The 72,089-nt window shown below is 44.7% G+C and overlaps 2 protein-coding genes and 1 long non-coding RNA gene across 3 annotated transcripts in view; all 3 read right to left on the bottom strand.

Moving 5' to 3' along the window:
- Positions 1 to 18,872: 18,872 nt before the first annotated feature.
- LOC146200057 (uncharacterized) lies at positions 18,873 to 23,814 on the bottom strand. Its single transcript, XR_014705150.1, has 3 exons — positions 23,668 to 23,814; positions 21,513 to 23,440; positions 18,873 to 19,039 (listed from the first exon to the last, which is right to left on the bottom strand). It is a non-coding gene; the product is annotated as an uncharacterized LOC146200057 (long non-coding RNA).
- A 24,116-nt stretch (positions 23,815 to 47,930) lies between these two features.
- On the bottom strand, positions 47,931 to 51,839 carry LOC146200056 (uncharacterized). Its single transcript, XM_084592857.1, has 4 exons — positions 51,767 to 51,839; positions 50,634 to 50,652; positions 50,506 to 50,546; positions 47,931 to 48,300 (listed from the first exon to the last, which is right to left on the bottom strand). Coding segments are annotated over exons 2-4 (351 nt in total). The 5' UTR covers positions 50,636 to 50,652; positions 51,767 to 51,839; the 3' UTR covers positions 47,931 to 47,992.
- Positions 51,840 to 70,390: 18,551 nt separating this feature from the next.
- Positions 70,391 to 72,089, bottom strand: part of LOC146200055 (uncharacterized) — a 3,667-nt gene continuing 1,968 nt past the window's right edge. Inside the window, exon 3 of the mRNA XM_084592856.1 lies at positions 70,391 to 70,747. Within this exon, the coding sequence (XP_084448982.1) occupies positions 70,506 to 70,747 (242 nt within the window). The 3' untranslated portion in view covers positions 70,391 to 70,505. The remainder of the gene's footprint in view (positions 70,748 to 72,089) is intronic.

Below are 72,089 nucleotides of genomic sequence, written 5' to 3'. Positions count from 1 at the left end.
GACTGATTTATGCGGTCTGATCGACTCCCTATGAACTCAAGTGCTGCAAACGGTTTGTGAAACTGCTCTGCACCTCCCCACTACTACTTTTTTGGAATTTCGAGCACGAACATTGCTAGAAACCATGCCATTTCTATCCGAAGCGGCGGCCGTCCGCTAAGCCTAGTTTAGACCTAGCGATTTCGCTGATCCAGGCGCGGCTGTGCCTGGCCTCCCTCGTGCAACCGGACACACTCCTGGTACGTGGACGTGCCCACAGCAGCATGGCCCATCAAGCTGACGGGGAAGCGGTCACTCCTGAAGTACTCGACACCGATCCGAAATAGATTAGGGCTATTGAAGCCCGAACGCTGAATCAACCGAAGTAAGTCGCGTTTGGGCAGCCCAGCACGCGTTCGCCACCTCCGCCCCCGGCCGGCCAGGTTACACCGGCACAACTACACCAAGGCAAGTCTTCATCCAGCACTATAAGGCGTCAAGCTCCATTACCTAAGCTACCTGCCGATGATTTGAAGATTATCTACAGCCCAAATGGAGGCCTCGATTTCAGAAAGCATAACGGATGATAAATCTTATCACTAGTGAGTGCTACTCTGAAACTCCCAATGGAAGCAGTCCGTCAACAAGACGTCATCCGAATCAATCCCCGAAACAGCTCTTTCTCCATAAGTACTCCCTCCGAAGACAGAGCAAAATGCTACGTCCAACTTGCATCCTTCCAAGTTGCGGATAAATAATAGCAGATTAAGGCATACATCGGAAACCTGACACCGCCATCAGAGGCATAATATAAAATGCCAAATTTGCAAGGAACTGCAGATGTTCAACCGAAGTCAATCCTTCACCATCATGGACGTCCGACAGCTGGGAAGGCCTAAATCAATCCTGGTTACGTTCATCAATACGAAGATGGTCCCCCGAAAACTCTGTATCTACGGCGCTGTATATAATTGCTACCCCTTCTTGGCCAAGGCGGAATACTGCCATAATTGCCGCCAGGCTGGCCATAGAAGTGATGTGTGCACCAAACCAAAGAACAATTTATGCCAGAGATTTGGAGAAGCTCACACACCCTTGGAACTACCTACGTGCGCGGCGAAATGCATTATCTGCTACGGTCGCCATTTCACAGGACCTAAGGATTGGATCTATTGATTGTGCGAAAGCGTTTGACTGCGTAGATCACAGCAGATTGTGGCAAGCTCTCCAAGGGATGGGAGTTCCAATTCACGTCATCTGTCTCCTCAGGAACCTGTATGCAGGACAAGAGGCCACAGTCAGAACTGGGCATGGTCTTACTGATTGGTTTCCGATTGAGAAAGGAGTGAGGCAAGGCTGCATACTGTCGCCCTGAACCTATAAGCAGAGTGCATCATGAGGAAGGCTGGTTTGGACGAGTCTTCAGCTGGAGTAGAGATTGCTGGAAAATGTATCACAACCTTAGATATGCAGATGATTCCACTTTAGTGGCAGAAAGTGAAGTGGAACTCATGAGACTTCTGATGCGCGTACAAGAAGAGAGTGAGAAGTTTGGGCTTAAACTGAACATTAAAAAGACAAAGATCATGGCGTCCTGCCCTATCAAGTCCTGGAGCATCAATGGACAAGAAGTGGAAGCTGTGAGAGATTTTCTCTTCTTGGGCTCCAAGATTACCTCGGAAGGAGACTGCAACCATGAAATTAGGAGACGCCTGCTTCTGGGAAAGAGAGCAATGGTTTGCCTTGACTGCCTAGTAAAGAGCAGATACATTATTCTGCCAACCAAGATCCGTATAACTCGTGCTATGGTCTTTCCAGTTGTGGTGTATGGATGCGAGAGTTGGACTGTGAAAAAGGCTGACCGCCGAAGAATTGACGCGTTTGAATTGTGGTGCTGGCGGAGACTCTTGAGAGTTCCTTGGACTGCCAGAAGATCAAATCAGTCGATATTGTCGACCGTAAACCCTGACTGCTCATTGGAGGGTCAAATTCTAAAGTTAAAGCTCAGCTACTTTGGTCATCTGATGAGAAGAGAGGAGTCGCTGGAGAAAGATTTGATGTTGGGAAAGGTTGAGGGTCGCGGAGTAGGGGTAGGCAGCGAACGCGATGGTTAGATGGCATCCTCGAGGCACTGCAGACGAAGTTATGTGATGTTAGGAAGACAGTGAGAGACCGCGGAAAGCGTGGCGTGACATGGTCCATAGGGTCACAAAGAGTCGGACAGGACTGAACGACTGAACTGAACTGAAGGATTGCAAAGAACGCTACAATCGCCCGGGCAACAAGAGGACAACAGCCGCCCCTGCCGAAGGAGCAGCGGACCAGGCGACTTCCCGGAAGTCCCGCACCAGGCACCGGTCCAACTCTGCTAATCGCAGCCGCTCCCACAACCACTCTGAATCGACAGCGAGGACAGAATCCAAACAAACCAGCCAAGAACCGGAACCGGTCGCTATCCTTCCTGCCTCTGACAGACGAGCTCGTTCCCGATAAACAGGTGAGCTGGGGCCAGCGATTTTCTTCCCTCGTCCATGAGGACGCCCTTCTTAAGGCCCGACTAGAGAAACAGGACAAGAAATTCAATAATCGAGCGCGCAAATAGCCAACCTTAGCAATCAGCTACAGCTTTTACTGGAAAAATTGTCCCCCACAGAGCGAATTGAAGTCCCAGCCCTCACCCCTCATCCAGCAGAGAACCTTGCACCCCCCTTCCCCATCTTCTGCCCCCGCAGCAAGCTCCACACCTTCCGCAATGCCCCAACCAAGCGTAAGGCTACGGAACAGACCCCACAGTAAACGAAAAATCAAAATAAATCAGACCTTCTCGCTTCTCTGGCTCTCCTCGAACAAACGTTAGCCGAAAAGTTCGAAGCAATGGCCCAAAGCACAAACTCCTGAGCCACTGACCTCAGCACTCGGTTGACAGCGATCGAGCAGCAGCAGTCTTCCCAAGTGATAATCGTAGCCGAACTCCAGTCCAAGCTCAATCACATCATAGTCGCTCACCCCAAACCATCGACTACCCCAACTTGCAACCTACCTAACGATGGCAGGTAACCGCAAGGAAATTAGAGTGTGGCAGTGGAAGTGCAGCAGGTTTCGGTCCAAGCGCAGCAACCTGCAACTCCATATTCAATCTCTGTTCGAGGCAGAAATACCTACAGTCATCGCACTACAAGAAACGTATGCTTCTGTTAAACTCCTCAACTACACCCCCCTCTCACGAACAAACACAACCGTGCCTAAAGTATTGCTACATTGGTATACCGCAACTACACCGCTAAAGATCACCCGATGGAATTAGAAGACATCGACTGTCATCTCATTGAACTCCTGCTTCGAACCAGAATCAGCCCTAGTCTCTTTATCCTAAACATTTACAGTCACCCTAAGGTAAAGCAGCTCCCTCCAGGGCAGCACTACGAAAAAAATTGCAGATCAGCACACACCCCCCGCTGATTGTGGCAGGTGACTTCAACGCTCGACACGTAAGTTGGGGTTACACATCATATTGCAGCAAAGGATCCCAACTCTGGGCGCTCCTACAAAACGAGGGCTTTACACTGGTGAACGAGCCGCAGCAACATACGCGTATTGGCAACAGTGTGCAGCGAAACACTAGAGCTGATCTTACACTTACGAAACATCTCACACAATGCCAGTGGTCGAACACGCGGACACTATTATGCAGCGACCACTACATACTACATTATCCAAACTTCCTTCTCTCTAAGCTATATCTCCTTATGTGAAAACGCGCCTCTAAATAACAAACTGGGACAAATTCCGAAACCTCCGAAATAATACCCCCACTCAAATAGATCACGTCGTGAATTGGGTCAATGACCTTACCCACGACCTTACCTTAGCCACGTCGGAGTTCCCGAACACCAGAGTCGGACGTCACCGATTGCCGCCTTCTACATATGTGGGATGCACACAACAGCTTGCAAAAGCAATGGCTCAAAAACAAGCATAACCGATCCCTGAAAAGAAGTATCTCAGCCTTGATTAAGGACATAGAGTCACATGCAGCGCAACTAACCCGGCAACCGTGGGAACAGGTGTGCGACCACATGGAAGGCAACCTCGGACTTCGAGGCAAGTGGAAGCTACTGAGGTGCCTTCTAGAACCTAATCACACAAAAATCTCACAACACCGTAACGTAACTCGTCTCATTCACAGCTTATAGATGGATGATGTCATTTTAATACAAACACTAAAAGCCAAGTGCCTCACAACTACGCCACGAGCTATACTCCCTTCATACACGGGCAAGCCCAACTCCGATCTCGATGCAGACATAGCGACATGGGAGGTTCGAGCAGCGATGCATAAATTCCGCACTATGTCCGCCCCGGGAGTAGATGGGATAACAAACAAAGCTCTGCGCAACCTCGATGACCATTCTGTCCAAGCAGTGAAAGACTTGTTCAACAAGCACTGGAAGGCAGGCACTCTCCCTCCCGGAATGGACACACGCAAGAGTCACTTTCATTCCCAAACTAGGCAAGCACTAGACATAACCAAACTCCGACCAATCTCTCTCACATCATGCATGGGCAAGCTTACGGAGCATGTAATCCTTAACAGATTACACAACCACACGTATACTCGCAATCTCTTCCCACACACGATGCTGGGATTCAGAAGCCACTTATTCAAACAATACATCATGCTTCAAAGTTCCAAAGAAATTCTACATCCGCAGCATCGTAACCGGACGAGAGCCTCTCTGGATCTCTGGACCTAGAGCTCTGGACCTCACCAAAGCATTTGATAATATACAACATGACTCAATCCTTGACGGCCTCTACAGCCTAGGGGTAGGAGAACGCACCCATTCATATATCGCAGCCTTTCTTCACGACCGCACCGCGGAATTCAAACTCGGTCCTATGGAATCCCCACCTTCTCTCTATTCAATCGCGGAACACCCCAGCGATCAGTCCACTCCCCCCTTGTATTTAACATCACCCACATCCCGATGGCCCCCAAACTAACACAAATCCCAAACCTCTCCCACACCCTCTATGCGGATGACATTACCCTGTGGACAACGACGGGAAATGTAGGAAGCAGAGGACACTCTTCAAGCAAGAGCGGAAGTAGTGGCAAAGCACGCAGCATCCATCAGCCTAGCGTGCTCCCCCACTAAATCCGAACTCCTGTTGCTCAACCCAAACCGCCGCCAAAAACATCCCTCCATACACATCACCATAGATGGCGTTCAAGTACCCGAGATCAGCAAATTTCGAGTTCTGGGAATGTTCCTGCAAAACAATGGACTCAACACAAAACCTATCCTGAAACTGACTATCACCACCCATCAAACTGTCAGACTCATCAAACGAATAGCGAACAGGCACAGAGGCATGCGAGAGCACGATCTCCGGCGGCTTGTAGAGGCATTTATCATCAGTCGAATGGTCTATGCACTCCAGTATCTCTTTCTTACAAAGGCAGAAACTGAGAAAGTGGACGCACTCATTCGTCAGGCATACAAAACAGCACTTCACCTCCCAAAACATACTCCTACCACACGCCTCCTAAACATGGGAGTGCACAACACAATCAAAGAACTAGTGGAAGCTCAACGTGCTTTCATCGGACTTTTCTCCGCAGAGACGGGCAGGTTCATTCTCGCAGCTATAAAACTCCAATCAAACCAATTAGTCCACTCATTGAAAACAGCCACCTAGTCACCCAACACATCCGTGACAACCTTACCGTACAACCCCTACCTAAAAATATGCACCCTGCTCACCACAAAGTACGACGAGAAGCTCGAGCCAAGGCATTACACAGATCACACTAGACTGACACCGAAGCGGCCTACGTAGACGCAGCAGAATACAGTCACCCCACTGCATACGTCTTGTCATTTCTTATAACTTCAATCACATAGTTTCTGCCTCTGTCAAAGCAAAAACGTCGACCGAAGCCGAAGAGGCAGCCATAGCACTAGCCATCTGCTTTTCCACTGCCACGCTCATTTTCAGCGATTCTAAAACGGCCATTCAAAATTTCGCAAGAAGGAAAATACACCAAATCGCCCATTAAATCTTACCCTCTGATTTCACAGCTTCCCGACCAATTCGCATCGTCTGCGTACCATGCCCGCTGGGTACCAGGCCATGCAGGCAACCCCGGTACCGAGGCAGCCCACTCAACTGCTCGAGTGCACGTCAACCGAGCGGAGCATACCGAAGACTGGGGAAGCATGCCGGACTGACTTCTAACCTATCATGACATAATACTTCACTACCGAGAACAACGACTCTTATATTCCCCCCCCCCCCCTCACACCTCTCTCTGAAAACCATAACAAATTATCTGCGACATCTAAAAGCCAAAACCTTTCCTTTCCCAGCGTGGTTGGCCTTGGCACACCCGGGCCGGTACGACCCCACATGCTCTCTATGTGGTGCACCTAGAGCCACTTTCAGTCACATAAGGATTCTATATGAAGATTTCAAGCCACCGCTCCAATGGGGCCTCACGGACCAAGAGGGTTGGGAGATCGCGGTCTCCAGCTCAGACCCAGCAGCGCAAAAGATGCTGGTTGACTGGGCTGAAGCGGTCGCTGCCAGGCACGGCCTGACAGACACCAGCCGGGATCAGGAACCACCTCAACCCTTGTAATGTACCCTGGTTCCCACAATAAATGTTTTACCACCACGCTGACGTAACTCGCTCCGAGTTACGTCAGCGCGGGCAGCTGGGGAGCATAGCTGTCCCCGTCGCGACCAGGCGCAGCAGCTGCGAGCAGCCGGGTGACGTCATTAGTCGGGGATCGTCACTCCATCGACAACGGCGATTTCCGATGGAAATAAATTGTGCAACCAATCAAGCAACCGCCCCTTTTCAAGCATGAACGGTGAAAGCTATTGCGCATGTGTAAAGGGATGACGTTTCCCTTATAAATCTGTGACGGTGAACGCAGCCAGCACTGACGCAGCCTAGCCGGGAGTTCTCCCTGCAGAGCAATGTTCCAGAAAATCAGGCCACTGCTAAGTGGCGTAAGAGATTGGAAAATCTCACTTCGTCGGACCACGAGGTTGTCGCCTGGCAGTTAGCTATTGAACGTAGGAACAACGAATAGGATAATCGTGCGGCGGAGACACCGGAGCAAGGAGAGGAATGCCTAGCCAAGAGACGTCTTCTGGGGGGGGAAGTGGTGAATGGTGGCTGTTTCTGGCCCTATGGGGCTGGGACGGTATGTCAATGCCGCTTGCTGTCGGGGCTAGCCAGCCTCCGAATTCTATCTCTTGTAAGCCGTCATTGCACCTGCCACCCTTAGGTGGTGGACGACGGCTGTTGCGGCGCGCGTTTTTCTCTCTCTTTTCTTTTTCTTTCTTCTCTACTTTGTCCGCACGAGGTAGCGGAGGTGGCTCAGCTACAGAGCCAGTAGCAGGCTCGTGCATGTTCTTTTCCTTCTTCCAACAGCCGCAACAGCCGTCGTCTCAAAAGCCGAGAGGCGTGCCCTGGCCTCGTAGCGGGTCGATGATACGAGATAGGACAGCGTGATGAAACACAAACTGAAGAACGGCTTGTTTAAGATGCACAGCGCAATAATAATAAGAATAATAATAATAATAATAATAATAATAATAATAATAATAATAATAATAATAATAATAATAATAATAATAATAATAATAATAATAATAATAATAATAATAATAATAATAATAATAATAATAATAATAATAATAATAATAATAATAAATTTGTTCATATTGTCACGCACCGTAGCACATCGACGGAAGAAGATAAACCGTCGAATGATCGGGAGAGGAAAAAGAAGAGTGAGGGTCAGAAGGACGTTTGTAGGCGTGGTCCTGCTTCTATCGATCCCTCTGTAAATAAATTCCCTGTGCGTATTAAGCACATAACAGTTGTGGTGCGAGGTACTTGGGGTATCGGCCATGGATTGTTCTATCTAACGGAGGAGCCGCAGAATCGCTGGCTTGCCACCAATGTCTTTGGATATGAATAAAGAGGGCAATACCGAGAAACTGGGGCCATCAACGGCGAACTGGCCACACTAACGAGAGCCCCGGGCATTTCTTGGAAAACCTAATGAAGACATTGACGAGTGGCTGAAACACTATGAAAGGGTGAGCAAATATTGTCGCTGGAACGCGGCTACGAAACTAGCTAATGTTGTGTTCTTCCTTGCTGCCACTGCCTTCTACTGGTTCGACAATTATGAGAGCTCTATAACTACATGGGCTACCTTTACAAGTGAGATAAAGAAAAATTTTGGAAACGGACCTGCAAAGAAGAAGCGTGCGAAGCAGATATTGTTTCACCGGGCTCAAGTACCCAGAGAAACTCGCACTGCATACATCGAGGCTATTTTTAAGCTATGTAAGCTAGTGAATCCTAGTATGCTTGAAGAAGATAAAGTCGGCCACCTCGTAAAAGGAATAGCGAAGATGTTTATAATTTTCTGATTAGCAAAGAGAGCCTGAACGCCACCGCCGACGTTATAAAACAATGCAGAACATTTGAAGCTCTGAGGTTGCGTCCAATTGTCCCTAAATTCAAAAAACTGGCAAATGTAACCTCTGTAGACAGTGTTGAAGCCTGTTCTCCACTTCCAATGGCTGATATGATACGGGACATTGTGCATGAGGAATTGTCCAGGTCCAGGGACACTATCTGCCGGAAAAAATATCTGCGGTGCAGTAGTGCACCGCAAGCAGATGTCGCCGCCCTTCATGGTATGAAGGGTATGAATGGTATGAAGCTAGGGTATGAAGCTAGGGCGCGCCGCGTGCGCGTGTTCCTTACTGGTTAAAAATAGGTATCAACCTAAAATGTCACTCAACTACATCATATGTTCAGGCCGTACCGTCATAACGTGCTTCGGAGTGCTTATTTTCTTCTAAAAAATATGCAAATAGTGAGCTCGCATGTATATTCAAAGAAAATTTACACAGGGTGTTTCATCTAAGATTTTACCTATATTTTAAAAACAGGAAAATTAAGTTTTATTGTCGATTCATTTTTTAGCTGTTGTATTAAGAGTAGAGAAAAATCAGGAACCTTAAAGGGTACTAATTAGCTTAATAATTACCTAAGATTAAGTAATTAACTCTTTCTTTATACCAGCTAGAAGCTACTTTCAAATTGCAACAGTGAGCTGCCGGTGTGAGAATGCCAAATGGTATTTTAAACGACAAGAAACGTGCGTTTCTTAAGGACTGCAGCACTGGCAATTCTGGCCACTTTCGACGCACAAAAACGAAACCTAGCAGGCGAAGCGCGGAATTTTACGCACCCACGAGTGACGCAGTCGTGACGTCGCCGGGCGAATCAAGTCGTCTGAAGGTGGCTGCTGCCGCTCGTGAAATACTCGTCTGGCGCTGCGTCAGTGGTGCGATATCTGTGCATGTACTGCTTTTCTTTTTATTTCACCCTCTGGGAGCCAAAGCTTGTATTCAAGAGGGAGGGCTGATTTGCCCATACCATCAGCGCTACGCCCGCACCATGGCAAGCTTCGCCCGCAATGCGTTGGTGATGTCTCAAGATCCTACCAGACCCTGACGCAGCTCCAGACGCGTATTTCGGGGGCGGCAGTGGCCGCCTCCAGGCGGCTGCTTTCTCTCGGTGACGTCACGGCTGCGTCACTCATGGGCGTGCATACGTGCGCGCCTCGACTGCTAGGTTTCGTTTTCGTGCGTCGAAAGCGGCCAGAATTGCTAGCGCTGCAGTCCTTAAGAAAGGCGCCTTTCTTGTCGTTTCAAATACTATTTGGAATTCTCACACCGGTAGCTCACTGTTGCAATTTAAAAGCAGCTCCTAGCTGGTATAAATAAAAAGTTAATTAGGTAATCTTAGTTAATTATTAAGGTAATTAGCACCCTTTAAGGCTCCTGATTTTTCTCTACTCTTAATACAACAGCTAAAAGAAGAATCGACAATAAAACTTAATTTTCCTATTTTTAAAAAATAGGTAAAATCTTAGATGAAACACCCTGTATATGAAATACATCACATGTGGCAAGCAAACATGTTCCACGTACATGAAACATACATTCCTATAGAAGCTGTGAGTATTTTTGCTTGCTTTGCCATCGTGGAAAGGCTGAATTCATTAACATTGCAGTGAGTGCATAGTGCAAGGCAAAGAAGGCAGTGTTTAGGGTCGATATTTAAGAAAGTTTTCGGTGATCCCTCGCTGCCGTTGCGCGAACTTCCTGCAGAACCATCGATTCTATGACCCCTCAGGCTGTACTCATGAACCGATCAGACATAATTAGAAAGCATCGCTGTGTCTCTGAAATTCATGACGGTTTGGTGAGCGGCCTTTAACACAGAGAAAAAGAAAAGAAAATACGGACTGGGTGCCTTTATTTCTCTTCTTTCCTTTGTCTCTGTCTTAAAGAGTGCCCACGAAACCATTATGAACAACCTACAACTCACCCAACTGCCCCTTCTGTTGCTCTTTGAAATGCCTCGTCACGCGCAGATCAAGCACTTGACGGAGCGGGCCGCATTGCTGCGCTTTGCAAAGACGGCGCGGATCGATGGGTTCTCTATGAGAAAAAAGCATTTGCAACGGGAGGGTAGGTACCACCCTTATGCGGCTGTAAATCCGCGTCTTTATTATTAATCCTCTATAAGGTGACGCAGCTGATAAGGTCCCTTATGACGTCGTTTCAGTGCTTTTTGCAATTACAAGATGTGTCAACTTACTTCACTACCCAGGAAACTCTGTACTAAACTGTGATGAGCTAGCAGCCGCCTAAACTGCACGTCGAATTCGCCATGTCTTCTTCGCGCTTCCTCAAGTGGTTCAAAATTCGGCGCCAAACTTTTGTCATTTACAGCCCTGGCAGCACATCCTTTACGTAATGAAACGTCATTTTGACGTCATCATTATATGTTTATGCATGTCGTATTTCCCGCCACACAACGTTAGCCAATGAGATTCCAGGAGTCGGCTCTTGACAGTGGGCGATTCATTTCAGCCCATTCCTAATCAAGCGTTAGTGCTTCCCTTTCGATTACATATACCTCTGTTTTCTTTCCACAGTTACTTATATAGACCGTCCATGCATCATGAATCATCATCTTCAGCCTGACAATACCCACTGCAGGGCGAAGGTCTCTCCCATATTTCTCCACTTAACCCGGTGCATCATGAATACCGCTCCTAAAAATCAGATTTCACGCTCACGCAATTTTTACGTCACCGCAAAAAGCTATTTCGACACACCAAAATTTCGCACCACAAATTTGAAACACGTTACTGTTCTGCGAACCAATCAGAGAAAAACATGGTGCCGAGCGACGGCCATGATTGTCGAGAATAGGGCCCCTGCGTAACAACAAAGAACCTGCAAAATGTGCTCGCTGATATTTTATGCCAGATGATGCGGTCCAACCTTCCGATCACGTATAAGCGTATGTGTGTCACCCAAAAAAAGATAACGACAAGCAGTGATGTTTGTTTTCAAGTCTTGATTTTACTTTTCTGTATTTCAACGGTTGCTTTAGAAATATAACGATACAGCGTTGAATTAATATAATTGCATGTCCAGAGGCTTCAACGAGGCTTCAAAGTTCCAGACATGGCCGATAACGCAAAATCGAAATGCAGAGCATTTTCGGTAGAAATGAAAAAAATGAATAACCACTTCTTGGCGTAAGTGTGAGCTCGATAGTAACGGATATTGCTTAGCTCTGTCCATGCTTCCCACTCGGTAAAAGTGCACCTGGGTTTGTTACACTTATAAATTTTCTGTAGATGAATTTTCGTATCAAGCACTCAAGTAGACCGAAATAGGTGTACTTTAAACATTACCATGCTCGCGGAGACAATTTTCTGCGTCTTCAACTGCTTTTTTGCATTTTGGCTTAGGCATTTGTGTATTTATTCCATTTACCCATTCGACCAACAATGCTTTTAACTATGCTATCGCAATTTATAAATTCGACTCTCTCACATAAAGCCAACTAGGCAGGATAGGAAGTAAAGCGCACGAAGGAATCAATTCGCACGAAGCGTGAAATTTTGTCATGGTATATAGTGTCGCTCCATGCCGTCCATATTTGAATAGCGAAAATAGCAGCAAATATAGTGGAAGCAATAGAGAAAGGCCACATGGAAGACTGGGAATATGAACAGTAGATCTCCTCATAAAGAGGAAAATTAAGGAGGTTAAAGTAGCAAACTGTTCGAGGATTGAGGAAATCAGGGAAGCCACTAAACAACGAAGGGCTGCTTCAAGGGAACGCAGAGAGGAAAAGAAAGCAAGAAAGCACAGGTGTCTCGGGAGGAAATCGACAAAAAAAAAAAAAAAAAACTTGATGTACACGCCCTCGTCCAAAGTAAAATAAAGCAGTCACCGATCGCTGGATGGCTGACCTACACGATGTCACTAGAGGCGGACCAAGAAAATTCTGGAACCGTATATGCTGGCTAGGTAAAAAGAATCAAAGAAAACATTACTAAATTCAAGATAACAAAGGAAATTGTTGAAAGGGAGACAACGCATTGAACAACATTACATCAGTTATAGCCGAGACATTTAAGAGCGATGACAGGGTAATATCCGCAAATCAGGAAGCAATACAAGATAGCAGAAAACAAAGTAGCTTAGAACAGACGAACCTAAACTGGAACAAGGTATAAAAAATATTCATAAAAACACATCTACAGGAATAGATAGAATTCCGATCAAGCTGATTAATGAACTTGTTCCAAGAAGTAACGAAACGTTGTTAAAAGCTTTGGAAACAGTCATAACGAATAAGCATATGCCGGAGAGCTGGCGGCAGAGTAAAATGAATTTGATTTATGAAGGGTAAGGAGAAAGGATGCACATAAAATCCTACAGGCCGATTACCATAACATGTTATGTACAAGTTAGCCATTCAGGCGGTGAAATTAAAGGTGCAAGCATGGGTAGAAAGTAACAAGATACTCGGAAAACTTCAGAATGGCTTTAATATGGTAGGCGCTTAGATGATAGCCTGTTCGTGCTTACCCAATGCATCGAAATATCTAGAGTGCAAAATAGACCTTTGTATTTGGCCTTCCTGGACATAAATGGGGCGTAGAATAATGTAAACATGGAACTCCTGTGGAACATATTAAAAGAAGAAGGTATCGGTTGTGAGATAACAGAGTTCCTACAAAAAAAATACTGGGATAACAAAGTAGAAATTACGTGGGAAGTGATAAGAAGTACGGAAACTGTCAAGGTATGCAAAGGATTGAGACAAGGTTGTCCTCTATCACCACTGCTGTTGATGCTTTATATGATAAATTTGGAACGGAGGATACAAGAAAGTAACCTAGGTTTTAACCTGTTATATAGATTACGTGGAAAGACGGTAGAACAGTGCCTCCACGGTTTACGTATGCAGACTATACGTTCCTGACTCTCAGCTAGCAGATAGTGTGCTGCTAGCTGAGAGTCAGGAAAAGTTGCAAACTCTAGTTAAGTATTGCGGAGACGAAGGGGACGCTCTAGGTTTCAGTTTTAGCGCAGTTAAGTCGGGTCTGATGATTTTTAACGGCTCAACTGATCAAGGTCTTAAAATACAAAGCCATGAAATGCCCAGAGCAGCAGAATATGAATATCTCGGGGTAGGGGTAAACGAAGGATTGGCATACATTGAAAAGCATGAGCAATCACTTTAGGCAAAAGGGCGAAGAAATGCCGGGATAATGAATCATAGTGCATTGTGGGGATACAACAGGTATGAAGTTTTGAGTGGTTTTTGGAAGGGAATTATGGTGCCCGGGCTTACTTTCGGAAATGCGGTTTTGTGCCTAAAATCGGAGGTACAGTCGACATTCGAAATAAATAAGAGAGCCGTAGGACGATTAGCACTAGGTGCCTTCGGCAAAACAACCACAAATGAGGCGGTACAGGGAGATATGGGCTGGACATCTTTCGAAGTACGGGAAGGTGAGTAAAATATTATATGAGGAACGCCTGAGGAAATTGGACAGTAACAGATGGGCAGCTAAAGTATTTAAATACCTATACTTAAAAAGCGTTGACTCAAAATAGAGGAAAAGAGCCAGGAAAGTAACCAGTACGTATGCTGGTCACGAGGACGAACAGGTGAAACAACAGGTGAAAAGCACAGAAGGTAAAAATTGGATAAATACGATGGAAAAGAAACAGTGTGGAATTATACCGAAAGTGGAAAATGCAGATCAGGAAGGAAGCTTTCTTTGATAACTCAAGAGGCAGTGCCCTACGTTTTGAAGCTAGATCAGGGCGTCTTAGAACACGCAGCTACAAAAAGAAATTTAACAATGAAGATGACGGATGTGCTGTATGCGATAACTCCAGTGAAACAATTGACCATATTATACTCGAATGTAGTGGTATGCAGTCCTGCGCCTGCAAGTCGATGCAGGCGCATTCACTCTTCCTGAAGCTCCGGAGTTTGAGATACCAGTTAGAGGGTGAATAAACCTGCGGTGGAAGCTATCAAAAAATTAACTGGAAGATTGGTGGCTTATAAGCAGAAAAGTGACATAATGTTAGTAATGTAGAAACAAAACTTCAATAAAAATAACAATAGTATAGTTTACCTATCATAATTATGGCATATTCAGAAAAATGAGCATGCCAGCAACTGCTACCGCCCCGTTTCAAAGGGGACTCTCCTATATTCCATCCATCCATTCACTACACAGGAACAACAGTCGGCTGTCTGAAATATTGCATAATGCACGGACTATGGTTCGGCACAGCCGCACATTCAATATTTTTTTTTCACGTGCCTGGCTGTATCGCAGTACGCTTACGGCGAAAAGGTGAACCTACAAGAAGTGAAAAGACGTGCAAAGTGGCAGAGGTTTAATCGAGAACGAAGATATAGCCGGGAATTTCAAACGTGCTCATCTCAACGTACACGAAAACGCACATGTCACCCACGCGGCCACACGCATAGGAACGGCCAAAGCTAGCGGTGGGTTACCAGTCTACTGTTCATAGATTTAATCAGCCGAGCCACCGATCCGAACTATTATCACTGACAACTAGACTAGTCAACACAAATTCTCACGTGATGAGTCACTCATGTACAGGTAGAAAGCGGATGAACCGGATATAGGTTTAAAGTGGAGTTACAGAACGAACTTTAAGGAGGAGCCGATAAAATACACGTTTTAATAAGCAACACATAAACGAAGACTACGTCAGTCGTTACTGTGTTTTAGATGCAAATGAAGCCACTCACCCAAATCCATAATTCTGCCGTGAAAGATTGAACAGTTGATGCAGCAGTATAAAACCAATCGTCCTAGCTGCAACGCTATCAAACGAGAAACGATGTATCGCAGACAGCCACATTGAGATCGTTGCAGCTGCCACGATGCACACCTCACAAGTCTCTTCCTCCTTATTGGTGCCTTCGATTTTGTAATAGTACGCACCCAGTCCCAAAGACTTCTATATCACCGCAAACAACGCACACAAGAAACGCCACCAGCCAACGGCGTAGTTCTTGAGAATTTTGAAGCACTCGAACTGATTGCGCTAACGGCACAGCCATGGCACAGCCGCCACGGCGTTATAACGTTCGGCCTTTCCCACCGTCCAGACCACCGCGTGAAACGCAGCCAACCGTTTGGCGTGCCCCGCTTTTCAAAAAAGTAGGCCCCGCGCCGCGCGTGTGCGCATGCGTATCTCTAGGGGTATACATCCGGTCTTGTCGGCACATACGTTACCATGCCGCTCAAATGTTACTCTGCAAAGGTTACTAGACAATACTTTGATGGTAATTTTCTATATGCTTGAATACGGGCCGTTGCAACCTTTATTCTATGCGAAAAAGAATCAAAATGACCAAAACATGAAAACTGGCGACTTGTAATCATTGCTACCTAGGTTATAACGTCTAAAGGTTACTTTATAGGTTACTCTTTTTAGAGGGTGATCAACGCAATTCTGGGGACTTGTTGTCTAGCTGATTAGGACAGGGGTTTGTTTTCTCGCCTTTGATTTTCAATTTATTTGTCAATGACTTGACTGGTGCCGTTTCAAGTTTAACCATGATTCAATATGCAGGTGACACAGTTCTTTTTTCAACTACTACTTCTTTTGTTTCGGCAATAGAAGTGCTCAGGTACGACGCTGCACATGTGACAGACGGGAACTTGAATAATTTATTTCCCATTAATCAGCAGAAAATCTAACTTGCCTGTTGTTATAATCCGCATAAAAAGCTTGCTTCAGTGCAACCGTTATTTCTGCATTCTTCCTATTTTCTTAGTCGAGACTGCATTTCCATTCCATTCTCTGATAATGTGAAATATCTAGGGATATTATTTTACAGTGACATGTCTTGGAAGAGCCGGTTTAACCTTTTTGTGTAAGAAATTTCGTGTGGCATTATGTGTATTATACAATACCGGATTCTTGATGCCCCTTCAATTGACTCATTCGATCAATTACGGTGCAATCAGTTATAAAATTACTATATTGTATCACTGCTCCATAACATGGCGGTCAAACGTAAACGTAATTCGAAACAAATAGTCAGCTCGGTAGCTTACAGTTTAGATATTCCACAAGATATTAATTTATTTTCTATTTTGAAACGTCCTCATTTGATGCTTTGTTTTTGTATGTGTTGTGCGCATCCATTTTTGGCATAGGGACTTTCTATCTATCCATGTGCCTGTACGTTCCTTTCGCAATGAGCATCGATACGATGTTCCTCTCATTACGGCCATTTTGTAAGAAATCACTATGTACCCTCAGTCTTCAACTCATTACCTGGTACTGTGTTTTCCATTGCTTCAACGTCATATTTAAAGAACTGTTTATGTGCAAACATGTAATATGTAAATTTAGCTAATAATTATTTGTTATGTTGAATAAAACTTTTCTTTTTATGTCTGCGTTGCCACACTCATTTACGTCTTTTTTTTTCTTTTTGCTATGTAGCTATAAGCAGCAAATTTCCCCGATCGACTGCCGCAGGTACAGACCGACAAGCCTCTCTTGGCTTGGGCTGACCTGTTATGTTGTTTTACTGCTGTGAGAAATAAATGCATTATATTATTATTATTATTAGTAGTAGTAGTAGTAGTAGTAGTAGTAGCAGTAGTAGTATTAGTAGTAGTATTGTACTAATATTATTGTTATTATGTTTATAACTGTTTTGAAAATGCTGTCTTTCCTCGAGTGTGGAAAATGGCACGTGTGTTTTCTGTCTTTAAGTCAGGAAGCAAATCTGATATTTCCAATTGTCACTCGATTTCTCTTCTATGTGCAAACTCTAAGTTTTTCGAATTAGCTTTGCAGAGCATGCTTTCCTTCCATCTCTAACACGTAATCATACCGAATCAACATGGCATCATATCGGGTCGCTCTGCTTCAACTAACCTAGTCACGGTTATGACGTATGCCCCTGCAGCAGTCCTTCAGAGAAGTCTGCACATTAGGAGCGCTGTACAGTTTGAGCACTGTACATTAGGAGCTCCAGCGCCGGTCAGCAATGCATTAGGATCCTCATATTACCCACAGGTGTCATTATGTGGCGCCCGCAGCCGTCGATATTTGAAATAAAAGAGAGCACTTACACCATCGGACCCGTAATGGTGCTGACCGTAGGCGTGCCTCTTCTGTATTGTGAAAATGTGCCTCAAACACTGCTGAATGCTCCTTCAATCTTGCGCTGGATATACTTAGGGGGACTCTGAAGTTTGTCGTAGGAGGTACCTACAGGAGTTATGTAATACACCTCACTCTCAAAAAAAAAAAAAAAAACGTAAGCCACCGAAGCTTCCTCGGAGGCAACGAGGGTGGAGACCATGCAGGTGACGGGAATACGTAAATGCCCCCAAATTATCAGGGTGGCGTAGCTGGGGCGTTGAAGAGAAAGGGCTGCCATTTTCATTTTAGTGGCAGCGATGCAATTGAGAAGTGAAAAATATTCCGCAAAGTTTCGCAGATTTTTTTTATCAGCACAGTACCGCCACGTTTATCGTAGAAGCGCCCGTGTATTCAGACCAGCCGGAGTACGGAACGGTTGTCGTCATGCAGCAAATGTGCTTAGGCTGGCCTTAATTGGCAGGCGTTGCCGATAGTGCAGTAAAAAGCGGTAAATCGATTGTCAGAAAGAACAGGAAAAGAGCGACTTGCAGTGGGCGAGTTGGGATGAATTCAACCCAGCGGCCCAACTCAACCTGAACTACTAGCAACTATGCCTAGCACTTCGGCAGCGATGCATCTAAGGTGTAACAGTCACAGGGTAATAGAGTCACTAGTAGTTTTACGACTGAAAGCATCCAAGATGTTCTGTATATAAAAAAATTGTAATGCAAAGGGGTGGTGTTTAGCAAAGGATTATTAGGACATTGCTGCTTCTCCACAGTGCCATCTACTACTAGAGTGGAGCGTTTAAATTACGAACATGTAGAATTCGCTCAAAAACCACCGAGAACAATTACCTGCTAACATTTTGGTGTTTAGCTAAGTCGTTTGTAGTATCGACTCTAAATTCTGCATTCTGAAGTTCTTATCACGCTATGTTGCATGCTGTCTGTTAATAACTTTCAAATAGAGCTTCAGCGTGTCTTTTAAAGATATTACAATGTATGTCAAGAAGAGCCTCCATTCTATTAATTATCTATATTACAGCAAGTAAGATGTAAATTTTTCACTGTCATATTATACAGCTCTCAATGAATTCATCAGATTGAGAAATCAAGAAAACGACCTTGCATGTTCAAAATTTTATTTTATTTCTTGCGAGAAACGAAGTGCCGACTTGAATTAAATCTCTTCAAAAGAAACTATCAGCCTAATGCGGCACCGACGCCATAGGAAACGCCTTTTGTTATAAGGGAAGAAACAATGAATTGAAGCACTCCGGCGACTGTGATAAAATATTCGTCGCTTTCTTCGCTAGCTTCAGGTGTGTTGAGAGCCGTCAGTACTTGCAACAGTTTCGCTTGCTCTTCCACAGAAATTTGTGACAGTTGACCTTGCAAAACTTTTCCGATTGTCTCCATTGTCTGCCCCGTTTCCTTGAGCAACGCAGCGTTGTTCTGAACCGTAAGAGCTGCAAAATAAGTAAAGAATATTTGTCTTTGAGCTAAAGCTCCTAACATTTAATCCTTTCGCCTACATGAAATATTGGTCTCTAATTATTCTGAGAAGATTCTAACAAAATTGTAATTATAATTCAGGTAAAAAGCGATCCCAATGTGCCTTATGGCACCAAATATTCTCTAGCTCTTAATCATTGCATTGGGACGCGTCATAGCGCCTTCCCCAATATCATCACATCATAAATAACGGCAAGAAAAGTGTTATTTCTGCCATTTATAAGCAAGACAACCTAGGGCCCCTATGCGTCAGATATCTATGCAGAAAAGTCGAAAAACTTCTTAAGAAATAATGACGCATTCTGCGCATATAAAATGCGGAATGTTAGAGCATTATTTTACAAATAATTTTGCAAAACATCAAAAGGAATGAAATAAAGAGCTCCAAAAATAATTTACTGCGAACGATGAATTAAGGTATTTAATCAAGAACGATACTCCTACAAGAATTGGAGCGAAGGAGTATCTGAGAAGCCTAAAAGTTGTGTAGAAATTTTGTACCAAAACAGGTGATTTGAAGAGATACGTCATGCCGCACCCTGCATTCGCGTCTTTGAATGAGGAAATGTAAGTTAGAGCAGTCTTCTTTTTTTTGCTGATTCATTGGCGGCCGTAAAAAATCTGTTTTTGTTCACGAGCAGGTATACCTAAAGTGGCTGGTTATGACACCGTAAACGTTCTAAAAATATCATGATTACTAGTATTGTCCCTTTTTATTCGTCATAAATACCTTCTTCGTTTGTATTAATGACAGGCATTGTCTTGTTGCATTTACTTCTCGATTTCGTCGCTCTAGTGCATATATGCGCGAAACAAAGTTTTTCTGCTTTCTTGTCCTTCTCAAGTCGTAATAACTGGTACTATATAGCACGAAACTGGATACCGCAGTTGCATTGATATCACCAAAACAAAAAAAAAAAAAAAGAAACATTATCTCTTAGGACATCATTTTCTGCGTATTTTTTTTTTTTTTTCACTCAATGCTTTTATTGCGTGTGCATGTAAATGGTGCAAAATGAAGCTTTTTACAGCGCACAGAGCAAAACGTTGTAGCATAATCGATGCTCAGAATTCGGGGTGGGCCCTTAGACTCAGAGAAATAATTATGAAATTAGCATAGAAAGAAGGATATCGGAAACAGATAAATTTCGCGGTTGAAACAGTTAATTGTTGGCGTGTTTGACGTACACTAAAACATTTATTAGAGTGAACAAGGTTCTGAACCAAAAAAGGAATGCAAAAATATTCCTTTAGGTGTAGCGGATTTTTCCTTTCGCCGTTAAGTATTAACTGATAATAAATTTCTCATTTGCTTATTGCAGTCTTCTTGCTTCACAAATGGGACTGAGCTTCAGCATCAACTATTTCAGGAACCAGTGACAGCTTCATTAACGCGCCTACAACTAAAACAGCCCATAAATCGGAATAAAAAAAAAAAGCTTTCGAACGCACGAAACATCAAATGATGTAAAATAATAATGAGCGCAAATATATTTATTTAAAAATTATTTTGCGTTAATCTATGTATTAGCGTGAAACCTTGCGGCTAACAACGTGTAATACAGTGTTAATATGTAAGCGATGGGGCTGTACTTGATTGATCAAACGTTAAGTACGAAATTAAAATCAGAAAGGAGACGTAGGAGGAGGACTAACTCTGCTTTTCATATTGCAGGAATGATATTTTTGACGAGAGGTTTTCCCTTTGTAGTAAAGTTATTGTTGACTACGTGAACTATTTTGTATTTCAATTCCGGGGCCCCTCCCTATGTATAACACGAAAGTTTCTATTTCGCCACACAAAAAAATTTTGACTGAAGTGGTAAAAGGTAAATACCATTTTAGAATGTCCAAAAGGGGCGCGGGCGTAGTAAAGGGCGTGTAATAAGGGAGTAATTACTCATTGTATTCACCCAAGCGCAGCCATACGGCTACAAAGGAAAGCGGTAGAGCGACTGCCCCGGAAAGGCGGTGGTGCCGGGTTCGATTCCCGGATCAGGACGAATTTTTCTTTAACTACGAGGTTTCTGAGAAAGCTGTATAGCTTTCCTTTGTAGCCGTATGGCTGCGCTTGGGTGGATGCAATGAGTAATTACTCCCTTATTACAAATCTACTCCACCTTGGGGGATTCCCCTAAATATTTGACCAAAGGGCGTGTCATTGATAATCCTGTAATCCCTCTTCCAAGGGCTGACACTGAGCAACAGTGCGCTCATCAGCGGTAAATTTGTATTTTCCGTGTATTTGAAACCCTCCTGTAATCTGAAATTCTCGCTTTGGACATGTAAACTTAATGCAACTGCAGTTGAAGTAGCAATGTTACATTTTTTTTATTTTGGTTTACCAATAACAAAAACTTCCCCGTTATTACTCTCTAATGGCTATGACTTCAACAGCGTTCCGCATAATAGCAAGATTTTTCTTACCTTCATTGAGAGAACGCTCATTACCTCGAGCTCCAAACTCTCTGAAATTGAATTTTTGTTCAAGGGTTTATTGATAACAGGTAATTAAAACAACTATATAAAATGTACTTATTTGAAAGAAGCCACTTACACTGCTGCAGAATCTTGATATTTTGGCAGGCGGAAGACATGGAAAAAAGTAACAGAAATAACCAGCGCAGATTACTATTTAATAACATTAAATGCAGACAATGGAGTTGGATTGACCATGATTGCTTGAATACAACCTGTTTTTAAAATGACTACTAGGATCACAAGTTACTGTTGAGAAGTTCTAAAAAACATTTCGAAATAGCTGATCGATTTAATTCGCTACGAATGTCCGGTTCTTGGGAAGTTTGGCTCTCTTCGATATCAATTCAAGGGCACTATCTTAAATTAATCACGAATCAAATTTTAACGAGAGACATATTAGAATACGCCTCGAAAATATGAGATACAGCTCTTTGTGCATATAATGAAGACATCGTAAATGTTCCGCACTAATATTAGCGGTTGTTTAATCCTAGTATCCACGTCCGCGAATGTTTCGTTGATGGGCTAACAAAATTGAATATTTGAAGAAAGGAACACATCTGTAACGTTTTTGCCCGTTTCATAAAATGACTTGCATTACTTTATTATTTCAATATAAACTTCGTGCCGCACCTAATTACGTGTTAGCGCACGACAATCACACGAGAAAAGATCATGCCCCATTTTGCCACAAAGATCGGCTTTTCGGTTCTTTAATGCTAGAAATTGCACTAGAACGGGAACATGTACCCAGCCCTCCAAATTGCCGGCATCGGAGGTATCACTTCATTGCCAGAAGGGATAAAAAAATTCCAGCATTGATGTCTGTCTAGATATTTTATTAAAAGCCAAGCATTGGCCTTTCGTTTCGTGCAAGTACTTTACTATTTGCATTCCTGTTGATTTTACTTGTCTCTCTAGATTTTGCAAACCCATGTTATCATTCTCTCTAATGATACAGAGGCCTTAATTGACTGTGCATAAATACGTATATAACTGCGTCAAATGAAAAGCGGTGGTTAAGAACGCTGACATCAGCTCTATTGACAACTTTGAAGCCCACGTGTTTATAATAGTCACGGTTGGTCTCTTATGGCGGCCTGCCAATGCAACAGATGACGAATGAATGAACACTGTTGCTTGAGTGAACGTCTTAAATTAGAGACACAGCGAAAAATACACAGAAGGTACTGCCGACATAGGCTTTGCCGTTATCGCCAGGAAAACATACATTTCAATACTGAATATCTGGAATGTGCATAAATGCAGTAGTATGGTTTCCGAAAACGCATCACATTCTTAGAGTTGCTCTTTTGGGCAACACTGCTTGAAGTGTACTGCAAGCAGATGAAAAAAAAAAAAACGCCCTGGACGACGTTCAGTTTACTTCTTCCAGCCTAGAATACGTATTTCAGAAATTTTAGGTAGAAATAAGCCACCCATGAATTAAGAAAAATAATTTCGTTTAAAATTGCCCTGAAGATGCTTATTGCTGCATTTAACAGCTTAGAAAACTTACAGATTCGGTATAGACACTAAGCTTTCCTTCAGTTAACAGCACTCCTCTCTAAATTATTATTCACTATAAACTGACTATCCTTAACAACTGAAAGAACGTTATGTAATAAAGCAGAAGAGCATATCATCCGTTTAATACAAACATCTTGCAGTGTAAGCTGGCAGGTTGTAAAGGTTGCTTTGTGGCAAAGGTTCGAATTCAAATCAATCATAGTGCCTTCAAGACGTTCAGAAGTAAGCTTCCCATCCAAATCGCGTTCACTAGGCAGAAATGCTTCCGCCCATTTGTCTGCTTACATGCTGACGTGATGGCGACCAGGAAAACCAGGACAGAGACTGCCTTCATGTTGGCTGAGCTGTAACAAAGGGAAATTGCATTTGTGAAACCCATCGGCCGCAACCGACGTAGAAAGTTACTTTCGGTAAAATAATGTCTTGGAGGCATAGTTACACCTCACTTGAAAAACTATGCACGGTTTGTAGTCGTGATGTAAGTTAATCTTATTGTTGTAGCTTTAAATAAACTAGCATTAATATATTGATCTTTCTCATTTGTCTAACAAACAGATATTGAAGCTTTTACCGTAGGCTTTCCGCACGCACAGGAAGAGGAAGGCGTTCACTTGGATTCTCTGCGGCGCCGTCGAATGCGTTTCGTGCTGTTCTCTCTTATTTTATAGGCGACTTATCACTAAAAACGTCATGTGATATGGAGCACGGGCGAATCAAAGACCTTGTCTGTACATGCAAATTTATCTTACTCTAGCGCTGCCAATTACAGCGCCTTCTTCTTGTGCCGACTCTACATTTACATGATATACGCCTTCCAAAAAAGATAAGCCCTGACGACTTTATCTACGCATCCACGTAGGAATGCAACCACCACGTGTCACCAAGTACTATTGCACCCCATTTATTTACCCGGAACATTGAATACCTGTTCAGAGAAACTGAAACTATAGCTGACCGTATTGTTTTTATTTTATCCGTATTGAAAAAGACGAAGCAAGTCTGGATAGTACCACGTGCAAAGAAAATGAGTAGTGCGTGTGATGTGTTAACACATATTAGAAGTCTGCAGCGCAACGTTGAGAGAATATGCACATTTGATGTTAAAGTCATACTGCAACCTCCAGAAGCGCCGGTCCACAGTGCTGTCTGAGTGAGCGCATTTATCCCATTCTGTGCTGCGCAACGAGCAATGGGCATTTATCACTGCAGAGCAGACCCTTTGGCAGGCGCAAGAACTTCCGAGCTGTACATGCCTCAGATTTCAGACCGTAAAACGCATAATCTGAATTGTTACTCACATATCTACGCTCGTGGCGTCCATGTGCACACCTTCTGCGCTTACTCATTTCACTGTTGATAAATTTCTAGCTGTTTATTTTGGTGATATGCGCGTTCTGCTACAATTAGTAAAAAAAACCTTGAATTAGCTCCGAAAGAGGGTTTAATGCTGATTGGCGTTTGAATGCTTTCGCTTTCCCACTAACCATAGTAGAGGAGAGTGCTAACCATATATAAATATCTCCCCAAGCATCAATCTCTCACCTGAAAGACCGCTTATATGTCAATATGTCAAAGAAAGAAAATTCATATTTTAACGCCTTCTGCAAGCCAAGTTCTCTGCTATTATCGGTGTTACTGCTGCAGTTAGTACCTTACCAGTAATTGCGATTGAATACTATATTGCATATGCTCTCATGGCTTTCAGCATACATCCTGTGACTCTTGACGACAAATTATCTGCACTAAATTGGTTTTTGCGTGGTAAAAATTATGTCGTGGTTATCATATGCACATTCAGTCGTTTCCGCACCTTTCTCGCGATATTTAACATGAAATTTGTTTCTGGCGGTACTTAGCGGAGTTTTTCATGGCGCCAAACTGTCAAAGGTAATTCTTGTAAAATAAATCACCGTGCAGACACAGGACTCATCAGTTGATTTTACTCGTTCGCTCCATTAATGCAGAGCAGTTATTGCCAAAAAATACCATTCCCTAAAGCAGCTGATTCCTAATAGAGAGTATACAGCAAAGTATCATGCACATCTTTCTAAATTTTTTACAATATCGCACTGCAATCGTCTTTCAATGCGAGCAGGTAGATCATAAAGGTTGTCTGGGGAGCTGGGCCACGTGTACAAAGCCTAAGGCCGCGCGCATGGGAATGTGACTTCTGTGATTCATCAGCCATCTCTTGAGCCGCGTAAGCATATCAGCGAAACGATACGTTTAGAGCTTCAGTATATTATAAAGCTTATTTTTTTGCGAAGTTTATTGCCTCAGGGCATAAAAAAAATGTTATGATGGGGGAAGGGTGTGGTCAAATAAATGAAAAAAGGTTGGCTGATGCAATGAAATCGAGGAGTGAATGATGATGCGGTCCCAGTGTCCAAACAGCATATGACTGCGGATTATGGGGGGAGAGGCCAGCAGCCACCAGGTGCCGGATCCGCATTGGCTTCAACGTTGGACAATTCCACAGTAGGGGATGGATGTCAGCTTCTATATTTCTAGACTTGCAGATGGGGCACCCAGGGTGTGGATATAAATACCGAAATTGTGGCCACTTTCGGATCACTGCTGGTGTTAGGGCCACCCCAAATCTAATCCTCCGAAGCTCCACCTCCTCTGCACGGGTTAGACCGCGGGGGAGGCTTACCGTACACGGAGGTATAAGAGCACGTGTACGGCGCCGGAGGTGCTCCTTTCTTGTTAAAAGCAGGGTGGCATTGTCCAATTTTATAAGGTTTGGCGATGTCGAGGTTGAGTTTGAAAGGCGGGTCGCAGAATCCACTTGACTTTGAGCACTTAAAAGGTCACGCGGGGTACATTCAATACGAATTGGATTTGGTATACGAGTCGCTAGACTGTGTATGTTCTGGCAGATTTCCGGGCTACTACTAACGCGTCTAAGTAGCTTTGTCACCTGGAGGGCATCTGTAAGTATGATAATACGGGCCGTGGGAACCATGGGAATGGCGGTCACAGAGCGAAGTGCCTCTTGCACTGCAAGGAGTTCCGCACAAAAAGAAGATGGAGGTTCCGGAAATTGAAATGTTGACGTCTTGTTCAATGAAGATTTGCTAGGACAGTAAACTGCTGTTATCACTTCACAGGCTTTGATGCTTGCGTCGACGTAAATTATAATGGAACCATGTGGCAAGCGGGCGTCTTGTTCCATAATTCGGTCGCGAAGTGACGACGCCGTTTCCTGTGTTCTTGGTCGGCGTAAATCAGTTGGCTTGTTATCGCTCAGCTGTACAAAACGCCAATGAGGAAGAACTGGCAGTGGCGGTGGTAGTAGCGAATGTGTCGAAGCATAAGCCTTCAGAGCGCACGTTGCGTGAGAGAGTGTGGCCTTAAGCTTGCGTGCATCACGTCTTTGCTGCACCAGTTCATCTATTGTGTTTAGTTGTGCGTTTTCTTGGAGCGCCACGATTGGTGTAATGCGAGGGAGGCAGGTGATGACCCTCGTTGCCTCTCGATTTATAGCCTCAAGTCGATCCCATTGTGCCCTTGTCAAATGCTGAAATTGGGCTTGATAAACAAGGCGCGGTTGCACAACTGCCCGTACCAACTGTCTCGCAACATCTGAGCGAGCGCCGCCCATTTTTGGAGCAATTCGTCTAATCAGACCCAGTGTCTGTAACGCCTGTTTTTTAGCGCCAGATAGCCATGTAGTTCCAGTTCCTGACTCATGAATTGTTGAGCCCAATATTTTTACTGTTGAACTTTCCTGAAGTGGGGTTCCGGATAGATGTAGACGAATAGGCGTTGCCGACAGTTTACGGCGGCCCCAGCGGTTGGCGACTGATATGAACGTAGTTTTACTGGCGGAAAGTTCAGGGCCAGTGGAAGATGCATATGTGCACGTAATATCTAAAGCTGATTGCAGGGCCGATGATTGAGTCAGTAGGTCGTTGTGTGTGCTCCACACCGTGATGTCATCAGCGTATATTAAGAATTTAACATCAAAAATTTCATGTAACCACCATGCAAGTGAGATAATCGCAATATTAAATAATGTTGGTGACAACACAGATCCCCGGGGTACGCCGCGAAGAGGGACAAATTATCCTATGGCCTCGCTACTGAGGCGTATTGCAAATTTTCTACTTTCAAGGAAATATTTTACAAAATTGCGTACTCTAAGTGGTAAATGGAGCATGTCAATATGGTACTAAAATAAGGCTGCATTTCTAAAGAGCTATGGCGTGTGAGTAACTAAAATGTATTACAGTACCCTATTCGTGCGAAGGTTCTTACGCCGAAAGGGTTTTTGTACTTGTTATTAAACACAAACCATGCTTTGGACAAAATATCATATTTAACTTCGCTAAGTACAGGGCAAACTGCCATTACCTTGCGAGTACCAATTCGTTCTAATAAACTTTTTTATCCAAACTATATCAGATTGGGACAAGCTACTGAATGACGTCATTAAGCCTCTGAGCATAATTGAAGCTTACACCTTGAGCAGCGAATAACTGTCGTTTCAACTCTTTTTACTGTCCTATAATTTGCAGTTATTTCGATGCTTTTTTCTGCTCCCTCCGTAAACTTCTCAGTGTCAAGACTATTGTATCAGTTTTGCGTGCTCCATACTTCATTCATTTCATGAACTCCTTGAAGACAGGCCAGCATAAGATGGGGAAAGTTGTGGCGAAGAAGTTCCCGTGAAGACTGCTGCGCAACAAAGTTACACGGTCTTGCACTTCAGGCCGGTTTTTTAGCGTAGCCTAACGCTGAAGTCAACACGCTTAATGCTTAATGTAGCACGCTGTACCTCAGTCGAATAATCTCGACTCACAAGCCGAAGGGTAGTGCGCCTGATATGCAACCGAATAGTCACAGTTTCGATTCATCCCCTTGACTAGCCATTCTATTCATATGTCTCACCACGACTTCCATAGCACCGCCATGATGTTTCTGTTACGCTGACCCCGCTTCTACTGCCAAGCGGGAATTTAAGATATGTCATTAAAAAGACTACAAAAAGCTATTTGCAAACATAAAAAACTTACGCGAACATCGGTATCGCAGCAGTTTTCTAAAGAACCTAATACTTTTTAGGCTAGGTTAATGTTCGTTAGAGACATCTGCGGTCAAAAATATCGGGTCGTCTCTCCGCCCTCAATTCAATGACGGCGGTGCTGAATAAAAACTTTTAAAGAAACAGGTAACAGTAGCTCCACGTCACTCCTCGAACCGCTCGCGTCACTTACCCGAGCCCATTTAGAACGCAAGCACACCCTGAAATCCACTTAGGCCAACGTAGTGTGATCGGCTTCGAAAGCCGAGTGAGTTGCTGCCTTCATCGGTTGACAGAAGTAGCCAAAACCCCTATATCTCGCTTTTTATACGTTGTAGCTTTATCCAAATGTTTGTAATGTGAGGAGAATACAGCCAAAAACCAGCACAGAAAGTTGTCACAACAGCACATTTTTAAAAATATAGCTTTGATTCCCTTTGCAAACAAATAGCCAAAAGGCATGCATACCGTGTTCACAGGGAGCGAAGCCCAACGCAAATTTCCTGGTATCTAATTAAAGCTATTTTATATCAGGCAGATAATCAGCTTTTAGTACCTCTGAGTTTCGACACGCTGTGAATAAACGTATTGGGCAAACAAATTGAAAGGCAGCGACTTTTTAGACACCCCTCATTGTACAGCCTAATAGGATAATGCCATTTGCCGTGAAAAACATTATAACATCTAGTTCTCAAAATAATAAGGGCTTCTTAGCTAATACCTGGGTGAAAATTGTAGTAATGGTAGAAATTAAAATTTCTGCTGTTACTCAAGTGGTGAGTGTAACGTCTACACGTATTTCAAGTACTGTACTTAACAATGCGGCAAAGTTTATACGAATAGGCATCCACACTGCATGCCGAATCTTTGCAGGGAAGTTAAAGGACGCATCATTAGCAGTAAGAGTCGTTTATCACAAAATAATTGTAGCGTCTGAATACTGTTTGTAATGAAACTGACGAGAGTCGAAATGAAAGAAACATTTACTTTCCTCACGGCCGACAAATAAGAACATGGTTTTAGAAGAAAATAGGATATGGTAATATATCATAGCTTTTCCCATACTACCAAGAAAAAAAGTAGAGCTAAGATAGAGGCTAGTTTGATCTCACCGCGCATGGGTCCCACGCGGACGTTGCTGGAACAACCATAATCGGGTACGCAGGAGAGAGGATAAAAAACCTAGATTAAAACGGGATATCCAATTCTCGAGGCAGATACAGAGAAGTGGACTAGTGATGCTTCCATCACAATTTTGAAAGCCGAAAGTTACTTTATCGAGAATGGTTAGAAGGGCGGCAACATGCGCGCAAAAAACAGGTGTTCCATTTTCATTAAGCAGTTGTGAGTCCGCGCTCTCCTAGACGTGTTTCCTTTCTTACGTTTGTTCGATTGTTAGGGTGTCGTAGCGAGGTGAGAACCAACCAGAAAAAGAAAAGAGTGAAGCGAAACACAAGAACATTTATGTAATTGTACACTTGATCTTTTTTCGAAACTTGTGCACAGCGCCTTTGCTAACCTAAAGACACAAAAAGGTCGCTAAAGGTTCTGAAGTTCTTTGTCTACGCGACAAGCACACAATGTAAACTAATTTCACAGCGGGAATGATTCTAGGCTGCGAAATGTAGCAGACTTCGGGCACGGTACGCCACTGATTGCCAGTATCGCCAATGTCCGAATGACTTACAGTGTGTTTTACACAGATTTACTACGAGTACAGCAGGTGCGGGTGGCAGCATTGGTGAAACTTAATTGTCAGGTAAATATAGAAGACTGGCGACGTGGAGCTTAAATTTAATCTTTTGGCAAAATGTTGAAAAGAAAAGCCACTTTTGCAAACATCCTAGCAAGACTGGGGGATAAGCATGCTATTCAAGTAAGTAAAAATAAAACAACTGTGCTGTTTTCATGATACAAAGTTCGCATTAAGGATTAAGGCGAAATCGTTTTATTGTAAGCACCAGCGTCCATTGTATGAACATAGGAAGCTTGGAAAACGCACCATTAAAGGAGGAAATACTGACTATTATTCCGAAATATTTAAAAAGACTAGTGCTATGAAATGAGTACTTTCCAGGTACTTTAAAATAAATCGAACGATATTGTTTTAGCTTAACTCTTTTATTGTACCGAATGAAAATACATGACAGTAGTGCGTGCTTACAATATAAGTGCCACGTTTCGACATAATGAGGTCTTTTTTTATAATCAGTGGCATAATACATTTACCTTTGCGATCTCATTACCTTAAACTCTTTTGTAAACACATGTTAATTGCATCACTTTAAACCCAGCGGTAGTCTTTAGCACACACGCTGCAATTCGTGCCTAACACTAATTTCATTAAAGCTGTTATTGTATGCCTTCTAGAATAATCCACAACTTCAATATACCACATTTGTTTGGCCTATCGATCGCGAAACTCTAACAGATTCTCTCAAATTATGTCTGAGATTGACACGAGTTACTTCTGCCTTCGTTAAACGAACTAATAAAGAACATCCAGCACCACTGTCATAAAAGTGTACTTGGGTCTACTGCTATTATCAAATCGACAAAGCTGCCTTCAGTCTTTATCTTGTTCTCAAGGAAAATACACCACCGTAAATAAAACTTGCATTTGCGTTCGCCCTAATTGGAGTCAAAAGAAAATTGTTTCTCTTTCAAGCATATCTGTATAACTTAGCTAGACGCATCTCTCAGCACCACGGAGAACCATGACAGAAAAAGAAAGCAATTACCGGCCCGCAACAATTTTTTGCTTCAGTAGTGTTCGATATTTCGGTTTGGTTGCTCATTTTATTCTCGTTTTGCCCAGTATTGCATGTTATATATTTGCCTCCTTGTCGCTTCATTGAAATTACGTTTTGAACCTCTTTTTCTTTTTTGGTGTGGGAAAAGTGGAAGACCAAGCTGTCAAGCCCCAGCCTGGAAGATAGGCGTAGGCTTGTCAAATGGTCTAGGAAAGTGTCTGGTACACCGCTTCCTAGACTGTCGAGACTGCACCTAAGGTCTATATTTCATGTATACCCTGAATATACGTTCCGTTTTTTTTTCCGTGTGCTGAATTCTATTTCGAAGTTTTTTCCGGGCTTTGGGAACAGTTGTTCTGAAAACCTTTTTCTCGAAATTATATGTTTTGATGACACTTTCCGTAAGTGGTATACATTTATATCGGGAGCGTACGAAAGTAAATATAAAAAAATACTCAACCTTAAACTAACGACGAGAACGCATGCTGGAAAAATCGAGAGTTTCAATATTTCTGTGCCAGCTAAGGCTTAAGACATTAAGAAAAATGAACAGGCCCAATGATTAGGAAAGGCGAGCCCTAAAAGAACGAATTGGTAGTAGAATCGAATCTTATCGCGGGCATCGTTTAAACCAATGTTGAGCGATGGGTGAAAGCGGTCTTTTCACATATTTAGACAATATGCGTTAACGAGACCATTCGCATGGGTTCTATTCAAAGTGGCCTTACGGAAAACTCATGTAGAACCGTATCCATCACCACGGCTTGGCATTGTCGGATTTCGCGGCGCCGGGGATAGCATATCAAGATATAATTATTGATTATGAGCTGCTCCCTTATTGATTCAACAAGAACAATGGCCGTTTCATAATGCTACTGGCGCAGCAATAAAATTTGTATAAGATAAGTATCCATGGGATTTATGTAGGGTATGTCTGCAGCTTCAGACAATGGCCATGCTTTCGTACCGTCAAGAATGAAACACAGTAAAACTGCCTGAGCATTCATAAATGCATGCTGTAATTTCATACGGAACAGATCCTACGCCAATTGAGTGTTTCACATACAGCTTGGCAATAAACTTTCACTTATACATTTGCTCTTATATGACACTTTATGCTGGGCGTAAATCTAGTAAGATGGCTGGAAGAAAACAGAATATTGAAATCCATTCGCAGAAGAATCCTATGACAAAAGATAACGCAAACATTGCAGGAAATGGCACTTAGAAAAACGCTACATAGGTTGCAATGGCATATCGGTCCTGAACATTTCATCGCTCAGCACAACGAGCGTACAGATCGAAGGAGCAGCGGTCTCTGCATGCAGACACCACGTGGACTACTTCTCATATGAGTAGTTAAAGTGAAGACAGCAGCATATGAATCTCATAGAAATATATGAACCTTGGTTTCATCCAAACCACTTTTGGCCCGCTGCAGTAATACAGTGCTTACAGCACTACTGCTGTGCCCAAGGATGTGGGATTGAATTTTGGCCGTGGAGCCCTTTTTTGATGGAGGCGAAACGCTAGGCGCTCATGTTCTGTGCGATGTCGCACAACGTTGATGAACCCAAGCTATTGAAAATTCCGCACCCCTTCACTACGGTGACTCTAAACGGTTGAGTCTCTAAGTGGTTGAAAACGTATAAACAAACCAAACTTTTCCAGTTTACATTTGGACGAAACAAAAAACATTGTTTCACCGTTGCTTCTGTAAACTGGTGGTAGTGAAAGGCCATTATGTTGGACATTCAGCCAAATGCGACATAAACTCACATATGACCTAATTCATTGCCCAATCATAAGTACTAACCCAAATATAAATTTTTGCTACACTTCTCACACTGCAGTTGTTAAATATACAACTAGCAAATCAAAGGTTGTCCGTAAAATGTAATGGCAGAAACTTCGAATAACCTGTTCCAGCCTTGCTTGTTGAGCAGTGTGAGGAGACATGACAAGCCCTTCGAAACTTATGAAAATGCTCTATTTTAATTAAGGCATACATGGCTTCGTGGGGAAGACAATATGTGAGCCCTTATGGAGAAAACACTGCATCCGTAAGGAAAAAAAAACGCATTATTTGATCCGGTGCAAACAAGGCTGTTTGCAGCAAGATGTTCCGTCTAGCCTGGCTGCATGATAATCTTGAGTTTCTGTCCTTCTTAATATACTGTTTTGCTATCTTCGGTAAATATGTAGCGGTAAATGGTAAACCGCTTGAAGGTACGACGCCTTAAGCAGCGTGATAAGTGCAAGAATGCTCAAGTTTATTGCCAGCACAGCACAGGTGCACACGCGTTGTCCATACTGTGCATCAGTGATGTGCATCGGCGCTCATAAGGTCAGGACACATGTCCGATAAATCTTCCCTTGGGAACAACTAGGGCACTTGATTGAAATGTTCGTCATAGTGTAACTTCTTTGGGTGCCTTCTCACTGGGGCGTTGATGGGATGCTCGGCGGAGAATCGCCGCCCCTTGGTGGTAGCGTCAATCCCTCGCCGTTTTGTGAAGTCACTCCAGAGGCTTGCGCAATTCGTTCAACTCCGCTCGTAGGCTGCTCTGTACGGGAATGAGAACCGTGCAAATTTCCTCGTCATCGCTTTCACTACTGCTATATCGTTCCTTTGTCCCAATTAGATGTCGGCGATTTCACCGCAACACACGATGATCTTCGGTTTGTAAAAAGTATGATCCTGCAGGGCTTTCAACAATGACCATCGCCTTGCTTTCCAGCCCGCAGCATCCTGAAACCGCACCGTTGCGCCTTTGTTTTCTCACTTTGCTCCTGGGCACCCTGTCAAAGTCGAGAAGCTACGAAGTAGCCTTTTCTTAACGAGCTCACCCAGAGGATGGCCATCTTCAAGTGGTGTAGAGAGATGCGCTAAAAGACCAATCCAGAAGTTCTTCCGTGCCTGCACGGTCTTTCAGGTGCGCCTCACTGTCTGCACACCCAGAGGCAAAATATTTTGTTTTTTTTTAAAGCCTCACCATATTATATGTCTGCACACCCTTTTCAGTGAAGCCTTTGGACTGCTTACAATGGAGACTAGAGGTTATATGATGGAAGTCGTACGTTTTGTCAAATAGGGCAAATTTGTGGCTTGAAAAATGGGGTCCATTATCTGTACAGACTTCCACCGGTACATGATACGTGGCGGACATGATGCTTAAGACTTCAGTTGTGGTTTCCATTGTTGTGGCTTTCTGCCTCACACCCTCGGGAAGATTGGAACATTCACCATACGCAACCACGTACGACTTGCCCGCACATGAAAAAATATTTCTCCAACCTCGTACCAAGTACATTTCGGAACTGGTCGCATTAGAAGTGGTTCCTGTGGCTGTCTCTTCTCGCATTTTCTGCAAGTTGCCCAGCTTTCTATACAGGTAGCGATGTCGTCATTCAGACCAGGCCAAAATAGAAGTTTTCGCGCTGTTTCCTTAAACTGTTGCAAAACTAGACGTGACAAGCGTAACTCACCGCACACTCTTCAGTATTTCAACTTCCGCACTCCTCAGTGAAACTATATTAACTGCAGAGAGTTCTTTGGGAGATGTCGCTCTGCAGGCAGCCGCCCCGTTGTGTTTCAGCCATCGTGTTTTTAGGGTGACCATGTAGTCCAAGGACTGCACCGCATGGACATCAACAACAATTTAGTCTTCACTCTGATCCACTCTTGACCATGTCAGCGAGAAGGAGCTGCTTTACTGCGCGACAAATTCGTGTTTTATTAAATGCAAGGAAAATCTTGCACTCGCGGTGCCTTGTCAACAATTTCATTTCCCGCTATCATCCCCAGCTGCTTCTGGTCAGTTTTAATATGTACCTTTCTTCCGTACACAAACTCGTGCAGCCTTTCGAAGTCAAAAGAAATTCCAAGCGTTTCTTTTTCACTTTTTTGCATAGTTATTCTCGGCTAGCTTTAGGACGAGATGCATATCTTACAGGCCTACATTTACCGTTGGAACCTTGCAGTAACGCTGCACCAACACAATCATTTGATGTGTCGCAACTAATCTTAGTTTGTCGGTGCGGATCAAAGATTGTAAGAAGGGGGACGGTGGTAAAGATTTTCCACTCCAAAGCGTAATTTTTGGTCCATTGTAACTCTGATTGAGATTTGACAAGCTCACGTAAAAGCGTTGTTCACTCGGACAATCGTGGCACATATTTACCGAAATAGTTAACCACACCGAATATCATCTGCAGGTCATCCTTGGACGTTGTTGATCGCATTTTCACCAAGCTTTTCGTCAGCTTTGGGGCAGGCGATATTTCGGTTCGGCCTATGACATCGACAAGAAATGTGACTTTTTTCAACCTAAAATTGCATTTCTGGGCGTATAAGTTAGGCCTGCTTTCTCAGTAGCTGTAACACTGCTATCAATTGCTCATCGTGTTTTTGATGTGAAAGCAACTCTACACTACATCTAAACGATTTCGCGGGGCCCCGGAGAGCCCCAATTCCGCATGCGCGAGGAGCGAGTGGCGTCACGCGGATCACAGCTGGAGAGCCGCATCAGAGCCGCTGCCGACTCCTCCGCTGCGCGGGAGACTAAGAGGTGCCGCCACCGCAGCTGCGCATGCGCCAAGAGGGAGTGACATCACACGGTGCACAACTGGCGTGCCGAGGCCACCGCCGACTCCTCCGTGGTGTCTCTTGAGGCAGAATTGCGAAAGCCTACCCTTCGTCTCCTATTATTTGCTTATCATTGTTTGCCTCTTAACGGCGTTCGTTGCAGTGCTTTATATATTTATAATTAGTTTACAGAAAAGGAAAGGCGCCGTATGTGTCGCACTTTCTCCGTCAAGTGTGTTTGGACGATACAGCATCAGCTGGAGTAGGTAGGTCACCGCCACTTGCGGCGGGGGCTAGCCTGCCACCAAACTTTTATCTGTTGTAGGCCGTCATTGCACCCGCCACCGCTTCAGTGTTGGACGGCGGCCGTTGCGGTGGAGCGCGTCTTTCTCTCCCTCTTCTTTTATTGCGAAAGCAACACTAACATCACTTTTGCCCCGCCGGGGTGGTGCAGTGGTAAGACGCCCGACCACTGTGCCGGAGTACCCGGGTTCGCACTTTTTGCCCCGCCGGGGTGGTGCAGTGGTAAGACGCCCGACTACTGCGCCGGAGTACCCGGGTTCGAACCCGACCTCGGCGGCTGCGTTTCGATGAAGGCGAAACGAAGAGGCGTCCGTGTGCTGTGCGATGTCAGCGCACGTTAAAGATCTCCAGGCTGTTGAAATTACTCCGTAGCCCTCCACTACGGCTCTTCTTTCTCCCTTTCCACTTTCACTCCCACCTTCCTCCCTTCCCTTACGGCACGTTTGCGGTGTCCACAAAAAAACAAGTGAGACAGTTACCGCGCCTTTCCCTTCCTATAAATAAATCAGTTTAAGATCACTTTTCAGCCGTTCGCGTAACGCGTCGGTACACATGAAATGACCTTTTGCGTAACCCCGTGTGACGGCACGCCGAAGAGCTGGGTGACCAACTTGAGCCGTTCGCGAGGGGCGGTGGTGCCCATGAAGCGGCGGCCTAACTCCCGGTCTCTCCACGAGGAGCGCCACAGATGTGATGTAACGCCGAAGAGCTGGGCGACCAAATTGAGCCATTCGCGAGGGGCGGCGGCGCACATGAAGCGGCGGCCTACCTCCCGGTCTCTCCACGAGGAGTGCGTGGTGATCTACATCTGGGCGAGGCTATAGTCACACCCCATGCTCCTAAAGTTAAGAATTACGGGGCTGCATCCGCTGTTGCTGCTGGGGGTGCAACATTTGAAAGCGTAGGAAGTAGTCTACCAACAAGTGGAACCGGTGCAGTATCGGGGAATGCGCTGATTCCTGCTGGTGTAAAGAATGCCGTTACGGCCGGTGCTGGAGCGGCAGTGGTACATTCTGTCAAAGCCTCACCCACAACCAGGTACATCGTTGCAGCCACGACACTCCTTGTCTGGCTACTATTTATACATAGAATATCCAGGTAGCACCTTGTAATAACGATTGTGACCATATGCTATAGCCAGAGTGATTACTCATAGCCGTAGTTCACCACAGTATCGCCACCAGCTACACATTAGCTGAACCTGGGCTTAGCCATGGGTATTGCTTTCGCAACCTTCCGGGCTTAACCAAGCTAAGCCTCTGCCAATTTTTTCTTTCTTCTCTATTTTCTCTTCTGTCCGCACGAGGCAGCGGAGGTGGCTCAGCTACAGAGCCAGCAGCAGGCCCGTGCATTTTCTTTTCATTCTTCCTTCAGCCACAACAACAACTCCTGCGTTTCATGGACGCGTTCAAGACTCATCCGGAATGCTGACGGCGCGCCACACTGCTGCGCTCCGTTTGGCCTCAGCGGCTGTCACGCTGTGCGGGCAACCCCTCTCTATGGAAAGCGCGCCGCGTTCACTATACCTCTCCTTCAAGCCACACTACCATAGTGCCCCGCCGGGGTGGCGCAGTGGTTACGGCGCTCGACTACTGTGCCCAAGAACGCCGGACCGAATCCCGGCCTCGGCGGCCGCTTTTCGATGCAGACGAAAAGCAACGTGCCCGTGTGCTGTGCAATGTCAGTGCACGTTAAAGAACCCCAGGTGGCCGAAATTTCCGGAGGCCTTCACTACGGCGTCTCTCATAGCCTGAGTCGCTTTGGGAATGAATTTGCATAGTTAAATGTACGATATGACAAGCGCTTAACTTTAAATGGATGGTCGCGGCGGTCAAAACCAGAAGAAGGAGAAGAAAAAAGGTCATTATGAAGCATTGGATGATGATACAGTTTATGAAAAAGTGATAAACTTGCATGTTTACGACGGAGACATAGATCCTGAAGATCGGCGCGATTCTTTAAGGGTGTGATGCTTGTATGACGTGAATAATCAGAGAAGATAAAACGAACTGCGCGATTCTGCAATCATTCGATGGTATTTATTAAGTATGCTTGGTGAGGGTCCCAAATAGCCGATGCAAATTCAATTTTATGCCGAATAAGAGTGGTGTAAGCACGTAATCGGAGGTGAGAGGGAGCATGCTTTAAGTTATGTTTTAAGAGACCTTAAGACCGATTAGCGGATGCAAGAATAAGGTTAATATGGTGGTTCTATGTTAGATCTGAAAGAAGGTGAAGACCAAATAAAACACTATACATCAACATTAAATGGCTCGGACTGGCACTCACCTCATTCAAAGCATAACTGCGTAACCAAGCGCTAACGAAGCAGCTGGTAAACCCACGGCCTGGTAACAGTGTACGTTAAAGAACCCTAGCAAGTGGTCGAAATAAATTTAACGGTGCAAAGAGACAAGCCCAAGAGAGACAACGAGATGCGCTGTCTTTCGGTGTTTCTCTTTTTGTACCGTTAAATTTATTTAACAGTGAACTAAATCCAATTAGCCATACAGCAAGTACTCAGGTGGTCGAAATTTACAATGTCCGCCACTACGACATCTGTCGAAATTTAGGCCTCTTCGCGCTATCTCTCAAAGTCTCTCATTCGCCGATCTTTCTTTTCGTTTTATCTTGACCCGACGTTCATTGTCTCGGGTCAAGATGAAACGCAAGATTGGTGAACGCGCGACGCGAGAGCCTCGCGTCAAGATAAAATGCACAATTGGTGAATCTTGCGTGAAAATGAAACGCACGATCCGTAAATTATCGACCCTTAGAGATAGTAACGCGAAGAGGTCAAAATGTTTTTAGCTTTCCGATACGGCGTCTTTTGTCTCAAGAGGAAATTTTCGGTCACATTTGCGGCACACATAACCTCAATGGTAGTTGCAGTGCGAAAAGTGCTCTAAAATTGTGAGGGACAACTGTCAGCATTTGATAGGAGCTACACTTTAATAGGACAGCGTCTAAATGTAACTGGTCGACTCCTATAAAATGTGTCATTAGCGATTCAAGCTGCACTGACGTCGGCGCAATACTTACCTTAGAGGCTGCGGCTAATTAAAGCTCCCTAACAGCGTTTTTACGTACACGTCTGATACACGCTGCAACAACTGCAGCACGCTTTAACATGCGCTCACTTCATGCCCCCTAAGAAATTAGACATATATGAAAATTCGACTTTGGAGGCAGCCTTGCTGATTATAGCTGCTCATCGCTAGAGTCCAACAGGCCCTGGCCAACGGGCAATGGTGACAGCTTTGTTTAGCGGCCTCCCAATACTAGGCACTTCACTCATGCAAAGGAACTTTGACCTGCACTCTTTTTTTTTTCTTCATTAAAAGTGTTCTGCCTCACCACGCCGTGACAGACTGAAAGCGGCGTCAGGTGCCACGGCACGTTCCCTAATCAGGGGCCAAGATTCCCCATGTATAGGTACCCGCTGTCCACAAACTAGGTATTCACTGTCTCTATGGGTATGGTAAGACAGCCCTGAATAACACCGCTCTTAAAGAAGTTTGGTCTTACTAAAGACGCCGTTTAAGTCTTGACTTAGCTCGGACTTTATCGTGCAAGCGGGCCCAAGTCTAGGGCGCATTATTGTCCCCGCAGTCCATCTACGGCTGTATGAAAATGCGAAACCACGTTTCTGCAAAGTTTGTTCAGGGCCGTATGCATTGCGGTATCCAGTGACTAATAAAATAGACCGACTTGTTAAGGATGGCATTCTCTCGCCTATCGATAGTGCGTATTTGGCCACGCCGCTGGTTCGCGTTATCAAGAAGAATGGTTACATTCGGTTGTGTGGCGATTTTAAGGTGACCGCAAATGCTGCATGCGTTACGGAGGAGTACCCACTGCCGAAAATAAGGAACATTTTCGGTAACCTAAACGGGGGTGAAGTCTTCAGTACTACCGACTTGAATGATGCCTACAATCAGTTACCGCTTGACGAGAAAACCATGGATCTCTTGATCGTAAACACGCCAAAAGGCCTGTTTTGCTTCAATCGACTTCTGTTTGGTGCAGCCTCTACTCCTGCGATTTTTCCGATACGTATGGAAGGCATCCTGCAAGGCATTCCGGGCGTTCAAGTTTACCTGGACGACGTAGGGGTCGCGGAAAAACACGTCAACTCTGACTCACTGCGTGAAGTGCTCAGGCGTTTCCGGCAGCATGGTGTGAATTTGGATTCCTATAAATTGAAGTTTCGGCAAAAAGAACCTGAATTTCTGGGGCGTCGTATAAACGCTGACAGGGTTGTTACCGAAGAAAACACTGCTGCCTTAGCAAAGATGTTGAAGCCAATGTGCGTGCGCGGAACTGCGGGCACTCGTGGGGTTCGTAAACTATTATCATGCATTTCTGAGAACGTTGGCTACGGTTTTGGAGCCGCTGCACCAACCACAAAGAAAGAACGCACGCTGGAAGTGGGAGGCGAGTCAAGATAACGCTTTTCGAACAACGAAGCGGCTGCTCGAGGAAGCAATGTTTTTGGCGCAGTACGATCCAAGTAAGCCCCTTTTCTTGGAAACCTAGGCATCATTACGTGGCGTTGGCGCCGTACTATACCACGGTAAATGGCCAAGATCTACCAATCACGTTTCAATCGCGAGCTCTTTGAACTGCTGTGCGCCATTACGCGCAGAGTGAAAGATAGGAATTGGCGGTGGGTCTTTGGCGTTACAGAGTTACTGGAATATCTGCTCGGAAATCTGTTCACGCTCGTCACTGGCCACATACCTCTCGTGAGCCCGTTCAGTCTGGCGACATGCCCGTTCCAGCCATGGGCGCTGCACGCATTCAGCGTTGGCCTCTCCTGCTAAACGCCTACAACTACAACGTTCAGTTCAAGCCAGAAAAGTCGCTGTGTCCTGCCAACACCCTTATCTGCCTGTGCGGGAGAAGAAAAACGCTAAGACTGTAGAAGATGATACGCGTGAGTCCGTTCTTCTCACCGATCACCTAAATTCTGGTCCGCTCTCAGCGAGTAATTTGGCCATGGTGACGGGCAATGATAGCGACATCGTGCAAGTCCGCCAATAAATTAACAATGGATGGCCACGGTACTTGCAGTTTAGTCAGGAGCCGTTACGCGCATATATGCACAGCAAGGACTAACTGATGTTCAGCCATAGAATTGTATACTGGGATCTTCGTGCGGTAATTCCGACGGCTGCCCGGCTACCTATGCTGCGTATGCTGTATGACGCGCATCAAGGTATAACGGCCATGAAGAATTTGGCCCGGTCTGTATTCTGGTATCCAGGACTGGATTGAGACACTGAGAAGCTTGTCAGCGCGTGCCCAACATGCATAGAATGAGGCAGCATGCCCGTTGCCCAACTACCCCTTCCTTGGCCGAAAACGGAGAAGCCCTGGTCTTGAACCCATGTCAATTTTGCGGGTCTCTTAGAAGGTCACATGTTGATGGTTGTGGTTGATTCTCATACGAAATGAATTAGGTTGCCGCTATGAAGACAGTCACTTCAACGAAAACAATTGAAGCACTGGAGGGTATGTTCAGCCGATTAGGCTTGCCGTGGACTCTTGTGACTGACAGTGGGTCGCAGTTTCGTAGCGAGGTATTCATGCATATATAATGCACAATGGCATCGTTCATTTGTGGGCAGCTCCTTACAAGTCACAGTCTATCGGCCTGGCGGAAAGAGCGGTACGTTCTGTGAAGCAAGGGCTAAGCAAGAACACGCGCGGTAGTCTGCATGCTCGCATGGACCACATTCCATCTCACTATCGGCGTATCCCCCTTCTAAACTTGAAAACCCCAGTTTTCTTGCTTCAAGGTTTTAAGCCGCGCTGTTTACTGCATAATATAGTGTCACGACCTTTCTCCTCGTCAGATGCATGCAACAACAACAAACCACTACGCAAGGATGCTTGGTTCAAGAACTGCGGAGTGAGGGACAAGTGGAAACCAGGTGTGGTAGAGTCCACCGAGGGATCGCGCATGATAACCATAAAGATCGCAGATGGGGAGTAAGATCGCCACCATCTGGACCAGCTAAAGACCATGAGAACCAGTCTTGAATTAATGGTGCTTATATCCGAGGCCCCCACGGCAACATCAATGGCTGAAAACAGCCCAAACGTATCGGTAGAGCCGCGGTCTCAAGGGCAAACGCCGTGCGGCGCGTATACTGAGGACCGTACAAACGAGGCACTGGTGACTGGCGGCGCTGGAGTGACACTGTGTAGGTCAAAAAGGAATATTCGACGCCCAGACCGCTACACGCCTTAAGGGTGGAGAATTGTTGCGAAGCATGCACACGTGCTTGTCTACCGAGATACCGGCCAAGCCACATGTTAACGGCAGTAGCGGCGGTGACGTGGCTAGCCAAATGGCTATAAATTCTACTAACCTTTAATAGAGACCTTCAGTTTACTGGTCCCGCTTAACGCGGCCGTCTACCGCTACCGAGCGTCGTCAGCACAGCACTCTGACGCCATGTCTCGGCCTCGAGGTTATCTGCCCATGCGTACAGACGCTCGCGCGGTAGCGGTAGACGGTAGCGGTGAGCGGTGGCGCTAAACTAAACGTCTCTAGTAAAGCTTGTTCGCTCTTCGCCAAACACTTGTCGATTCACTTCAGTCAGTCCGAGTTGTATGGCTTCATACTTACAACGTGAACGACGTCGGCTTGTTGCTGACGTCGCTTTGATGTCGACACCCCTACACTGCTTCGTGCGGATGCCAGCAACGTGTGTTTGGGTGCTGTGTTGGTGCAGCGCCAGGATGTTGCGGAAAAAGGAATTGCTTACGCTTGCAGGATCATATCTAAAGCAGAAGCGAACTACTCGGCGACTGAAAAAGAATGCCTTGCAGTGCTATGGGTGGTTGTGATGTTCCGCCCTCACTTGTACGCTCGCCCCTTTCACGTCGTTAGCGACCATCACACTCTCTATTGGCTGACGAAAGAAAAGCACCATTCAGGGAAACTCGCGCATTGGAGCCTTCGATTACAAGGTTTCGACATTGTAGTTATTTATAAATCTAGAAAGCAGCGCACGGATGCTGATTGCTTTTTGTGAGCGCCGGTCGAATCTCCCCCTATGAGCGTTTAAGACACTGCGCTTTTAGGAGTCATAGACGACGCAAAGCTTTCCCAACAGCAGGGAGAAGATCAGGAATTGCTCGGTCTTATTAATTTCTTGGAGAAGCGAACTACGGCTGTGCCTAAGTATTTCGCACGAGTATTATCTCCATTCTTTATTCTCGCCACAAAGTACTTTATAAGAAGAGCTTTCGTCAGGGGGGGAACAGGGGAAACTCGTCGTCCCATCAGCTCTCCGCGGTGAAGTTTTGCAAGCGTGCCACGACGAGCCAACCGCCGGTCACCTAGGCTACACCCGCACGTTTGCTAGAGTACTGCACGGATAATACTGCCAAAACTGCCGGCGACAATGAAGCACTATGTACTTACGTTGATACTCTTGTCAGCGCCGTAAGTAACCCCCTGTAAAACCAACCAGCCCCTCCACCAGTGTCACGTCTGGATAGAATGCCAAGGAGGGCCGAAATATAGGATGGTTTGAATGATCAACGAGAACGAGTCTTGCGTTCAAACTTCTCTTCGAGGCTTGCGCTTGTCGTCCCAGTCGCAATCTTTTGCGCCGTTTTCTATGCGGCAAAATATTTCTTTTTTTTTTTGTTTTAAACCCCTGTCCTATTTCTTCCGGGCGATGTTAGCGCGAGAAGCAATCAATTTATTGGCTATTGGCGTAATTACAGCATTGTTCATATTTATGTAAATTTCAATGTTTTATTTTGGAAACAAATACGAACTAGTTATAACGTCATTGAAGTACTTTTCCATGCAATAAAGAAAAAAAAACTAGCCGTGGAATAGTGGTTAAAGTACCTTTGTGTGGAGCGTAAGGACTCACGTTTCAATTGCAGTTTTCGACGTAAATATTTTCTGTTTGGATTTTAGTTTTTCATCATTTTTCAGACGTGGTCGTATTATTATAGCTTTGATGTATTATCCAGCCTGACGCCACGTTTTATTTGTCAGAAATGAGGGCCACTGACCTTACTGAAAATTCCTGAATCCAGAAAGCCGCGCACTTTCATTGCTCTTCAGCCTACCAGTATACCAAATGCTCTTCAAGGTATTTCAGTATACCGTGCCCTGCATGTGAATCATGACAGCGATTGGTCCCATTAATGGACACTTATATTCGTTTCATGCGAAACCTATCCGAAAAGCAAAACGGCCATTTTCTCAGCATTACACGCTCATATTGAAAAGAAACCACCCTCCCAGCATCTTGGAAAAGCATTTATAACTCTACTGGCAAAGCCAGGTAAAACAACAGTGACTCAAACTCTCCGCCCAGTTTCTCTGACATCATGCCTCAGAAAGACCATGCAATTGATTGTGCTCAATCGGCTTAAGGCTCATCTTGAATGCAGAGATTTCGTTCCCCCTCAAAAAATTTGCTTCAAAAAAGGTGTGTTTACTCAGGACCACTTTTCTTCGTCACGCTCGAATTTGAGCCTCCATCCTCTTCCCAGATCTAAGCCACAGTGAACCTTGATTTTCCTAAGGCCTTTGATAACCTTTCCCACAATCCGCTCTTTAACATACTTGCTTCTACTGGCTGTGGTTCAAACATGTACTGCTACCTCCTCGCATTTCTCCACGACCATAGGGCCAAGTTCTGTTTGCCCGAATCTGTCTCAGATCCTTTCTCTCTGATACCTGGTAATCCTCCGGCCGCTATTCTATCACCCACCCTAATAACCTTGAAATGGCTCCCATATCTCGTATTCGAGCGTCTATCCCAAACCTCAAACATACATCCTATATAGGCGACCGAACTCATTGGTGCACTTTGGGTTTACTGGAGAGTTGAAGAGATCCTAAAGCAAGGTGTCGATGCAGTCACTAATTGTGTTGACAACGTGGGGTGATTTCCCGCATTTGAAAAATCCGAATTGCTGCTGATTTCAAAAATATGCTATCAACGTCAGCATAACTACTAATCAATCTCACAATGGCAGGTCACCCATCTCTCGCGTATTCTCCTGCTGGTTCCTTTTACTTCATATCTATGAGTCAACTAATAAGACCAATATTTCTACAACCGCTTAAGTTTGCAATCAGCTTGCACATTTAGTTCGTCGTATTGTCAATAAATGCGCCCGGCTATCAAGGGGCAAGTCAGGCAACTTGTCCACGCATTAGCACTAAGAAATATGCTTTATACAGATCCACATCTTATTCTAACATGTTACAAAAGACATCGTATTGAGGTGCGCTTAGTATATTTTGCAAGATGGTCTTTAACGTGCCTGTATATACGTACACTGAGCGCGTATGCACTACAAGGCTGTTCTTTCCCCTGGGCGACCTCATAAAGCAACATTCAGACCGTCAAATGGCCGGTCTTTCTAGCACCAAAAAATGATAAATACTCGACAAGTCGCATTTAAAGCTATCGACCTTCCTATCATTAAGTTTCCTTCCCCGCTCCCAGATGACCATAAAATAATCCCCATTCGGGCAAGTTAAAAAAAAAAAAAAACCTAGTTCACCTAACTATTGCCGACGCTTATCAGGTAAAGGAAACGGACTAAGTAATATAATTTTTAAAACTGGCCAGGGCAAGCCACCCTGCGCATTTTCCATTCACGTCATAGACCCATATTTTTCCATCCCTGATGACAAGTGCATTAGTGAAGCAATTGACTACTACGGAGCAGCTGCCTTTCAGATTGCTTGCAGCATTTCTGCAAAAAGCTTTTTAGATCTGCTGCTAGTGTACCTTCAGGCAACCTATGCAGAAAGGAAAGGCACTGTTCGTATTCAAAAAGAAGGGATCTGCATAGGATCTTGCAGCGTTCCATTGCTAAGTGACATCTTTCTTGCAAAGCTTGGCGGGCACTCGAAGAAAGTCTCATGAGCTCTATACTGGCAGGCTTATTTTGATATGTTGTAGATTCCCTTATTTTACTAGACTATGACTCGACTAGTTGCGCTTCTGAAATGAATGACTTGTACGTGATTTTCCGATATGCTTTCGTCGCTAAAAATAACACATCAAGTGGCTGTTAACGATCCCGTTACATTTCTTCATCTGACATTGTACTTTAGTGATTTGCATGTATGCTGGGAATTTGAACCTAGGAGTAAAAAGCCATTACTTCCGTACAGCTGACCGCACTCCAAACTAGTAGAAAGGGGCATTGCTGCGTCATGCTTTCAAAATGCCTTGAGCAAATCTTGTCACCGAAAGATTGCTTATTGTTTCTCCCCTCTTGAAAGACTAACAGATGCAAAATACCCCTTCATATTCACACGTCAGTAGCAGAATGAATTCTTAATAAGTAGAAGGCGGGCAATGCGGTGATTTATTGAAAACAAAGAAATCTGCAGTAATATCCTATGTTCGTATTTTATGCAACAAATTGAAAAAAAAAATAGGTAAAAAAGTTGGAGTAGGGCCAGGTTTTTCAGCACCGATCAGATTGAGTGGCTTCTGTGCAAGGTTAAATGGCCCGGAGAAATTCTCGGAATCTGGCGATACGTGCAAGGAAAACCACAAGGTGAAGAATGTGCCTTTGAAAGATCGCGTGGTTTATTCAGTCCGTTGTCGTATGGTGGATCATACATGAGCCAAACTGGCCGTTGTCTAAATGAAAGAGTTAAGGAGCATAGAAACAACGTTAAGAACGCTGCCCGCAACACAGATATTCACTTTCGTGATTGTTCAATGTTTCAAGTGTTGTTGAAAAACAGCCAAGTTGTTACAAAACACACGGGCAAAGTTACAAGAGAGATAACTGAGGCTACCAAAATCATGAAGCTGGGTTCAAAGTGCACCCCTTCCGTTGCCCTCTCGTTGAGAGCGCACAACTCTCTGCTGTCATATAATCCATGTACGCGCGATACAGCTGCAGCGCATATTGACTGGGTTTGAACAATTTATACTGTTCCGTTCCTCCCTTTTTTTTTGTTTTTGTAAGGTGTTAGAGTATATATGAAGATACCTTCCGGAAAAAACAGCTGCTGTAGGTTCAGCGGCCTCTTTGTCCCTTTGTGCCCTCTTAGCCTAGTGCCGTTGCGCTGCCTCGAGTAAATAACTCGTTTCCAATCATGTTAATCATATCGATTTCATGATCGTCTACACAGATGCATCACGAACTAACGTCTGAGTGACTGCTTACTCAATTGAGAGCTGCAGCGAAGTAGCGAATAATACCCTCAGTCTTTACGTAGATCCTTCGCCTAAAGCAACTCTCGAGGCTTTGTCAATAGTTGCAGTATTCAAGACCTCGCATAAGCGCTTCCTTAACCTTCAAGATATACCATATACACCGATTCAATACCGGCTATACACGTCTTACATACGGGTCGCATTTCTGAAGAACTACAGGATGAACTGCACAGAGCCTTTACCAAACTACCTCCCCACCCTGTAACAGTGAGGTGGACTCCTGGTCATGCTGGAATACCAGGCAACGAAGTGGTACATCGCCTGGACTGCGAACTTCAGCACCGGGCGCCTGAGATTCTCCGGTTTACGCACCGACGTGGACGGCACTCTTTACTATAAACCAATATAAATCTTCCTTATGACATTAGAGAAACTATTCGCAGATTTCCTTTTACTGATAAATCCCTAACAATCGTGCAAATATTCATTCGTTGATGCATATATATAAATACTCCTTACTTCTACCCGATTGTTTCTATTCCGCATCGGACCTTCTCCCGCATTACACAGTTCTCCTGAACACTATACAAATATTAAACACGGCAGGTTTTCCTGCACAGTTGTAATTCAGTCACCTCACATTCCGCACCCTCCTCCTCCAATGTGGTGGGCTTGGTTAGCCTCTAACCAGCTGCAAGACTAGTTGGCATTTGTGCCTCTGACACAGAACATTCTCGGCGCCTAATAGTGCGTTAAATAAAGCTGTTTCCTTCTTCTCCCTAACTATATTTCTGAAAATGTAAATGTCCTGAAATAAGGTTTTGTGGGAAAACGTATCCAGGCCCTAAAACTATCCTGCTTACGATTGTGCTGCAAACCTACTACACAAAGAATGAGCCACAAGCTTTAAGGCCTGGAAACTCTGTCGCTTCCTTGACATGCGTGAATATAATTTGAGTTACTCGTCGATAAGCCACAATATCATCTAATAAAATTCATTTATTGCTCCAAATTTGTTACGCTTTAACAACACTTGGAAGATATCACGGCAGCGGCATAAAATATCTCCGAAAGTTTGAAATATCATCTGTATTTGATATTTGAGCCAGTGAGCCGAATGCAGCGCCAATTCCTCCAATCGCTACTCTTTTCAGAACAGCAATAAGGACAGCTTTCAGCATGATAAAATATTTGTCGCTGGAGTGGTGCAGCTCTGTACTCGTAAGAGTTTGCAGAACGTCCAAGACTTTCTGGCGGCCTTCTGCGGTGAACGCTGATATATCTTTTTGGAGGATCTTGCCCAAGGTTTCCAATGTGCTTCCTGCCTTCCCCAGCACAGATAGGTCAGAACCTAAGAGGTATAACATTATTTTTCAGTTCCGGGTAAGCACTCAAATGTTCTAGTCACAATAGTGGAGTGGCATAAGAGGACTTTTACATAGTAAGAAAATAAACTTTACTTCTTGTTAGTACAAAGGACTAAGTTACATCATTATGTATTATTGGGTAATGCCAACACCAAATTCAAGAACCATACGTAACCATGCCTTACTGAAGGCATTTCTCCCATCATGTCGATGGAATAAAGATTTCCAAACTTTATTCGTGTATGACGGCAAAAAAGGTATGAAGATACGAAGCCTAATGTGGTGCGTCTCCGCCGCCTCAGTGGTAAAGTGAGTGCTCTAGAGATTGCTTGAATGGCGATACCCGTTACTATGCCATACCAACTGCTGATGTTTTTCGTGATGTGAATGACAGTGGCTCGATGGGTTCTCGAATGTATAGCGATCAGTAAAAAGAAAAAGCGAGGTAAATTATAGGCTAGGAAATCACTGATCTCACAAAATAAAATATTTGAGCATTAACAGCAGGAGGTCGCAGAATCAGTGTGCACTCTGCCAGAATATAGGAATTTCATCGACTAGTTACCAAATCGAAATATCTAGTAGAAATATTCACGTCGCCGTTACAATCGAAACGTTATTGTTTTTTTTTCTCTCTACTGCACAATATTTCTTCAGATCGTTGCATACGTGGGATACCGATCGAAAAACCTGTATTTAAAAAAAAAAATTGGCATGCACCAAATCATCATTGCACTAGTGCTCTCACCTCATTTCAGAACTGCCGGCCCTTAATCCGACATGTACAGGTTCAATAATATCGACTCTGACATGGTCGACTTTTGAGGCGAATATACTAAACTCATGCAATATGCATAGAAATCAAACATCCCGCCTCTGTCATCGATGCTGGCGCTAACAGAATGTTGTTTCACGTATCCCGGAATCGCCTACAAATGAAGGCGGTTTTAACTTCGTCCGAACAATGGCATCAAATGTTTCGAATAAATCAAACACACAAACTACCTCCTCAGCAGTATAGAAGACGCAAAGAACCTTCCGAAATATTTACAACGGCCACACGTGTTTGAAGAAACGCCAGCCAGGCTTATGATAGGTCTTCACAGACACGCCTGTGCAATTACAGACATACACGAAAAATAGCGCAATTCCGTCTCCTCAACGGTAGGGTACCGCAACTTCTTTCTCCTCACTGGTTGCCTATCAGCGGTTTAAACGGCGATAGTTACCGAAAGGTGTCTCTGAACGCAACCTAAAGGTAACATACACTCACTGAAGGCAGGAAATGACTACGGTGAAGGTAATTGATTAGTGTTACCATTGTCATGCCATCACCTCGTGGCTGTGTCATTCCATATGTTTATACACCTGTGCAGACGCTTATTCTGCACGCAATAATGGCCAAGTTTATGAGAAAACTCGCCCCAATAATGTGAGGCTGTCGTTACTGCATAGGCTCTTTTAAAGCTCTCACAGGGTATTTCCTACCAGCCAGAATTTTAATGAACAATCTTGCAATTATTGGATCACAGGCGAGATTTTTTTGTTTTCTTTCTACATGTAATAGTAGTTCTGACAGTTACTTAATCATTTAAGCAGAGCCCTCAACATAAATGGATAAATGAAAGATTGTTAAGTAACATTATATTGCTTAAACGCAAGTGCTATAAAGCAGGTAATTTTGATGAAGCGTTATTTTTGTCAAGAGTGAAAGCAAGCCAATTTTAATATTTATAACAGGACAAATTCTAACTGCATGTACACAAGCCGCATAAATAGAGCACACGTGAGAGTCACACTAGAATCCCGCTCAAGACAGCGATGTAGCCCACGAGAAAGCTCGCTCCTTTTGGGTCCGAAATTACTTATAGCGCCAACGGATCCCCCGTAAATGAGCATTCATTTATTGAAAGGCTTGTAGTAACAGACTACTTCTCCCACCTCTTTTATCTGAATAATCGATCTGTAGGACTGAATTTCATTCTGCGACTGTGGGCGGCGCATGTTGATGCCACATCATCGCACTCATCGTATCTTACATTGCAGTTAAAAGCCCTACATAACAGGCAAGATAACCTGAGGCCAAACATTAGACGCTCGCGCTCTTAAGAGGGAAACTTAGTGTAAAGGACAGTTTAACTTTAATACTTGTAAACCTCTTCTGATAGTGCGGAAGGCATAGTGCTCACCTTTCGTAAGCGGCGACTCCCCACTCTCTGCTGTAAATTTCCTGGAAAGAAACATTTGGCAGCAAGATTTAATGGGCATCAAAATATTCCATTATAAAACGAAGCCTTTTGAAAGTATGGTAACTTACATTGCTGCAGCACCTTGGTCTTTCCGCGGGAAGGCGACATAAAAATAGGCAGAGATATTGACATGGCAACATTAATCCCAAAGTATGTATTCTCACATCTGCATAACATAAGAACTACTCTAGTGAATAGGAGCTGCATATAGAAAATGTTGTCAATTGCTTTAGTAACATCGTGCCTTCACTCAGTTGCTGTTGTCCACGGTAACACAATATCTACGTATAATATCTGTGTACCAAACGGACAGCCAAAGGAATATAAAGGGAAGGGGATTTGGTGAGTCGCTGTGTTCGCTACTCTAAATACGGGAAAAGGTTTAAAAAGAAATCAACAATACAACAGGGGAAAGCAAAATAAGTTTAGCGCGTGTCCGCAGGCTAGTGCTCTTAAGGTACAACTAATGCGCACGGCAGTTCCCTTTTTAGATTAATCCTGTGTCGTTTACGAATATTCAAAATGTCTTTAGCACTGTTCTCTGAGCCAAAAGCGCTATGTAAAGTATCTTAAGTAAGGGCTTCCGTAATTGAACTGGGTTTGAAGCCATAGTAAGTGGCAGACAGGACAACAGCTCCAAGATTAAATAGACCACACTGAATATTTATGCAGGAGATTTTAAACACCTTGGTGCTTGCCTAATCTCGATGTTTTGAGGCATCAAATTTCTAAGCTTTTGCTCGCAAAGATTACTCTGTCATCAATAGAAAAAAGCGAAATTCTATTTATCAGCTGCCGCACACAGAATACTGTAAAAAAAAAAAACGTGTTAGGCTAGAAACATAGAAAATTATTGTTGAGAATCAACTGCTCGCATTTTTCTGCTTGCATGCGGCCGCAGCCATGGCCAGAAGCACCAGGACAGGGAAGGCCTTCATGTTGGCTGTACTGCGGCAGCAGAAGAAGGGAACATCTTGGAGATAGCCGGTGGCGCTCGCGAAAGGCGTGCAATTCATACTAGCGATGAGATGAACAGACAGATTCATCACTGCGTTTAAAATATTCTGCTTATCTAAACTCCACTGCACTGAAACATGCTGGGAAGCTGCACTTAGTTTCTCTTAAATCACGCGAATAAGCTATGGGGATGAATTTCATCTCTGCTTTAATTTTAATTTTAAGACACTGAAGAACACTTTACCTGGAATGGCTTGGTGTATCGCAAATGCAGAGCAACAGGAGAAGAAAGTTCCTTGGCGCGCAAGCGGGTTGGATAGCTTATATTGCTGGGCTCTCAAATCTATAGGCGGCATATCAGTAAAGAATTCAAGGGCTCTGGTACTACAGTTTATTTCATTCAGCCTTGCATATTCTTCCGTCTTATCCATGTATCAGCTCCAATTCAGCAGACAATTCCCTTCAAGGCAAATAAACCCGTCGAACTTATCTGCTCATCGTGACAGCCTCCTGCTATCATTCCGCCCTCAATCTCATGTGAAAAGATTGAGGAAACGTCAGTAATACGCAATTGTTCAAGAAACCGAAACAATATTTGAAACCATTGTTTTTCTGGATGTTATCTATGCCGTGGAGAGTCTATGTTGCAGTTACTGAAGAGAATATCAAATATGAGCCCTATAGCACCCCACAGCAACAATTACGCCCTATTTATCGATCTATTTTAACAAACGGGCCGAATACGTATTAAAGGCCGCCTGTGCACTTCAACACCGCTTGTTTTCCAAACTTTCATAAGATTTCAGGTTTAAATGACTGTCTTGCTTTGCACACGAGTATTACTTCTGTAACATTAGGACACGTTGTCAATTATTAGAGCAAAATGTTTATAACCATATATTAGCTTAGCTCTCAGGCAATTAAAAGCCTATTCTACGATATCTGTACGATGTCTTCACATATCGCTATCCCTCTCAAATGTGAAGCCCGTGGCAAATCGATAATCTCACATGGTCTCGTTTCGCCACACTGCCTGACCACATTAAGAGCATGATTGTGTCACCTGGTAGCTATTTCACCTGTCAGAGTTGTTCCCGTCATTTTTCGCTCAAGACGATGCCTGCCACAACACTGAAACAGGATTTTCTGGAGAACGCAGCATTCAGCGTCATCGCATAGAAATGTAGTACAACAGCACCAGCACCCGCCACATGAAATGCTGTTTGCAACCGCTCCCAGACGTGAAAGTAACGCATTCATGCTAGAGGAGAATTAACCTGAGATATATTTATCATCGATTCCCAATGCCTTTTGACATCAGATGTATTGCATGCTCTTTTATGACGTATTCATTTATTTATTTTGCGTTGAGTTTCCAAATGCAATAAACAGGGAAATGGTGATACACAAAAGCACAATGTATAGAGCAATGACTAATAGAAGTAAATACAAGTATATAGAAATAGCCGCATATAGAGAAGACAATACATTCTGTATGCAGTGGGGACATACTGCAACATATTTATACGGAGTTAATTGGAAATATTGTCGTACTCACAAGCATACAAATATTCGAAGCCAAGCAATTGCTTTGGGAAATGTGGGGATTACTACAATATATATATATATATATATATATATATATATATATATATATATATATATATATATATATATATATATATATATATATATATATTGTAGTAATCCCGATCGCCATCAGCTCGCGCGCCAACCCGAAGCAGTAGACGAAGTGGAGCCGGAGCCTTGTTGGCACTGCACTGCTGGCAATCTGTTGGTTCGAACGCTACCCCGTCGCTTCGGTTTGCGGACGTTTCCTACGGTCTTGGTGCTCCAATAAACACCTTAAACTTGGTGGAGGTGTCACGGTCGTCGCCCCAGTCCTCCTCGACAATTTCACACTGGAACTTCGGAAGCGCACGCTACTGCCTTCGGTCACAACCATGCAGGACGCTGCCAGCCAACCATCGGCGCCCATCCCTGCCACTCCTGCCACCATCTTCTGTCCCGGGTCAAAACGCCCCCGTGACCCACCTTTCTTCAGTGGTACCGACGACTATGACGTTGACGACTGGCTGGCCTCTTTCGAGCACGTCAGCACTTACAACCGCTGGGACGATTCCATAAAACGGAGCAACGTCCTCTTCTACCTCACCGACGTGGCAAATTTGTGGTTTCGAAACCGCGAAGCTGATCTTTCGACGTGGTCTGTCTTCAAGAAGAACTTCGCGGATGTCTTCGGCCGTCCTGCTGTACGCAAACTCTGCGCCGAACAACGCCTCAATGCACGGCTTCAACTTCCCGAGGAAACGTTTACCAGCTACATTGAGGACGTGGTTGACCTCTGCAAGCGGGTCAATCCGTCCATGTCCGAGCCCGAACGAGTCACACATGTTCTAAAAGATCTCACTGATGATGCGTACTATATGATGTCGGCCAGGGACCCTACTTCCGTATCCGACATTATAACCCTGTGCCAGAGGTTTGACGAGCTACGAAAGCAACGCGCTTCTACGCGGCGGGTTGCCGCACCTGCCGGCATTGCTGGCTTGGCACTGGCTACGTTGTCAGCGGAACAGTCTCAATTTATGCAGAATATCCATGACTTCATCCGCAAAGAAGTTGCACGCCAGCTGTCCCTCCTCCATCCACTTCAGCCGACCGTCTGCATTTCGCAATTAGCGCCGGCCACCGCGCCATCCATATCGCCGGCTATCCGCCAAGTTATCGAGGAGAAAGTCGCCGAAGCGCTGCCTTCTAGTGTTCCCATCGCTCCTGTGCAAGCCCAACTCACTTACGCTCAAGTAACCGCTGGAACGCGCGGTGCGCTTCCTACATCGTCTTATCAGAACGGCCCTACATTTTATGCTCCACTCCGTCTACCTCTTTGGGTTGGCGCGCGAGCTGATGGCGATCGGGATTATTACAATATATATAAGTGAAAAAATGCTTCATACTGTTTCCAAGTTTATTTGGAGTCGACGTTTCGGCAGGAGCCCTGCCTTTCTTAGGGCTCCTGCCGAAACATCGACTCGAAATAAACTTGGAAATAGTATGAAGCAATTTTTCACATGTATATAAACTTCTAGCAACCAAGTACGCATATTTACTTATGCTATATATATATATATATATATATATATATATATATATATATATATATATATATATATATATATGAAGGAAAGAAGCCAACAGTAGGCGAGGCCAAGGAAAGCGTTGGGGATGGTATGTTTATGTCATTTTTTTTTTTTAATGTTTACTTCGATAACCACAGAAATTAGTAATGTAATCTGTTTAGGGGAAAGATAATTAGACACAAAGTAGAAGAAAAAACAACGGGCCGATGGTGGGATCCGAACCCACGACCTCCGAATAACGCGTCCGGTGCTCTACCAACTGAGCTACATCGGCCGCTGTCCCCCCTGCTACTTTCTTGGGTATTTATGTTGTCTGTACACGAACCTTGAGAGTGTTCACTAGCGCCACCCTCAGCCATAGCGGCGGACGTGGGACGTCCTTTGTTACCGCCAGCGACATTGCATTGTATATATATATATATATATATATATATATATATATATATATATATATATATATATATATATATATATACAATGCATAAAGTTGAGGCAAATCCCTCAAGGGAAAGAAAGCTTACAATAGCGGAGAGATTACTAATTGCATTAACGTAAGTGCTGACATACGGCTACAGAGTAAAGCTATACGACTCTTTCTGGACAAGGGGGTGCATAAAATTGTCTTGGTCCAGGGTTTCCAACCTAGAAAGCGCCCCCCCTCTCACCCCCCTTTTTTCGGGATAAGGCTGCGCGCATCACAAAGTAGGGAAACTGTTTTAAAAAATGTCAGAGATGCTATCTTAATGACGTAAGGCTAAAAAAGCAATACGTTAAGAGACGACGACTTGTTTAAAAAAGGCTAATGTGTGTAGAAACATTCAGGGCTCTGCAGAACCTGGGCTGAAGAAATGCGAATACCTGAGCGTTACTGCACCTCATGGACACCCGACACGTGATCTGCTGTTATTTTAACATATTTTTATTCCTTTTTATCGCAATAGTTTTATTAATAATAGTTTTATTTATTAGTTCGTTAACCCCCACCAGCACCCTTACAATGAACAAGGTGAATTATAAACGCGTTTTCTGGAATTCGGCGCAGACTATGGTTGCCGTTCTAGGCGGGGACACGGAACGGTCGAGTTGGAGCCCTGGTTTGGACACTATTTGTTTCTGCTAAATAACTATTCGTGATTGCACGCCGCGCTCACATACTCCAATAACGCACTCTGCCCAGAGGTACTGTACACGCCTCTCACGAGACAGACGTCTTTGACCCCAAAAGATTGGAGCGCCCACTCAAATACTCGCAAGAAACGATATTTTCTCTGAGTCGATGGATGCATCCAAGTTGAGTAATTAATGAAGGCATAGAGGACTGCACCAATTGTTTTTTCACAAGGGCTTTGTATTCAACAGCACAAGCACTTATAACCAACTACGTGCTAGAATGCGACGGCTTTATTCTTTGCGGCCCTTATGCATCTGCAAAGCTATCTTGAATACATTAATTGCTTCCTAATAATGAATGGTGTCTGCATATCCCTTACGCAAAATATGGCCATAATCACGGTTATAGTAGCAAAAAGATGGGAGTTGCCTTGTAGAGTGACTTTGCTGTCTAGTACGCTTTTACGCCGTCGATCTAGCTGTTCAGTGTCGAGGTTATTGAGAGGCTTGCCCAGTGGAGCCCGACTCGTAGGCTTCTCAATGTCCACAGAACACACAACTGTCTAAAGACGGCTTATATAGCAGAGAGATTTTTTGACTCAGCACTCGTGTATTTCAATGTCAAGTCAAGCAGTCAATATGTAAGATAGCCTGAACATCAGTGATAGCCAAAGCGAAGTTATTGATTCAAGAACTTAAGCGAAGATATTAACCTCAACAATGCTTAGCATTTTCTGAGTAATTGAAGTGAGCTAACGCAGACTCATTCGCCAAGTGCAAATTACGGTACATCGCATGGCAACATGCGGCGTATGTTGCATACCCACATTTCCCTCCTTACATGAAGTGCGTAATCTTTTGCGTCTTTCTGGAAATGGTAAGTAGTTCATTTCCAGGTGTACACACCGAAGCGCATAATAAATGTGTCGTGTTTGCTTACACGCCAGAACAAAGAGGTTTATCAAAGAATTCAGGAAGGCTTCGGAGCTGCATGAGCAAACAATGTCCCGTAGATTACCTTGAGTCGAGATAAATAATATATGATTATATGAACCTTAGGATTATATGAGCCTTTCTGAGAATGGGTTTCGGCACGCATTTGTTCGAAAAACTGTCAGAAAACGTGTCCGTCGATGTGCGTGACATGGAAACTCTTCACATGTTCCCCAACAATAGCTTCCTAATTCCGCATACACGGTCATAGGCGCTGATATCAAATGATGCCGACCGTGTAGTTCAAGACCACGTGGAAAAAAGAATATTGGTTGGTTGGTTCGGGTCTTTGGGTTATTCTCGGGGGGGGGGGGGATACCGGACACGGGTTATGACGGCCTTAATTCGCGGCGGCACTCTTGGTGTCCGGGAAGAAGGGGAGATGGGATGTTGGGAGGGGAGGGGGGGGGGGTCATCATCGTGGAGTCGCTCTCGTCGTCGTCCTCGGCTCCGTCGCCAGCGCTGTGGCCAGCAGATCAGCAGGCCCTGTGGTGGGCTACAGTCGTGCAGCCAGGCCGGACTCCTCCAGGAAGGCCAGCAGGAGCTGGTGGGCTGCCAGGGGGCTCCTGGCCGGGAAGAGCAGGTGGTCCTCGGTGGCAGCAGGGAGTCCGAGGGCCCGGTAGCCTGCCTCCATCTTGCGACGGTGGTGGGCGTGTGCCGGGCACACACAGAGGAGGTGCCCCAGCGTTCCTGCATCTCCGCAGGAGGGGCATGCTGGGGAGGGGGCCCAGCCACGGACATACAGCTCCGTGGGCGTCCAGGAACCTCCGGTGCGGAGGTGTAGGAGGAGAGCTCGCTCCCTGCGGGCGAGCTTGTCGGACAGGCGGTGGAATGTCCTCCCCTCGGCGATCCGCCGATCGGGGTGCAGGCCCTCACAGCCTTTTGAGGGGGAGCCTGGAAAAGTCAAAGGCAGATACATGATTAGTCATACTTACCTGGTCTGAGTGGGCCGCTTTGGCAAGTGCGTCGGCCTCATCGTTGCCCTGGATGCCCGCATGGCCCGGGATCCAAAAAAGAATACTGCTACGTCGGCAAGCCGCGCTGGTGCGTAATGGCGGCCGCTGCTTGCACCTCCCGTTTAATCACTCCGTTTATTGGACTGCACTTTCGGTGATTCTGTAGGCAGGCGCATCGACTTCAACTGCAACATAGGATTAATAACTTCATGCACTGTTTTGAATTTCTTGTTTATTTTTTGGTGCAAAATTAACAAAAATGTATTTCACTTTGTATTGCTTGTTATGCTGCAAGAGTCACAGCTACGCGCCCTGCCTGGAAAAGGTAACGTTCTTCAGGGCTTCTGAAGACGGAATTCGAAACACATGATATAGCCAGACGTGCCTCCAGCCTACAGAAGAATCCATTGAAAACGACTGAGTTCGGCAAATGTATCAAAATTAGGCTTTTTTTGCCAAGCGAAGCTCTATAAAAACATCCTTCTGATACTCATGCTTTTTCTTGCAGCCATACCATGCGTAGATATCTAAGTGAATGTGCGTCATGGCTCTTTCGGATTGTCTATTCCACCCAGAGTTAGGTAGCTAGATTTGGTGGGTGAGTGGCCCGTTGGCGAACGCCATTTTGCATCGGGCGAAAAAATAATGTCCTCGTTCGATGAATGAAGGAGCGAGGCACTTCTCAATGAGGCGAACGCATCGCATGGCAACCGAAGCTGCACACAATAGGTTGCCCCTTTGGGCTCCTCATGGGCAAGTTGGGCGGGAGCAGACATCATAATAGTCATGCGGCCTGATTTAGGCATCAACCCTGCAAGCCCGAATTCGGCTTGCCCCGATTTATCACATTTGGGCATAATATACGCATGGCAATGCATAGCTGAGCAGATCAGGCCATCAGGTGCCACTCTTTATATACTTTAAGGTAGAGCAAAGCAACTTTGGACTTTCAGTAAAAGCAAAAATCTAGGCTTTTTGGGGAGCCGACTCAAAAGGCCAATAGTATACCGTATGTACGTGGATTGCGTGAACGGCAAGATTGGGCTGCTCGCACGTTACCTACTTAGTTCCCTTGTGGGGTACTTGAGGGTTTGTCCCAGAAAAATTTGGGCTTTGTGCAAAAAACTCCTGAGCTAACCCAAATGGGGCTGTCTACAACAAAACTGTATAGGTTCCGCTTGAGCTGTGGCTGGGATGGAACGTGGTAATGCCGGCTTGCTTCTCACATCTGTCTCTCGCAGTGAACATTACGATAGATGCGACATAAATGTGGGCCATAAGCAGATAGAAAATCTGCTAGTCCAAATGGGCGGCTCAGTCACAATTTGAGTAGACCTCAAACGAACTGCGACGGTGCTGAAAAGCGGGCATGCCCGCACGTGGCCCACAAGGGCCTTTTCTTGAGTACTTGCGGATGCTGTAAAATATATTTGGGTTCTATGCGGCAAGAACTTGACGAGCCCAATTGGCACTGCCCATGCAAGTGCGCAGTCGGCGGCAAATTTACCATAACCGGTCTTAATACTCAGAAATCCCTCCATGCTATTTGAGTGTGCCATTTCATTTATGTAATTCATGTTATACATGCTAGTAATCAACTTTTTTGGAGATTTCACATAACAGTTCTAAGTATATTTATGCGATTATTAAAGAGCGCCCTTTCTAAATCTCACATCTATGTGAAATATGCAGTATTGACAGTAAATATGCAGCAGTAACTATTCCCTCTTACGATTATGTACTGGACAACCTCTAAACTTTTATTCGACATAGAGCGTCGAAATAATTTTCACATCAGCCGTTGCCACGTAGTAATTAGCGAACTTGCCTCAAGTTGGCTCTTAGTCTTAGGACATCCTTGGAGCTCTCTCGTCTTCTAAGAAATTCAAAGATGTGTTGATGTTAATAAAAAAGGTTCGGCATCTAGGACAGGATGGGTTCCCGTTGGAATTTTACACCAACTTTCAGCATAGCTCGGGTACCCTTTTCACAAGGTAATTAAGATCTGTTTCAGGCAACGCTTGTTTCCAGATTCCTTCAAAACTGGTCGCATTGTTTTCATACCTAAGATGCTTCTTCGTCCCACCCCGGAGACTAGCGACCGATTACTTTGTTAACCACTGCTTTTAAGATAACGGCAAAACAACTATCTGATGGCAAGTAACTGTGCTCCTATGCCTTGCTTTATGCCACCAGGTTTGTTCAGTGCATGGTCGCGACATCCATATTACGTCACTGGTAGCGCACTACATTATAGAGTACATCATCTAACGCTACTCTCAAGACTTGTTCGTGTCGCACGACCAAGAGAAGGCCTTCGATTTTTCGGAACATGGGTACATTTATGCTACCCTTGATGCCTTCGGTTTGCCAACTTCCTTTGTCCTTCTAGTAATTAAGGAGACGTATAAGGATATTTGGAGCACTGGATTTCTTGACAGCGGCGAAAGTGACTCGTGTTTTCTAACCCGTGGCGTTTGTCCTGGCATTGGAACCATTCCTCTTCGCAGTACATCGCAACCCTAATACTAAACGTCTCCGATTACCAGGCAGCAGGGCACATTGTGCGTCACAGCATACGCCGATGATGCCACTGCTTACATTGCTGATGAACTGCGCCTACTGAATTTTTCTCTATTTGCAGAGTATATTCCTCCTTGTCGAGGGCTGCTGTTATTTCTTCTAAAAGCAACTACTTGTCGTAGTTTTCTTCATACGCGCATATCCTCGGCGATTCTCTTGACGTGGTGTTGCCGCGCGGTTTCCTTGCGGTTCAGCCTGTATAATAACCCGGTATACCAAATGATCTTAAAGCTATTCCGGGATACCGTGCCCTGCATTCAGCTCATGACAGCGATTGTTCCCCATAGATGACCACTTATATTAGTGGGCAAGTCCGATTTGAGGCCATCGACATCCCCTTCCATCATGAACATCACCTGACGGTGTTTACATTGTTCAACTCATCTCGCCATTTGTCAATGCTCAATTTTTATAATCCCTTCAGAGTACACACCTCTCAAACCGCTTATGCACTTTACTTCAAGCTTGCATCGAGGCTCCGACTTCTTGATAAGTATGGGCTTTGATGCCACGCACGTTATCTGGGTTTACCCACGCACTCGCCGGCCTAGCCACATACCCAACGCCACATAAAACAAAGGTGAAATAATTTTTTATAATGCCCCAAATTCCACTACTTCTGAAGGTTACAGAAATCAGCAACCGAACTTGCTAGACCTCACAGTGGGTCGGGAGCGTAGAGATGTCCCCTGTCAGGTTAGAGAAGAAAAGCTGCTCAGCGACCATTAAATTATTCAAATCACTGTCCTTAGCTGCACGCGTCCATGTAAACACAGAATTTTCCACACAAACTGGAATTCCTTTCACAATATATGCAACACACTTCACACTACTGGTATTCCTCAGAGCTGAACAAAAGCACTCAAGCAGGCCAAAAACGAGCTACACAGGAGAGTTCACTTCAGCCCCTACAGATAATCCCGACCCTTGCCTGGTCCGTATCTGGAAGAGGCGGAAACGACCCTTGCGCACTGTTCGCACTATGCCTGGCAATTCACGCCTGCCTGAGCGTGTCACTAAATTTACGCGACAGGTTAAAGAACACTGTGTTACACCTGTTACGAATAAATTGATAAAATTGTGAAACACCATGAACGGCACGCTAAATCAAAAAACAACCTGCCACTTACTCAGCAGACTCCTAGGTCCTCAACCGGCGCCTTTTTCCCGCACAAGAATGCTGAATTGAGTTAGTTGGTGAGTTTGCATTTTGGGAAACGTAGCGCAAAGAAGACAAGGACCAAAAAAAGGGATACACACACGAGCGCTCGTGTGTGTATCCCTTCTTTCTTGTCCTTGTCTTCTTTGAGCTACGTTACCCAAAATGCCTTTTTCCCGCTCTCGAGAAGCACTAGTTGCTGCTAAGTGCGAATGTACTTCTTTCTTTATATTCCTCCTCCCCTACCTAGTTTTTATCCATCGTACACTGCTGCTTCAATGCAGAACTCTTCGAGCCGTTTACCCTCTGGGATCTCGAATGGGTCTTAGAACATCTAAAGTGGAAGTCTAGCCAATGTGAAGCCCAGATTGTGTAATCCCTCATTCGAAACTTATCAGACAAGGTCAAAAACCATTTTCTCAGCATTATAACGTCACATTAGGAAGAAAGCATCCTCCCAGCATCTCTGAAACAATCATAACTCTACTGCCAGTACCAGGCAAAACAACAATGATTCAAAATTCCCGCCCAGTATTTTTACATTATCCCTGGGAAAGACTACGGAACGCATGGCACTCAATCGGCTTAAGGCTCATCTTGAATGAAGTGATATCGTTCCCTCTCAACAAAATGGCTTCCGAAAAGGTATGCCTACTCAGGACCACCTTTTGCTCCTCGCGCACGAATTTGACCCTCCGCCCTCTTCTCAGATCTAAGCCGCAGTGGCACTTGATGTGCCTAAGGGCTTTGATGACCTTCCCCACTATGTTCTCTTAAACATCATTGTCTCTACTGGCTGCGGTCCAAAGATATACGGCTACCTCAGTGCATATCTCGGCGACAACAGGGCCAAGTTCTGTCTGCCCGAATCTGATTGCGATCTTTTGCCCCTCCCGCGTGGTACTCAACAGGGCCCTATTATGTCCCCCACCATATTAATTTTGAAATAGTTCCCTTATCTCGTATTCTAACGTTTTACCACAACTTAAAACATATATCGTATGTAGGCGAACTTACTCATTGGTGCACTTCTAGGTTTCTTGGAGCAGTAGAGGAGACCCTGAAGCGAGGTATCGATGCCGTCACTAGTTTTCCTGACAACGAGAGCAACTTCCTGCACCTGAAAAATTCGAATTGCTACTGATTGCGAAAACTCGCTATCAGCGTCAGCATAACCACTAATTAATATCGAAATGTATGGCCACCTATTACTCGCGTATCGTGCTGCCGGATTCTTGGACTTCATATCAATGAGTCAACTAATCAGGCCAGTGTTTCTACAAGAGCTAAATTTTGCAATCAGCTTGCTCATCTAGTTCACCGGATTCTCAAAAAAGACGCCGTTGTACGCGAGGGGGAAGTTGGGCAACTTGTCCACGCATTAGCATTGAGCAACATTCGGTATACCATACCTGCCAACCTGAAGATTTCAAAAGTCGTAAAACCTCCGCGACCGGGGGGGGGGGGGCTGTTTTTTTTTACTTTCCAAGAATTTATCTTTAGCGACACTCTTGCTCACTCACCCACAAGCAAGATCTGTGTCCCGTAGAGTAATGAGCGAGAACTCCACTGTGTATCGATTTATTTTTGCAACGCTTTTGCAGTTGCTGACTTCGCCTGCTTCAAAAACTTCTCTGTGTAGGCTTGCTCAAAGCAGGTGCCACTCTGGTGTCCTTTCACCATCAGCACACTTTCTAGAGTTTTCTCGGAAACAGATGAGCGAAACTCTGTGCAAGGTTTGTTGACAGAGCTGAATATTCCCTCACATTCAGCGTTACTGTGTGGAATGGAGAGTATGCCCAGCATAACCATTGAGATTCTGCGGAATCTGGGCGATCCGTCGACGTCTCGAATGCTTCCCAATTGCGACCGCTGCATGTTGCACCTTGGCTCATTCAGTATGTCTGCTGGGATCTGGTAAGCTTGTATGTTGGCAAACTCCACTTCGAGTGCATCAATTGCTTCTTCTCTGGTTTCCCCACTCTGCTGGGGCAGAATAGCAGGAAACGCCATATTGAAATGAAGTACACTGCTGAATGAAGCAATTTCTAGAGCCTGCACTTGGGCAACTTCAGCCATCTTCAGGCTGACATCTTCCAGCGGGAACTTGTGGCGAATATAGTCACATGCTGCAGTGAAGTAGAGACGTACAGCCGAGAAGAACTGCTCCTTCTCATTTGAGGTCAGCGTCTCAACTACAGAGGAGGTTGTCATGCTAATGACGATGCCTTTATCACCTTTTTGATCCTCTACAGCTCCAGAGGCAACTTCAGGCAATGAATGGCATCCCTTGAGAACACCTGGCCGCACAAATCGAGTCAAGAGAGCTTCGAGAAGGCGGTTCAAGAGGCCCCTGAGCACATGAATCTGAGGAGTCTGTGACTGAAGTAGGCAGTTTGACTTCTCAAAAAGAGGCATAACATTTTGGAGAAAAAGACAGTATGCCCTGCTTAGCTCCGATAGCAAAAAAAAAAAGAAACAGGCGCTCTTCACGGGTCACGGGGCTAGCTTCTGCAGATGCCTCGCATTGAAGTTTCAGTTTCTTTGCTTGTGGTGCAGAATGAACTCCAACACCTGCAGCAGCCTTGGGAAGGTGTGCAGCAGTATTTGAGGCCGGCGCAGGCCGGGTTCTTGGCGATTTGTAGAGAAGTCTTGGGAACCTGGTAAGACTCCAAAAACAAGCTCTGCTTTTTGCACTGTTTTGTTTCATTCAAGAAAAAGCTAAGTAGTGGCTTCCACTGGTCCAACAGCCTCTTCAAACACTTCCCCAAAGGCAGCCAACGTGTCGCCGAATGCTTCAGCATCTTCCTGTCGTGCAATCTTTGAAAGTCTTTCAGTTGATCTTTCCGCTTTGAGCTTTTCTCTAAGAAAAAAAATGTCAACCAAGGCCTCATCAATCTTTACAGGAAGACATGCAGCTCCTTTTTGGGCGGCCAAGTTGATAAGGTGGCATGAACAACTAACCCCGATCAAAGCTGGTTGGGCCTCCCTCAATACAGTCGAAACGCTGTTTTTTTTTTGCCAATCATGGCATGGGCATTGTCCGAAGAAAATGCCAACAGGTTTTCAAGAGGCAAACTTCGGGACTGCATTTCGTCCAGAATTAGATTTCCAGTTTTCTGCCCCTTCGCTTCCCCTTGAATTGTATCCAGGCCAAGGAGGCGGCTTTCAACTCTACTGGTCTCTTTAACGAAGTATCTCGCAACAATAGGGTAAAGCTGCGTATCCCTATTGTTACCTCGTCCGCAGCAATCGAAAATACCTGCTTTTTAGGGCATCCAGCAAAGGAGTCTCTGCGTTCGCGGCGATTTCACGAACAATTGCCGTCGTCTTCGTCCGTCCACAGGCGTAGCTTTTGGCTTCCTCGCACTTGGGGAACATTTTCCGAAAAAATGGTCCAGCGTGATCACTGACACTGAGCAGTATGTTGTGTTCAACTAAAAACGCCGTGAAATGGCATTCTGCACTAATCAGACCGAGGTCGCGGTCACTGCGAACAAAACTTGCCAGAATCGGCTTGCTGTCCGCGGCTCGCATGTATTCTTGGTGCTCTTTCGAAGCGATGTGGATCTTTATGTCGGACTTGCCACCATGTGAATTGTTAACATCACAGGCACACGTGGTGCAAAATCCGAACTTCTTTCCTTTCTTAGACGGCACGAAGCGCGGAAATTCTGCCGCGTACGACTTGAAAAATACTTGGAAGTACTGTCACGGCTTTGAGCCCGCCATTGCACTGCGAAACCGCTACTACTAAAACTTCAATTACATTGAGTCGGACGCGGCAGTAGATCACGCAAAAACAGAGGCCAACACCAAAGTTGTCCAAACACGTGAACAAAGGAACAGCCGCTTGCCTAGCGGAGGCGGTATCTAGTGTAGATATGGATTCGTGTTCCCCCTAGTAGACGATAGAAGTCACTACAACGTTTGCAGCTGGTGATGATAATATCACAAATATGTGTTGCCCTCTCGTGGCCGCCAAAGGCACCATAACAGTGTTAACATGGCCTCCGAGAAGACCCTTCTGCGCGTGTGGTGTTATCTCGGAGGCCATGATGTTAATAGATGTCCGCACTTTTTATTCTGAAAAGAAAACATTTTCCGTAAAATTTCCTGCAAGATTCGTAAAATGGTAAGACTGGTCAAAATTCGTATATTTTACTGAAAATTCGGAAGAGGTGGCAGGTATGAGTTTAGAGTTCCATTCCTTATTGTAACATGTCACCAAAGACATCAGATTAAGGTTGGGCTTCGTATACAGGGCTGCTCTTTCCCCAGTGAGACCTCATACAACAACAAGATCGTCAAATGGCACGTCTTTCTAGCGCCAAAAACGACTTTGAATACTTTAGCAAGCTGCACTCAACCCTCTCGACCTCCCTATGATTAACCCTCCTTCCCTGCTCCCAGATAATCTCAGAGTAACCCCTATTCTAAGACACGTTGCACCTGAAAGAGCTTTGGGGAGTTTAAAAAAAGAAAACATAGCTCATATAATTATTAAGAACGCTTATCAGGTAAAAAACTCGGACGAGGTATTTGGATTTATAAAAAATGACCCGGCCAAGGCGCTCCGTGCATTTTCCATTGACGTCAAAGATCGATATGTTTTCATTCCTCATGGCAAATCGTTAAAATGGATTAGTGAAGCAATTGACGTCTACAGAGTGGTTGCCTTTGAGAATGCTTGTGGCATTTCTGCAGAAAACTTTGTAGATCTGCTGCTAGTGTATCTTCAGTCACCCTATGCAGAATGGGAGGGCACTGTTCCTATTCAAAAGAAAGGAATCGGTTTATGATTTTGCATCGCTCCATTGCTAAGTGACATCTTTCTTGCAAAGCTTGACAGGGCACTCCAACAAAGTATCATGAGCTCTATAGTGGCAAGCGCTTTTTGATATGTTGATAGTTACCTTATTTTACTATACTGTGATCCGGCTAGTTTCGCATCGGAAGTGAATGACCCATGCTTGATTTTCTCAGATATGCTTTCCTTGCTAGAAATTACACAAGAAATGGATGTTAACGATCGCATTAAGTTTCTTGATCTAACAATAAGGTAGAACGAGAGGAAGAAGATGGCTTACACGGTGGGAAAGAGCACTGAACAAGGGTAGAGGGGGAAGCCTCACTTCGCAGGTCGCGACAACTTTTTGACAAGTGGACTTGCCTTCGTCTGGGCATGAAGAAACGCTGAGGAGAGGAAGAATGGATGAAAAGAAAGTAGCTCAAGGAATGTAGAGTCAGAGGATGGTTGAGAAGAAAGTAGGTCAAGGAGTGAAAGAAAAAAGCTTCTTCAGTATGTATTTCCCAGCCTTGAACCCATCAACCTGTGACCTGCAAAAGAAATAAACAAAACTAAAAATAAAGAAACAAATAAATATAACTCTATCAACCTCGGAAATAGCATAAGCTGCAAGTGTTTCTCTTATCAATTCTTACTTGAGTTGGCCCTTGAATATTTTTTTGGCCTGCCAGGTATGGTTCATTGCGCTGGTATTATCCCGTTTCTTTGTCAATTGTTCCCCTGTAGATATATTTCCTATGAGGACCTTTTAAAATGCCTGCCCATTTTTCAGAAAGGTGTATATGCACCGAACCTGCTTTAGGTTGTAACTAATCATCAACCCCGTCTTATAATTTTATCCTGGCACTGCTGTTTGTATTTATTTTTCAGGCCACAAGGATCCTGGCTTCCAGGCTCGAAAATATATACGAAAGAAACTTTTTTTTCACTCCTTCACGTACTTCGTTTTCCCCATCCTCCCCCACCTCACTTCTTTACCTACTTTCGTTAAACTCGCTCTCCCCCCTCCACAGCTTTTCTTTTTCAGAAACAAAGGCATATTTAAACCCCTGCGACTGATGATCGCTTTGCACAGACGAAGACAAGTCTACTTGTCGAAACGTTGGCTCGACCTGCGAACTGAGGCTTCCCCCTCTACCCTTCTTCTGGGCTCTTTCACTTTGATCTGACATTCTATTTTAGTGATTTGCATGTATGCTGGGAATATGAACCTAGGAATAAAATGTCATGACTTCCGTACAGCTTACCCCATTCGAAACTCATGGAAAGGGGTATTACGGCGCCGTGATTCAAAATGCCTTGAAAAAATGTGCAGTTAAGATTGCCTATACTTTCTCCACTTTTGAAAGTCTAACAGATGAAACATACGCCATTCATAGTCTGGCGTCAGGAGCAGCAGGAATTTTAAGAAAAAAAACTGGAGTGCAGGCTATGCGGTCATTTATTTCAAACAAAGAAATCTGGCATTAATACCCGATATTCTTGTTTTGTCGAACAATTTGAAAAGAATAGGTAAAAATCTGGAGACGATGCAGTTTTTTTCAGAACCTATGAGATTGAGTGGCTTCTGTGCGAGGTTAACCTGCCCGGAGAAGTTCTCGGAACCTGGTTATAAGTGCAAGAAAAACCACAAGATGAAGTATGTGCCTTGCAGAGACGACATGGCTTATTCAGTCCCTTTGTCGTGTGGTGAATCATACATGGCCCAAACTGGCCGTTGACTAAATGAAAGAGTTAAGGAGCATGGAAAGAATGCTAAGAACGCTGCCCACAACACAGGTATTCACTGTCTTGATTGTTAACGTTTTCCAGTGTTCAAAAACAGACAAAGTTTTGCCAAGCACAAGAATAAATTGACAAGAGAGATAATCGAGGCTACTGAAATTATGAAGATCGGTGCAAAATACATCAGGCGCCCTTACGGTGCCCTCTCGTTGAAGAAGCACAACCTTCTGCTATCACATATTTGATGTACGCGCGATGCAGCTGCAGGCGGATAGTGACTGGGGTTGAACAACTTGAAACTATTCCGCTCCTCTTTGTTTCTTTTTTTTAACGTGCTTGAGTATATTTGCAGACAGTATCCGTAATAACATTTGCTGTAGGTTCAGCGGTTGTTTTGCCCCTTGTGCCCTCTTGGCCTCGTGCCGTTACAGTGCTTCATCAGGTAGATAACACAGGCAGACATTCAGAACGCGTTTCAATCATGTTAATCATGTTGATTCTATGATCGTCTACACAGATACATCACAAACTAACATCTGGGCGGCTACTTACTCAACTGAGAGCTGCAGCGAGGTAGTGACGCATACCCTCAGTCCTTACATAGATCCTCCCCCTACAGCAACTCTCGAAACCCTGCCAATAGTCGCCAGCATTCAGGACCTCGCACAGGCACTTCCTAAACCTTCAAGATATACACTAATTCAACACAGGCTATACGTGCCATTCATACGCGTCGCATTGCTAAAAAACTGCGGGATGAATTGCGCTGAAATTTTACCAAACTAAGTCCCCACACTGTAACAGTCAGGTGAATTTCTGGTGATGCTGGAATCCCAGGCAATAAAATGGTTCATCGCCTCGTCCGCGAATTTCAGCACCGGGCGCCTGGGATTCCCTGGCCTTATCCACCGAAGTGGACGCCACTCTTTCCTACTAATATCCATCTTCCCTATGACATTAGAGGAAATCTTCGTACAGTTCCTCTTCCTAATAAATTTCTCATACCACAAAAATATTCCTTATTTGACACATATACCTAAATACCCCTTAGTCCTCGATTGTTTGTATACCACTTCGGACATTCTCCCGTATGCCCCAATTCTTTTGAACATTATACAAACATAGAACGCTGCATTTGTTCCAGCCCTGTTCTAATTTTAGTCATCTTAATTTCCACACTTTCCTCCTCCAATGTGGCGGGCGCTGACCAGCTGAGAGACCAGTTGGCCTTGGTCATTCTGGCCCAGGACATTCTCGACGCCTAATTGTGCTTTCAATAAAGCTGTTTCCCCCTTCCCCTCTACTATATTTCTAAAATGTAAATATCCTATAACAATGATTTGTGTGAAAATGTATCCGGGCCCTAAAAACTTACTACTTATGGTGAAGAGGCTTGTGCTGCGAGCTTATCAGAGACAGAATAAGCTACAAGCTATAAGGCCTGAAGACCCTGAAACTTGCCTGACATGCAAGAATATTGTTACGGTCGATGACAGTGAGATGACGTTTAATCAAAATGTAGCCGGGCCTAGCGCGAGCGCTCCTGTCCCCGCCACTGCCCGCTTCTTCTTCCTTGATGTCGTCAGTAACATGACCCGGGGCCACCGAGTGATCGTCCCGATCGTGGACGAGAAAATGCACGATGTTGATGATTCCATGGCATGATGATGGGCGTGTCTAGATGCTTGAAAAAGAAGAGGAAGAAGGAAGAATAGAATGGCTTGCCGGCACAATGATTCGCAATGAACCTTGTTAGGACACTCTCGGGCCACACGTTGCCACGACTCGATGGCGGAGGCCAAGGCACGCACCGCATGGCATAGGCAGGGGAGAATGTCTTGAAGTGTAGCGGTGTCTTGGGTCGTAGGGTCCTTGGTCGGCACATCAGGTCAGTGGGGTCACATTAGGTCATTCGGGTCTTCCCTTGTGTCTTGTGGTCATGTGTGGCGTCTCGGGTCAGTCTCTCCTTCGTCGTGTCTTGTGGTCGGGGCGGGGGGGGGGGGGGACGGGGCGGAGGAACGGCAAGGTCATGCTGGGTCCGGCAGGCTGGGGAACAGCCATGCAGTGCCTCCTGACCTTTCGCCGACGGCGCAAAAAGTCGCAGGGCGCCGACGTCCGGGCCAAGATGAGGGGGTGATGATGAAGTACCCCGCACCTCCAACCAAATGTTACGGAGCGGCAAGCCGATGAAAACAGGAGAACAGGGGACAGAGAGATGGTCGATGACAGTGAGATGACGTTTAATGAAAATGTCGCCGGGCCTAGCGCGAGCGCTCCTGTCCGCGCCACTGCCCGCTTCTTCTTCCTTGATGTCGTCCGTAACAATATAATTGTGTTACTCGTCGATAAACCACACAATAATGTGATAACATTAATTTTTTGCTCAAACTTTATTGCACTCCAACAATATTTGGGAGATACCACGGCAGCGGCATAAAATATCACTGGAAATTTGAAATGTCATCTGTATTCGGCATTTCAGCCAGTCAGCCGAACGCAGCGCCAAAAGCTCCATTCGCAACTCCTTTCAGAACAGCAATAAGGATAGCATTAAGCGTGATAAAGTATTCGTCACTGGAGTGGTCCAGCTGTGTACTCGAAAGAGTTTGCAGAACGTCGACGACTTTCTGGCGGTCCTCTGCGGTGAACGAAGATATATCATTTTGGAGGATCTTGCCCAAGGTTTCCATTGTGCTTCCTGCCTTCACCAGCACGGATGGGTCATAACCTAAGAGGTATAAAAATATTTTTCATTTGCGGGTTAGCGCCCAAGTCTTCGAATCACAATAGTGGAGTGGCATAAGAGGACTTTTACATAGTAAGGAAAATAAATGTCTCTTTTTATTAGTACAAAGGATTACTTTTCATAAATAGGCATGACTGGCTAATGCAATGACAAATTACAACAACCATGCGTAACAATGCGTCCCTAAAGGCACTTCTCCCATCATGTCGATGGAATGAAAATTTCAAACTCTACTTTGTATGACGGCAAAAACGTTTCCAAGATACGAAGCCTAATGTGGCTCTGCTCTGTTGCCTCAGTGGTCAAGTGAGTGATCTAGAGATTGCCTGAATGGCGATACCCATTATCTCTCCTGCCAAATACAGATGTTTCTCATGATTTCAATGGCAGCGGAAGTGGCTTGGTGGGCTCTCGAATGTGTAGCAATTAGTACCGCAGACTGAGGAATAAGCGAGGTAAGATATTCACTTAAAAATCACTGATCTCAAAAGCAAAATACTTGAGCATAAACAGCAGGAGGCCGCAGAATCATTGTGCTGTCAGACAGAATATAAGGATTTCATCGACCATAGGTTAGCAAATCAAAATATCTAGTAGTAACATTCAGGATGCCATTAAATTCAAAATGTTATTTCTTTCTTCTCTACTGTACAATAATTGCTCCGACTCGTCGCATACGTGGGATAGCTATCGAAAAACCTGTATTTTAAAACATTTGATATGCACCAAATCATCATTGCAATAGTCACAACTCACCCCATTTCAAAACTTCCGCCCCTTGATCCGACACCTACAAATTCATGAACATCGACTTGAGAGTCGGTGTATTGAATCGTCGATTTTGAGGCGAATATATTAAATTCTATAACCCAAACATGCCACATCTGTGATAGATGCGGACGTTAAATACGCAGCGGTAGACATTAGTAACAGAATTTTTCACGTATCTCGGGATCGCCCACAAATGAAGGAGGTTCTAGCCTCGTCCGAACAACGTCAAGAAATGTTTCGAAGAACTCAAGAACACAAACAAATTCTTCAATAATATAGAAGAGGCGAAGCACTTTCAGAAATATTTATAACGGCCACACGCATTTGAAGAAACGCCAGCCTGGCTTATGACAGCACTTCACAGACACGCATGTGCACTTTTACATATGTGCGCGCACACAAACACACATACACGCAAAAAATAAGCACATAAGCACAAAATAAGCACAATGGATTTCATGCCAGTAGAAACCGTCGTGTGAGAGGCCGCCAGATTCAAACGCGAGAATGACAGAAAGGGAAAAAAAACCACAGCCAGACCAAATTGCGATAG

The sequence above is a fragment of the Amblyomma maculatum genome, chromosome 2 (assembly GCF_055883805.1).
Source record: "Amblyomma maculatum isolate TAMU_Amacu chromosome 2, ASM5588380v1, whole genome shotgun sequence".
Classification (NCBI taxonomy): Eukaryota; Metazoa; Arthropoda; class Arachnida; order Ixodida; family Ixodidae; genus Amblyomma; species Amblyomma maculatum.
This window is presented reverse-complemented; position numbering and strand designations above follow the sequence as displayed.

Excerpts from the sequence above, each read along its gene's own strand:
- LOC146200056 (XM_084592857.1), bottom strand. Across the intron at positions 48,301-50,505 it reads GGAGTCGCCGCTTACGAAAG|GTTCTGACCTATCTGTGCTG; the intron begins GTGAGCACTATG and ends TATACCTCTTAG.